The sequence below is a fragment of the Primulina eburnea genome, chromosome 5 (assembly GCF_022965805.1).
Source record: "Primulina eburnea isolate SZY01 chromosome 5, ASM2296580v1, whole genome shotgun sequence".
NCBI lineage: Eukaryota > Viridiplantae > Streptophyta > Magnoliopsida > Lamiales > Gesneriaceae > Primulina > Primulina eburnea.
Window position 1 is genome coordinate 39552384 of NC_133105.1, and position 72089 is coordinate 39624472.

Consider the following 72089-nt stretch of genomic DNA (forward strand, 5'->3'; position numbering starts at 1 on the left):
TATATCGATTTTCAGAGTTTGAGAAGATTATGTCATTGATATGATGATGTTGATGACATTATGGTATTGTTATGTGAGTTGTGAATTGACCGGTACCGAGGATTACGCCGTTATGCCGTCGATTTGTACCGAGATTTATTATTGATTGGAATATGTGTTGCTTTGAGTTAGAGATTGATATTGTATGTCTCAAATATTTCCATTTCAGATTTGTATTGGCTATTGTGAACTCGAGACTTCGACTACGACACCGATTGTTCGACAAGAAAGGTATAATTCATGTGGTCACGGGATTGCACAACTCGATTCAGATTTGATACGAGTTTCCCTAAATCACATACTAGATTGTTATTACATTGATTATGTAATGTCTTGTTTATTGATTTATATTCGAGTCCTGAGATAGGAGATATTGGCAGATTGGCCAAAACTAGATGTTTTGTTGTATCGACGCATAGGAGTAGATTTGCTCTATGTGTAGACCCTCGATACAGAGTTGACCGAAGTCTAGGAATAAGACGTACCGTCGCCCCGAGTGGTTGGGTAGGTGACAGACCGTCTTATTCACACCGGGATCCCTAGATTAGAAATGAGTCTAGTCAAGATTTAAATGTTGAATACAGATTTGTATTCTTCTACATGTTTAGATTTGCATTCATGTTACTTGATATGTGCTATGCTTTTGTACATGATTATTACATTGCATGCATCCATGTTTTATACTGGGATATGTTCTCACCGGAGTTATCCGGCTGTTGTCGTGTCTGTATGTGTGCATGGCAACAGGTGGGGCAGGATCTGGGTCACGAGGAAGATGAGATATTGTTGATAGCGTGGAGATCTCGGGCGTTGAAGATTTCTAGTGTTTCCTACTAGACTTGTATCACTTATGTTTGTAGTTGGTATTTGAACACTAGTGTATGCTTGTACGAAACAGACTTGTATGTACCTGATGTTGTTTAATTATTATAAAGATGTGTCATGTTTTGATTACACATTTGAATTCATGTTAAAAGCAAAATTTTGACCCACATTTTCGAGCAAAGATCCAATAAATCCCAAAAGAATTGAGTTAGAGCCTGGGTCGCCACAACAGGTGGTATCAGAGCTGTAGGTTCTGTAGACTGAGATAGAATAGCATGAGCGGGGTAGATTGAGTCATCTTCCTTACTTATATCATGCTAGCATGTCATGATTTAGTGCTTTCCCTATTATATGTTGTATTGTATCTGAATTGATTTACAGCATATACTTGTCAATCCTGAATCAGAACCGATTCTCGATCAGAGGTTATGATCAGAGGAGGGCTGAGGCAGATGATATTGATGATGTACTAATCAGTTTGATAATCAGATTTATGCCGCCTAGACGTATACCACAGCCAGAGCAGGGTAGTTGACTACGAAGAGAGCCTTGGAGCACCGAGGCATTGATATCCAATGGAAAGTCTTCAAAGATGAGTTTTATCAGCGCTTCTTCCCCGTTTCCTACCGAAAAGACAAAGGAGCTGAATTTGCGAATTTGAAGCAGGGACAGTGGAACATCGAGGAGTATGTTGCTAAGTTTTCTGCATTGCTACGATTTGCACCGCATGTGGCAGGGAACGACGAGGCAGTGGCCGATCAGTTTATCAATGGGTTGAATCCAGATGTCTTTACTTTGGTGAACACGGGACGGCCTAATACTTTTTCAGAGGCACTGAACAGAGCTAAGGGAGCAGAGGCTGGCTTGATCAGGCAGCGAGGCGCTTCTTACAGTGTTCAGGGGCAGAGACAGCCACAGCCTACCACTCAGTTTCCACCACCTCCTCCTCGCTTCGATAGTGGATCTAGTGGTAGTGGCAAGAAGTAATTTCTGAAGGCTAAGGGCAAGCAATTTAAGAAATCCGGGAGCAGTTCATCGAGTTCGAGTGGATCTCGACAGAGAGGTCAGGGGTCAGATTACAGTGGCGTGTATTGCAGTTCGTACGGAGGGCGACATGCCACGGAGCAGTGTCAAGGAGTTATGGGACGTTGCAACATCTGTAGGCAACAGGGACACTTCGCCAGAGTTTGTCCCCAGAGAGGTGCACAACGATTCCAGAGCACATGGTCATCAGCACCAGTGCCACAGATGGAGAGACAGGCATCCTCTGTACACTCCTTTCAGCCACCATCCACACAGACCCAGCAGAGACCAGGAGGTAGTCAGACAGTGAGTCAACCTCCGAGACAGCAGGCAAGGGTGTTTGCGCTGACAGAGGAGCAGGCACAGGAGGCACCAGATGACGTCATTGCAGGTAACTGTTTCCTTTGTGGTTATCCTACATATGTGTTGATAGACACAGGTGCATCACATACATTCATCTCTGAACATTTTGCATTGAGACATTCATTGCCTGTTGAGTCGATGTCGACGGTAGTGTCTATAGTTTCTCCGTTGGGAAGTGGTTTGATATCTGCGACTACTGTTAGACACTGTATGCTTCAGTTTGAGGGGCATGAGATCGATCTTGATTGTGTAGTACTTGGTTTAGTTGATTTTGATTGTATAGTTGGTATAGACATGTTGACCAAGTACAGGGCCACTGTAGATTGTTTCCACAAGATTGTCAGATTCAGACCCGAAATGACAGATGAGTGGAAATTCTACGGCAAGGGTTCCAGATCTCGGATTCCCTTAGTATCTGCTCTGACTATGAGTAGATTACTTCAGAGAGGAGCAGGGGGCTTTCTCGTATATTCAGTAGATCTACTGAAGTCGAGCCCAGCATTGGCAGATCTGCCAGTGGTTTGCGAGTTTGCAGATGTGTTCCCAGATGAGATTCCTATTAGAGTAGGTGCCCGTCGAGCCAAGTGTTGGCCGAGTGTTCACAATGAAACTCTATGTATAAGCAATCTTTATTTTAATAATATTTGAAATTATTATTTTGGCAAATCTTTATCTGTATACCCATGCTAGTTGCATAGATAAAGCCCTTGAATATACAAATAGTAGAAAGAATATGAGATGCTCATATGATGAGTATCATGAAACTCATATTTGTAATACTGTATATTCTAAACGGTTCCTAGTCGATTCAGCCGCCACTAAGAAGGATATAGGCCGCTCGAGTTAGAGACTAGTATCTGCGATGTGAGTACCATGTTTCATTGGTAGGGGACATTGTGATGTCCGAACATGCAGATAGGTGCTTCTTGTAGAGTGCACTGAACAACCCACCATAAAAGGACTTTCCAAGTGGTTCTCACTTATCGAGTGGAAAAGTCCTGGTTTATGGTTGTACAGAATTAGTCCTTATGACCCGGGACAACATTGAGACTCTATGTGCTAGAATTACAATGTTTACCGACTCTTATGGGGTCATTAGGTGGCAAGGTTGGGTGTTCTGTCAAAACATATAGGAGTCGATGCATTGTAGTCGGGGATTCACCGCTTACCTTCGGGTATGGATATCCTATGTGTTATCATGAGTATGTAGGTTGAAATCTGTAGTAGCCCGAATGCCGAATTGGGTAATCAACGGACTAATGGTGATTAATCATGATCGGAAGGTCCGAAGATGGTTCGGAAGCATCGAAGTGTTCGGAAGGTCCGAAGTGAGTTCGGTGGATCCGAACATGAGGTGTCAAGAGCAGCTGGACACGTGCATGTTCGGACGGTCCGAAGTGTATGATCGGAGGATCCGATCATGAGCTGTCAAGAGCCAATGGACACGTAGCGTTCGGACGTTCCGAAGTGATGTTCGGAGGATCCGAACATGGCCTATAAATAGTGCCCGGATTTCTCATTTGTGACTTGCCATTCCTTGAGTTAAGTCTCCTCTTTGAGAGTTTTGGAAGGATTCTAGGGTTAGTTGTTGTTCGAGCGATAGCCAAGAGCTGCCGGGATTGGTAGCATAGCAGCGCCGGAGTTTCGAGGCAATCGACATCAAAGGGCTGTCGACGGACGAAGGTAAACCCTAAACCTTTGGTAGTACTAGGGAGTACTGGTTTTGCTAGCCGAGCATGGTAGTATTGTTCATTGGGTATGCTTTTGATGAATAGGCTTGGATTAGACCTGTTGTCTGGTTGTTCCAGTGGATTAGGATTGCAGTGATAGAGGTACGAAAGTACTATCCGAGATATCCTGGTTGAGTATACATTCATATATGTGTTGCATGAGTATTTGCTGCATTGATATATGTCATATGATGCATGCTATTATGTCACGTTTATTACTGCACGTTGCATTTCATGTTGAGCCGTATCTCCTTCGAGATAGCCTTTACTGTTGAGCTGTATCTCTTTCGAGATAAGCTATATATCTTGGGGCCGCTCAGCCCTGTCTTGTCTTGTGGACGCATGGACACCGAGAGTACACAGTGGCCGACGGGTCGGGAGGGCTTCGGTGGTCCGGGACATTTTAGGTCCACGTCCGTCTTGTAGTGGATGCAGTGACCCAGAGGTGTACCGCGCGGCACTATCCACTTGGCGCCTCTAGACTGAGCATTGTTGAGATCCTTTCCTTTGTGACTCCTGTTTCTTGACTACCCCGGTATCATGATCATAGCATGTGCATTTCATATAGGTCTGTATACTCATACTTTTGTACTGGGCGTTCTTATCGCTCACGTCCTCGGTTTTGTTTATTCTTGGACACCCCATTCCCACGGGGCAGGCCTCAGGTTGGACAGCTCAGGAGGAGCAGGAGGAGGACGTGAGTATCTGGTTGGTTTAGTTTATCGGTATTGTTGTTGACTTTTCCGCTGTTATCTCTGATTATTGTTAATTAGGTTAATTGCATGCTTAATTTTCAATTAGTAGGTGATTCTGGAACGGGTCACTACATTTATGGTATCAGAGCATGCGTACGATTTTGGGATATAGATTCCTGTTTTGGGATTTCCGTTGACCAATTTACTAGTTTCCCCATTCTATTGTTGTAGCAATGGCTGACCACTTTGGTGACGGGAGTAGTCAGGGGAGTGTAGGTCGTTGGGGTGACCAGGACGATCATAGACGTCATCGTGAGCATCGTCATCGTCGGGATGGTCCTAGGCGTTTCGATATGCATCGTTTCATTCAGATGGGGCCTAAGCCTTTAGTTGGTGGTGAGACTCCCGATGATGCGGAGGATTGGTTAGAGCGCATGGAGAGTTGTTTTGTTTTGTTCATCCTCTAAGCTTGATTTCGAGGACGAAATCTTTTAAGGGGGGGAGAATGTAGTAGCCCGAATGCCGAATTGGGTAATCAACGGACTAATGGTGATTAATCATGATCGGAAGGTCCGAAGATGGTTCGGAAGCATCGAAGTGTTCGGAAGGTCCGAAGTGAGTTCGGTGGATCCGAACATGAGGTGTCAAGAGCAGCTGGACACGTGCATGTTCGGACGGTCCGAAGTGTATGATCGGAGGATCCGATCATGAGCTGTCAAGAGCCAATGGACACGTAGCGTTCGGACGTTCCGAAGTGATGTTCGGAGGATCCGAACATGGCCTATAAATAGTGCCCGGATTTCTCATTTGTGACTTGCCATTCCTTGAGTTAAGTCTCCTCTTTGAGAGTTTTGGAAGGATTCTAGGGTTAGTTGTTGTTCGAGCGATAGCCAAGAGCTGCCGGGATTGGTAGCATAGCAGCGCCGGAGTTTCGAGGCAATCGACATCAAAGGGCTGTCGACGGACGAAGGTAAACCCTAAACCTTTGGTAGTACTAGGGAGTACTGGTTTTGCTAGCCGAGCATGGTAGTATTGTTCATTGGGTATGCTTTTGATGAATAGGCTTGGATTAGACCTGTTGTCTGGTTGTTCCAGTGGATTAGGATTGCAGTGATAGAGGTACGAAAGTACTATCCGAGATATCCTGGTTGAGTATACATTCATATATGTGTTGCATGAGTATTTGCTGCATTGATATATGTCATATGATGCATGCTATTATGTCACGTTTATTACTGCACGTTGCATTTCATGTTGAGCCGTATCTCCTTCGAGATAGCCTTTACTGTTGAGCTGTATCTCTTTCGAGATAAGCTATATATCTTGGGGCCGCTCAGCCCTGTCTTGTCTTGTGGACGCATGGATACCGAGAGTACACAGTGGCCGACGGGTCGGGAGGGCTTCGGTGGTCCGGGACATTTTAGGTCCACGTCCGTCTTGTAGTGGATGCAGTGACCCAGAGGTGTACCGCGCGGCACTATCCACTTGGCGCCTCTAGACTGAGCATTGTTGAGATCCTTTCCTTTGTGACTCCTGTTTCTTGACTACCCCGGTATCATGATCATAGCATGTGCATTTCATATAGGTCTGTATACTCATACTTTTGTACTGGGCGTTCTTATCGCTCACGTCCTCGGTTTTGTTTATTCTTGGACACCCCATTCCCACGGGGCAGGCCTCAGGTTGGACAGCTCAGGAGGAGCAGGAGGAGGACGTGAGTATCTGGTTGGTTTAGTTTATCGGTATTGTTGTTGACTTTTCCGCTGTTATCTCTGATTATTGTTAATTAGGTTAATTGCATGCTTAATTTTCAATTAGTAGGTGATTCTGGAACGGGTCACTACATTTATGGTATCAGAGCATGCGTACGATTTTGGGATATAGATTTCTGTTTTGGGATTTCCGTTGACCAATTTACTAGTTTCCCCATTCTATTGTTGTAGCAATGGCTGACCACTTTGGTGACGGGAGTAGTCAGGGGAGTGTAGGTCGTTGGGGTGACCAGGACGATCATAGACGTCATCGTGAGCATCGTCATCGTCGGGATGGTCCTAGGCGTTTCGATATGCATCGTTTCATTCAGATGGGGCCTAAGCCTTTAGTTGGTGGTGAGACTCCCGATGATGCGGAGGATTGGTTAGAGCGCATGGAGAGTTGTTTTGTTTTGTTCATCCTCTAAGCTTGATTTCGAGGACGAAATCTTTTAAGGGGGGGAGAATGTAGTAGCCCGAATGCCGAATTGGGTAATCAACGGACTAATGGTGATTAATCATGATCGGAAGGTCCGAAGATGGTTCGGAAGCATCGAAGTGTTCGGAAGGTCCGAAGTGAGTTCGGTGGATCCGAACATGAGGTGTCAAGAGCAGCTGGACACGTGCATGTTCGGACGGTCCGAAGTGTATGATCGGAGGATCCGATCATGAGCTGTCAAGAGCCAATGGACACGTAGCGTTCGGACGTTCCGAAGTGATGTTCGGAGGATCCGAACATGGCCTATAAATAGTGCCCGGATTTCTCATTTGTGACTTGCCATTCCTTGAGTTAAGTCTCCTCTTTGAGAGTTTTGGAAGGATTCTAGGGTTAGTTGTTGTTCGAGCGATAGCCAAGAGCTGCCGGGATTGGTAGCATAGCAGCGCCGGAGTTTCGAGGCAATCGACATCAAAGGGCTGTCGACGGACGAAGGTAAACCCTAAACCTTTGGTAGTACTAGGGAGTACTGGTTTTGCTAGCCGAGCATGGTAGTATTGTTCATTGGGTATGCTTTTGATGAATAGGCTTGGATTAGACCTGTTGTCTGGTTGTTCCAGTGGATTAGGATTGCAGTGATAGAGGTACGAAAGTACTATCCGAGATATCCTGGTTGAGTATACATTCATATATGTGTTGCATGAGTATTTGCTGCATTGATATATGTCATATGATGCATGCTATTATGTCACGTTTATTACTGCACGTTGCATTTCATGTTGAGCCGTATCTCCTTCGAGATAGCCTTTACTGTTGAGCTGTATCTCTTTCGAGATAAGCTATATATCTTGGGGCCGCTCAGCCCTGTCTTGTCTTGTGGACGCATGGACACCGAGAGTACACAGTGGCCGACGGGTCGGGAGGGCTTCGGTGGTCCGGGACATTTTAGGTCCACGTCCGTCTTGTAGTGGATGCAGTGACCCAGAGGTGTACCGCGCGGCACTATCCACTTGGCGCCTCTAGACTGAGCATTGTTGAGATCCTTTCCTTTGTGACTCCTGTTTCTTGACTACCCCGGTATCATGATCATAGCATGTGCATTTCATATAGGTCTGTATACTCATACTTTTGTACTGGGCGTTCTTATCGCTCACGTCCTCGGTTTTGTTTATTCTTGGACACCCCATTCCCACGGGGCAGGCCTCAGGTTGGACAGCTCAGGAGGAGCAGGAGGAGGACGTGAGTATCTGGTTGGTTTAGTTTATCGGTATTGTTGTTGACTTTTCCGCTGTTATCTCTGATTATTGTTAATTAGGTTAATTGCATGCTTAATTTTCAATTAGTAGGTGATTCTGGAACGGGTCACTACAAAATCTCTGGCCAGAGTATGGTTGTAATTATGAAAGGGGTTTCATAGATTACACCATTGATGCAACTACAACATGACACATAGTATCGATTCATTGACAACTCTCGATAAACCAATGGTTCTTGCAGGCACTATCATTTGATACCTAGGGAATCATGTAAGCGATGCTGCTAGGCGTTTAACATGATTAGTTGGGTACTATCAGACTTGAGTTCTGACGTTCTTGTTATCAAGGTGTTGATAAGTAAGAATGGAGCAATTGGGGTATGCTCGCATAAGGACATGTTTAGTCCGAATCACATGGAGATGTGTACCCACGGCTAGTCGTATGAATGAACCATTGAGGGCCACACAAGTGCTAGCTTTCTAGATCCCGTTGAGAAGTAAAATAGTTCAATGTGTTGAACGGCTTATAAAGGGGTTTATAAGCGTAAAGAAAATTAGAAGTATGACTTCTATAAAGGAGAAAATAGTTCAATGTGTTGAACGACTTATAAATGAGTTTATAAGTGTAAGGAAAAATAGAAGTATGACTTCTATGAGAGAAATGTAAATTTTGATTTATGGAAGTGTTCCTAAAAATTAAAATTTGGCCAAGTGAATAATGTATTTGAAAATTGTGATTTTCATAAACATTATTATGGACTAAATTAAATTAATTCAAGTGTTGAATTAATTAGACACTAGTTGACCTAGTAGAGTCCAAATAATTAAATTAATTCAAGTGTTGAATTAATTAAATTATATTGAGTCTTGTAGAGCTCAATTTAAATTAATTATTTAACTAGTGGGACTTGAGTAAATTCAAGTAATGTTTAATTAGTCTCAAATATGTTTGAGATAATTAAATTTAGTCCAAAGTTTTTAATTTGATTAAAAACTATATTATATGCATGCATGGAAGGTGAAGGGTTGGAGATTACTTTTTATTAAAATAATGCAAGGCATGCACCTTTTGCTTTTTGCTTTTCTCACAACCAAGACATGGAATTAAAAATCATTCTCCTTCCCTCCTAGAAGCAACATGGCCGAAACCTCTCTTTTTTTTTCTCAAGTTTTTCTCCATTTTTGTGTTCTTCAATTGTTGAAGAATACACACACTTCTCTTTGAAAAATCCTCATATTTTTCTAGTGCAAAATATGAGGGGATCTTCCTAGTTAGTGGTGGGCCTAATTTGAAAGAAAGTTTCAAGGATTTGGAGGAGGAGCTTGTAGATCTTCATGCCTTGAAGAGCTTTGTTGTTTGACAACAAAGTTGGTGCCATTCATCAATCTTTTAAAGATTGATAGGTATAATTTCTAAAACACCCTATGAATGTCATAATGTGTTTTTATTGTATTTGTTGCACAAGACTAGTAGGTGGCCGAAATTTTCTCAAGAAAATTATAAATTTTAAACTTCCGTTGCGCTTCCGGCCACCGTAACCGATCCCCTTTCAAGTGGTATCCGAGCTATGGTTACGTTTTGGTGTAGCAAATACAAGATATTATGTTGAGATCGTTTTCTAACCGCATGAGTGTAAAGTTTGCAACAAATTTCAAGGCCACATTTGGGGATTTTTCGGCAGCTTGTTGCTGCCCATTTCGGGCAGCCCAAGCTGCCCGAAGGGCTGCCCGAAACGGGCAGCAAGGGCAGCCCTAGGGGCTGCCCGAAACGCCCCATCCTTTTAATAAAAAAAAAAAAAAATTTTTAAGTTGGCCGGAATCCGGCGACGGAGCTCCGGCGACGGCGATGACGACTAGGGTTTTCAAAATGTGTTTTGAAATATCAAAGTGTCATGGGCCTTGAGTTGTTGGGCCATTGGATGGCCAACACTTTTGTGAATTTTAAATGGGCCAAAATATTTTTGGTGAAAAATGAGTTTTAGGGCCCTTAAGTTTAAAATTACAAAAGTTGCAAATATTTTCTCATGAAATAAATAATTTAAGTTGGACTTTAATTATTTATAGTAAATGGTGATTTACAAGAAATTCGGTTATAAATAAATTAATTTGAAAGTAGACAAAGGTGTTTGTATACTTTGTTAATTTAGTTTATAATCGTGGCGGTTAGTGATTGGATCAAGATATATAATATTGGATCAATTAATTATTGTGATAATTAATTGATGGTGTATGATATGTGATATTATGCATGAAGGATGATCAAAAGCCCAAGCCCAATTTGCTAGGCGTATGCTAGGATATTTTGTGTTGAATGATTGTAATAATTATCAAATTTAAAGTGGGCTTGGTTTATGGCCCGTTCCCACCCCATGAGATGTATCCCTATTTGCCATGGATATTTATTTGTAAATATTAGAATAGGGGAAGATCAAGATTGGAAGATGGTGGCCTTGGTGATTATGAAGATCGAAGACATGTAATATTGGATGCTAATGTAATAATTTAGTTGCATTGCATCCCGTGCATTTACCCTAGGATTGGACCTAGGCCCGTGTTTAGCTCACACGGGCCATTAGTTGTGGGGCGATTGATCATCCTTGTATTGTTTTCTATTTATAATATATGCATGATATGTTATAAATAATGAGTATGTGCGTTATTATTATGATAATAGCAAAGTTGCATGAATCCGGCAAACATACGATCAAACATGGCGAGCTTTTAAAATAAAATTAATGATGAGACCTTTCAAAACTAAAAACCCTCATTTTGAATAAGATTCAAAATTAATATCAAGCCCGAAAAGGGGAATTATAAAATTGGTTATAATTTCCTTGTCTTCCATCGACAATGGGTGCATGATGAACGCTACCCGTACTCGGGGCTCGGCTCATATTATTGGGGGGGCCTTGGGTGCCGGAAAGCTGTGACATCCATTGACATGGTGATGTGAACTACGTGGAACTCCCATGACTTCGGCTCAGATAATTGAGGGAACTCATGGCGACCGTCCATTAAGGTTCAACATCGATGGGTAAGGCTTGACACGTAAAGAGAACGACGTCTATAATGGGTCCTAATCAAACGTGAGACAAAAGTTTACGTTAAGGGTTGCATTGTGATGCAATTGGGAAACTACCTTTTAGGAATTGTGATTGGCTGTATAATCGGGATCATAATTCGCTAATTGGACCTTACGTACCTACTGAGGAAAGGAGTTTCCCGTTTTCACTAGAGGGTAGTGAAAGATGTCAAAACAGTGGGAGTAAATATTTATAAAGTTAAAGTCCATACTTTATATCTTACCAAATATTTTAAATAGTCATCAACATTTATCTGTTTCACTTTTCAGTACAAATCGACAATGTCTTCGATGCGCAATTCGATATCTGTAATACTCGACAAACACATATTAACTGGACCTAATTACCTCACTTGGCTAAGAAACTTGAAAATAGTCTTGAATTCGGAAAGGGTAACATATACACTGACTCAGTCGCCCCCTGTTGAGGCTCCGACTGACTGCACTCCTGAGGAATTGCAGGCTTACAAGGAATGGTGTGACCATGACTTGATAACAAGGTGTTATATGCTGACTTCTATGAATGATGAGCTGCAGAGGCGTTTTGAGGGTGCAAAGAGTGCTGCTGACATTCATTTGCACCTCAAGGAGCTCTTTGGAGAGCAAACGCGTCCTCTTAGGCATGCTACCTTCAAGGAGCTGATCACTTTGCGCATGCGAGATGGGGCCTCGGTCCATGAGCATGGCCTAAAGGTGATCGGGCTCGTGGACAAGCTCGTTGGCATGGATATGATCTTGCCTTCGGAGTTGACCACCGACGTGTTGCTGTTATCGCTGCCTAGCTCATTTGATCCTTTTGTGGTGAACTTCAACATGAACAAGATGGAACCGACCCTTGAGGAGTTGGTGAACATGCTTGTTACGTTTGAATCCACCATCAAGAAAGAGAAGTTGGTTCTTTATGTGGGTTCTTCATCTGGTACGAAGATTGATCCACATGGGAAGGGAAAGAAGAGTTCTTTCCAACGTCCCAAGAAAAACGTGCCCTTGTTGAGGCAATCTCCGAATCCCGTTGAGGCAGCTAGACCAGTTAAGGCTGACAAGACTGGTGATGTTTGTCATCACTGCAAGAAGCCTGGACATTGGAAGCGAAATTGCAAGGAATATCTGGCCCAGAAGTGTTCTGGAAACGGTATGTTCTAAATTTAAGTAAACATTTCAATTAACTCTACTTCTTGGGTATTAGATACCGGTTGTGACTCACATCTCTGTAATGGGTTACAGGTGATGGGAAGAAGTAGGAAGCTTAAAGAAGATGTGACCTTCTTGAGGATGGGCAATGGAGCAAGAGTTGCTGCCAAGGCCATTAAGGATGTTTACTTATTATTGAACAATAGTTTAAGTTAATTTTATGAGATGTTTTGTTTGTACCTAATTTTGTAAAACATTGTTTCCATTTCTATGCTGATAAAAATGGATATTCTTGTTTATTTTGCAAAGGTGTTTGCAACATTTACATGAATGAATGTTTGATTGGTACTTGAGAACTTGAAAACGATCTCTATAACTTAAAATTAAAAGATATTCCGTTAAATGTCCATTCAAAGGCAGACACCATATGAGATATGGATGGGTAAGCCTCCCAAATATTCTTATCTTAGAATATGGGGAGCCCTGCTTATGTGAAGCAGGTAGTGGGAGATAAATTGGATTGTTGATCCATTTTATGTTACTTTGTGGGATATCCAAGGAATTAAGTTGGATATTATTTCTATCATCCCCAAGAAACAAAGGTGTTTGTTTCTAGGAATGCAACATTTTTGAAAAGGATTTTTTATTGGATAGAAAAAGGGAGATGATAGAACTCGAAGAGGTTCGAGAGACACCCACAATTATAGAACCCACACCCGAAGAGCCAAGAGAGGAGATACAAACTCCTAGAAGATCCGAGAGAGTCTCGAGACCACCTATAAGGTATGGTCTACTTCTTGAAGAGGGCCATGATGAGCCTAATCTTGGATGTGATCCAAGGACCTTCAAGGAAGCGTTATCTGATGCCGATTCATCCAAGTGGCTTGAAGCTATGGAATCTGAGATGAATTCCATGCATTCGAACCAAGTGTGAGATCTTATAGATCCACCTGAGGGAAAGGTTCCCATAGGGACTTGGGGCGGATGGGAAGGTATTGACCTTCAAGGCGCGATTGGTGGAAAAAGGATGTACTCAAAGACAAGGAGTTGACTTTGAGGAAACCTTTTCCTAGTCGCAATGTTCAAGTCCATAAGGATTTTGCTAGCCATAGCTGCATGGTATGACTATGAGATATGGCAGATGGATGTTAAGACAGTCTTTCTTAATAGGGATTTTAAGAAAGTGATTTACATGTCTCAACCTGAAGGGTTTACATCTGTCGGAAGTGAGCATATGGTATGCAAACTTCAGAGATCTATTTATGGTCTAAAGAAGGCATCAAGGAGTTGGAACCTTAGATTCGATTGTACAATCAAAGAGTTTGATTTACTAAGAATCCTGAGGAACCCTGTGTGTATAGGAAGGTTAGTGGGAGTGTTGTGACATTCCTGGTGCTTTATGTTGATGACATTCTACTCATTTGGAATGATGTAGGAATGTTGCAATCAACTAAGATATGGTCAGCGAGTAAGTTCTCGATGCAGGACTTGGGTGAAGCATCTTTTGTAATGGGATACAGATCTATAGAGATAGATCGAAAAGATTGCTTGGTCTCACCCAGTCCACATACATTGATACCATCGTGAAGCGGTTCACAATGGATAAGTCCAAGAGAAGACATCTACCAATGTGTCATGGCGTGTCCCTATCCAAGTCTTTCTTTCAAGACTGATGCAGAGATAGCGGCGATGACAAAGCATTCCTTATGCATCTGCGATTGGTAGCATCATGTATGGGATGATATCTACACGTCCTGACGTGGCTTTCGCACTAAGTGTAGTGAGTAGATATCAATCGAACCCCGGTCTTCCACATTGGAAAGCTGTGAAAGACATCCTCAAGTAGTTGAGAAGGACCAATAAATTGTTCTTGGTCTATGGGGTGGAGAACTAAAATTGGAAGACTATACCGACTCTAGCTTCCAAAGCGATATCAATGACTCGAAGTCAACCTCTAGGTTTGTATTCATGCTCAATGGTGCTGCTGTCTCTTGGAAGAGTTCCAAGGAAGACAATACTGCGGATTCCAGCACAGAGGCCGAATACATTGCTGCATCGGATTCAGCAAGGGAGGCTGTTTGGATAAGGAATTTCGTCCAAGAGTTGGGCGTCATTCCTAATGGAGTTGCTCCTGTCCCGGTGTTGTGTGACAACACGGGAGCTTTAGCTCAAGCAAAGGAGCCAAGGTCTCATCAGAAGTCCAAACAAGTATTGAGAAAGTACCACATCCTCGGAGAGATTGTGGAAAGAGAAGTGTCTATCGACAAAGTCGGCTCCGCAGACAATGTTGTTGATCCACTAGCTAAGCCTTTACCTGGACCATTATTCGACAAGCATCGCGAATCAATGGGTTTAAAGCATAAAGGTAGTTGGCTCTAGTGCAAGTGGGAGATTGTTAGAGTAGGTGCCCGTCGAGCCAAGTGTTGGCCGAGTGTTCACAATGAAACTCTATTTATAAGCAATCTTTATTTTAATAATATTTGAAATTATTATTTTGGCAAATCTTTATCTGTATACCCATGCTAGTTGCATAGATAAAGTCCTTGAATATACAAATAGTAGAAAGAATATGAGATGCTCATATGATGAGTATCATGAAACTCATATTTGTAATACTGTATATTCTAAACGGTTCCTAGTCGATTCAGCCGCCACTAAGAAGGATATAGGCCGCTCGAGTTAGAGACTAGTATCTGCGATGTGAGTACCATGTTTCATTGGTAGGGGACATTGTGATGTCCGAACATGCAGATAGGTGCTCCTTGTAGAGTGCACTGAACAACCCTCCATAAAAGGACTTTCCAAGTGGTTCTCACTTATCGAGTGGAAAAGTCCTGGTTTATGGTTGTACAGAATTAGTCCTTATGACCCGGGACAACATTGAGACTCTATGTGCTAGAATTACACTTTGACTTGTTTACCGACTCTTATGGGGTCATTAGGTGGCAAGGTTGGGTGTTCTGTCAAAACATATAGGAGTCGATGCATTGTAGTCAGGGATTCACCGCTTACCTTCGGGTATGGATATCCTATGTGTTATCATGAGTATGTAGGTTGAAATCTCTGGCCAGAGTATGGTTGTAATTATGAAAGGGGTTTCATAGATTACACCATTGATGCAACTACAACATGACACATAGTATCGATTCATTGACAACTCTCGATAAACCAATGGTTGTCGAATCGATCGGGATATATGAGTTGAAGGAACCGTACTGTACGCTAACCATAATTGAATGGTTCTTGCAGGCACTATCATTTGATACCTAGGGAATCATGTAAGCGATGCTGCTAGGCGTTTAACATGATTAGTTGGGTACTATCAGACTTGAGTTCTGACGTTCTTGTTATCAAGGTGTTGATAAGTAAGAATGGAGCAATTGGGGTATGCTCGCATAAGGACATGTTTAGTCCGAATCACATGGAGATGTGAACCCACGGCTAGTCGTATCAATGAACCATTGAGGGCCACACAAGTGCTAGCTTTCTAGATCCCGTTGAGAAGTAAAATAGTTCAATGTGTTGAACGGCTTATAAAGGGGTTTATAAGCGTAAAGAAAATTAGAAGTATGACTTCTATAAAGGAGAAAATAGTTCAATGTGTTGAACGACTTATAAATGAGTTTATAAGTGTAAGGAAAAATAGAAGTATGACTTCTATGAGAGAAATGTAAATTTTGATTTATGGAAGTGTTCCTAAAAATTAAAATTTGGCCAAGTGAATAATGTATTTGAAAATTGTGATTTTCATAAACATTATTATGGACTAAATTAAATTAATTCAAGTGTTGAATTAATTAGACACTAGTTGACCTAGTGGAGTCCAAATAATTAAATTAATTCAAGTGTTGAATTAATTAAATTATATTGAGTCTTGTAGAGCTCAATTTAAATTAATTATTTAACTAGTGGGACTTGAGTAAATTCAAGTAATGTTTAATTAGTCTCAAATATGTTTGAGATAATTAAATTTAGTCCAAAGTTTTTAATTTGATTAAAAACTATATTATATGCATGCATGGGAGGTGAAGGGTTGGAGATTACTTTTTATTAAAATAATGCAAGGCATGCACCTTTTGCTTTTTGCTTTTCTCACAACCAAGACATGGAATTAAAAATCATTCTCCTTCCCTCCTAGAAGCAACATGGCCGAAACCTCTCTTTTTTTTTCTCAAGTTTTTCTCCATTTTTGTGTTCTTCAATTGTTGAAGAATAATACACACTTCTCTTTGAAAAATCCTCATATTTTTCTAGTGCAAAATATGAGGGGATCTTCCTAGTTAGTGGTGGGCCTAATTTGAAAGAAAGTTTCAAGGATTTGGAGGAGGAGCTTGTAGATCTTCATGCCTTGAAGAGCTTTGTTGTTTGACAACAAAGTTGGTGCCATTCATCAATCTTTTAAAGATTGATAGGTATAATTTCTAAAACACCCTATGAATGTCATAATGTGTTTTTATTGTATTTGTTGCACAAGACTAGTAGGTGGCCGAAATTTTCTCAAGAAAATTAAAAATTTTAAACTTCCGTTGCGCTTCCGGCCACCGTAACCGATCCCCTTTCAATTCCAGGGTTGCCTCCGGTTCGAGAGGTTGATTTTAGCATAGATCTTATGCCTAGTTCTGTTCCTATCTCGAGAGCTCCGTATAGGATGGCACCGATAGAGTTGAAAGAATTGAAAGCGCAGTTGGAAGATCTTCTGTCCAAGGGATATATCAGACCCAGTGTATCTCCTTGGGGTGCTCCGGTGCTTTTCGTTAGAAAGAAAGATGGTTCGATGCGATTATATATTGATTACAGACAGCTGAACAAGGCAACAGTGAAGAACAAGTATCCTTTGCCTCGCATCGACGATTTGTTTGATCAGTTACAGGGATCTTCTGTAGACTCGAAGATTGATTTGAGATCAGGGTATCATCAGCTCAGAGTTAGAGATGTTGATATTCCGAAGACTGCATTCCGAACCAGGTACGGACATTATGAGTTTGTGGTTATGCCTTTTGGTTCGACGAATGCGCCAGCGGTTTTTATGAGTTTGATGAACCGAATTTTTCAGAAATATTTAGATGATTTTGTAATTGTGTTCATTGATGATATTTTGGTGTATTCGAAGAGTCTGACTGAGCATGCAGGTCATCTGAGAATTGTATTGAAGACTTTGAGAAATTAGCAGTTGTATGCTAAATTGTCCAAGTGCGAATTCTGGCTGAAACAGGTTGTCTTTTTGGGGCATATTATATCTGGAAAGGGTAGATCCGAGTAAAGTTGAGGCTGTGATCAGTTGGCCGAGACCGACTTTTGTGCCTGAGATACGCAGTTTCATGGGTCTAGCAGGTTATTATCGTCGTTTTATCCGAGATTTCTCCAGTATAGCGAAGCCTATCACCCAGTTGACACAGAAAAATATGCCATTTGTGTGGTCTGAAGATTGTGAAGCCAGTTTTGTAGAGCTGAAGAAGAGGCTGACTAGTGCGCCTGTCTTGACGATTCCTTCAGGTACAGGTGAGTTCGTTGTATATTGTGATGCATCTCACAGAGGGATAGGATGTGTTCTTATGCAGCGAGGGCACGTGATAGCATATGCCTCTAGACAGCTGAAGCCGCACGAGACCCGTTATCCAATTCATGATCTTGAATTGGCGGCGATTGTCTTTGCACTCAAGATCTGGCGCCATTATCTGTATGGCGAGAAATTTGAGATCTATTCCGATCATAAGAGCCTGAAGTACCTCTTTTCTCAGTCAGAGTTGAACATGAGGCAGCGACGATGGCTTGATCTGCTGAAAGATTTTGATTGCGAGATCAAGTACTATCCAGGGAAGTCGAATGCAGCGGCAGACGCTTTGAGTCGAAAGGTATGTGCTCTTTCCTTGTCGACAGTAGGTGTATCGAATGTAGTAGAGGATTGTTGCTTGTCGGGATTGACATTTGATACAGAGAGTAGACCGTTGCGACTTGCTGCAATTCAGATTGAGCCAGATTTGATTTTGAGAATCAAAGAAGCGCAGAAAACTGATCCGAGTATTCAGAAATCGATTGATATGGTCAGAGCTAGTCATATATCAGAGTATCAGGTTAGAGATTCTGTTCTGTATGTGAACCGTCTAGTAGTGCCAGAGGTTTCAGATTTGAGACGACAGATCATGTCAGAGGCACACTGTAGTCGGTTCAGCATTCATCCTGGTGGCAGGAAGATGTACAATGATTTGAAGACGCAATTCTGGTGAAAGCAGATGAAGACCGATATTGCAAAATTTGTGTCTAAATGCCTGAATTGCCAGCAGGTGAAGGCAGAAAGAAAGAAGCCCGGAGGTTTACTTCAGAGTTTGTCTATTCTTGAATGGAAATGGGATCACATTTCCGTGGATTTCGTGACGAAGTTACCTCGATCTTTGCGGGGCTGTGACGCGATTTGGGTTGTGATAGACAGACTGACCAAATCAGCATGTTTCATTCCGTACAGAATGACCTATCGACACGATCAGATGGCAGAGTTGTATGTCAGAGAGGTCGTCAGATTGCACGGTGTGCCGAAGTCGATCGTATCAGATCGTTATCCACGATTTACTTCTCACTTTTGGCACAGCTTGCAGCAGGCTTTGGGTACGACTTTACACCTGAGCACTGCTTATCATCCTCAGACGGACGGACAGTCAGAGCGGACTATCAAGACTTTAGAGGACATGCTGAGAGCTGTAGTACTAAACTTTGGTACTAGTTGGCAAGATTCATTGCCGTTGTGTGAGTTTTCATACAACAACAGCTATCAGACGAGCATAGAGATGGCACCGTTCGAAGCTTTATACGGAAAGAAGTGCAGATCTCCGTTGTACTGGGATGATATCTCCGAGGTACCAGAGTTGGGACCTGATATGATTCGTGAAATGACCGAGAAAGTGAAGATCATTCAGAAGCGAATGAAGACGGCACAAGATAGGCAAGCGAAGTACGCCAATGTCAGACGTAGACCGTTAGTGTTTGAGCAGGGAGACAGAGTATTTTTGAATATTTCACCTTTCAGAGGCGTTGTTAGATTTGGCAAGCGAGGGAAGTTGTCTCCTAGATACGTCGGTCCGTATGAGATTCTTGAGAAGATTGGCGACCGAGTTTACAGACTTGCTCTTCCTCCTTCACTGTTCGGTATACATGACGTTTTTCATGTGTCGATGTTGCGCAGATGTATGCCGGATGATTCTCATGTCATTCAGCCTGACGAAGCCGAGCTAGATCAGACTTTGAGCTATGTTGAAAGACCGATACAGATTCTTGATCGGAAAGAGAAACAGCTTAGAACCAAGACCATTCCGCTTGTGAAGGTTCAGTGGAGTCGTCATGGCATCGAGGAAGCAACTTGGGAGACAGAGTCTGATATGAGACAGAAACATCCCGAGTTATTCATATGATGTGAGTCTTCCTTTCAATTTTGATTTTACTGTGTTGTGTATACTTGCATGATTACTGATTTATGAGTTCGAGGACGAACTCTTGTCTAAGAGGGGGAGAAATGTAAGGCTCGAGATTTTAAGTTTTCATTGGCATAAGACTTGGAAGACATGAGAATGCATGTCATAGGATGAAAGTAGAAACTATAGCCTGAATTATGGAATTTTGAGTGAGCAGGGCCGAAGTCACACCGCACCCGCGGTACAGGAAGGACTGCACCCGCGGGGCATTGAAAGAAAATTTGGTGGAATTGTGCGAAGCAAGACCGCACCCGCAGTCCTGCAATGACCGCACCCGCGGTCTGAGCATTCCGGAAAATGGAAGGGCAGCCGAGAGCATAGCGCACCCGCGGTGCTGGGGTAACCGCACCCGCGGTGCTGCATGCGAAATGCCACCTTCGATTTTTATGTTGACACTTGGCATGGTGTATATATATTTGTAACATGACTCAGCATCTCTATTCAGAAGAACCTAAGAACCGAGAGAATCTCAAGAGAGGAGCAAGCTTCTTCATTTCTTAGGATTTTTATTGTGCAAGATTTACACATCCGAATTGGAAACTGAGTTGAGATTATTGTTCCTTGCAACAAGAGCTATCTAAGGATGTAAGTATATATCATTTTCAGCATGATTCAGATTGTAGATGTTGGGGAAATTATGATTTTGTTGTGAATATGTGATGCAAACGTGGTTGATCAAGCACCAAAGAAAGCATGGGAGTCGTTGGAGTTGCCTGAAGGACCTATAACAAGAGGACGTAGCAAGAAGTTTAAAGAAGCACTTCAAGTACTCATGATGAACTACCAAAGAGGTTCTACAAACTTGGTGACCAAATTAGAGGAGGTTGGGAATCATGGGAATTATATTGGAGAGTTTTGGAATGTTATTCAAGTGGTCATGGTCGAAGCAGCACCGCTCCCGCGCTCAAAACAGGACTGCACCCGCGGTCTTGCTAAAAAAAAAAAATAAAAAAATTTTTTTTTTAATTTTTTCCTGAGACTGTACCGCACCCGCGGTCCAGTCTGCAGCGCACCCGCGGTCTGCACTTCCGTGTCAAAATTGCCAGACACTTTTGTTTAGCCTTTTCACACTACTTTCTTGTTATGATATTATTATATAATGATTGTATTATTGCAAAAACGAGATACATTGAATGCTATATCAAATTCTTGAGATTTATCTCAAATTTACAAGGCAAAAGCTTTGTGTTCAAAAATCAAACTTATCAAAGATTACATCTTTGTGGCGTTTGTCGATTGTTATTCGCTCGGATTGTCAAAACAAGTTCTTTGAAGGTTCGTTTGAAATTCAATTGTTTTATCGTTGATATTTGTTGCTAAGTATAATAGCTTAGAGGTGAATATCACAAAATCGTTACTTGTTTCAAAAGATTGGGACAACATGATCGTTCCTTGTTTGTTATTGAATTGAGGGTGCGATTTCTATAGTCGTGCTTGCCTTTCATTCGTATGAGGATTCGTATCATTTGGTATCAGAGCTTAGGCTCATTGATTCAAGTAAGTTATCCTTTTTTTTTTTTGTGTTCAGATCAGTTTAAAAAAAAATTATTGTTCTGTTTCAGATCTGTGTTATATTGTTGTTTCTATTGTCATATCTATCAAAAACAAAAACAAAAATTCGATCTGTATCAAATCTGTGTTATCCTTTCGTTTCTGTGTCCAGATTTGTGTTATCCTTTGTTCTGACTTAAGATCTGTGTTATTTTCTATCATCCTTTGTCATTCTTGAATCTAGAATTTTCGAAAATTTGTGTATCATCGTTCTTTTTATTGTGCAGTCCAAGTGAGACAGTTGCGAGTGTCCACGAAGTGAATCTTTTTGTTTGATAAAAAAAAAATACAAAGATTGAGCACACCTTTGAGAGAAAAATCAAATTTGAGTGGAAAAATCATTTGAGTGCGAGAGCTATTTCTTTGGAGTGATCGTGAGAATTTGGGTGAGGAAAATCTTTTATTTCTACTAACGTTTTATTGCAGGTATAAAATCTGAAATTAAAATGGAGAAGGAAGTAGGAGAGTGTTCGAACCAGGGGTTGTCTAAGGTTCAAATGGAGGCGTTATTTGGGTATTTTAGTAGAATGTTGAGGGTTGAGTTGGATCCTTTATGTGAGAGGTTGGATAGGCTTGAGGTTAGCACTAGTGAAAATAAATCTAAGCCTAAAGGTTTGGGTAGAGTTGAAGAAGAAGAGAATGATTATGATTTGGAAGGAGAAGAGGAGAGCCAAAACGAGAATTGGGGTTGAAGCGGAAGAAGTAGAGGATTTGGTAGGGGAAGAAGAGAAGCCTTACGTGGTAGGTACGAAGATGTGAATAAAGAAGATAATAACATAGGTAGCATTAAGATGAAAATTCCATCGTTCCATGGTAAGTTGGATCCCGAGGCTTATTTAGAATGGGAAAAGCGAGTTGAATTCGTGTTTGATTGTCATCAATATTCCGAACAAAAGAAGGTTAGGTTGGCCGTGGTTGAATTTGTTGATTATGCACTTATTTGGTGGGATCAATTAGTGACCACTAGGAGAAGATGCAATGAGAGGCCTATAGAAACTTGGGATGAGATGAAGAGTGTAATGAGGAAGAGGTTTGTACCAAATCACTACTATAGAGAAATGTTTAAGAAGTTACAAACTTTGAGACAAGGTGTAAAGAGTGTTGAGGACTACTATAAAGAATTGGAAGTAGTCATGATTAGAGCAAACATAGATGAGGATAGTGAGGCTACTATGGCTCGTTTTCTATGTGGTTTGAACAGGGAAATTCAAGACCAAGTGGAGCTTAGACATTACTTGGATCTAGATGAAATGGTTCAAATGGCTATAAAAGTGGAGCAACAACTCAAGAGGAGAGGATTTGGTCGTACCACACAAGCTGGGAATACATCAACACCTTGGCGTTCCAATGTTGTTAAACGTGAAGAAATCAAGGTAGTGGTCAAGCCCAAAGTTGACACTAAACAGGAGGTGCCTAAGCAGGGAACGCAAGGTAAACCTTAAACTCCTATTAATCGTTCTAGAGATATTAAATGTTTTAGGTGTCAAGGAGTGGGACATATTGCTAGCCAATGTCCCAATAAAAGGGTGATGGTGTTGAATAATTATGGGGAGTATGAATCTCATAGTGAGGGAGATGATGGAGAGGATGAAGATGAGATGCCTGCATTAGAGGATCCTGATGAGGGATATGAAGCAGTTGTGGGTGAGGCATTAGTGACTAGGCGTATCATGAGTGCCCAAGTCAAAGAAGAGGAGACGAATCAGAGGGAAAACTTGTTCCATGCTAGATGTTTTGTCAGTGGCAAAGTTTGCAACATTATTATAGATGGAGGAAGTTGTACCAATGTTGCTAGTCTTGATGTAATGCCCGAGATTTTAATTAGATTAATCTGAGATTATTGATTATGAGTGGACATGATTATAACCCGGACCATTTTGGAGATTAATTTGAGAGGACTAAATTGTTGGGCGAAGATGGCGCGCCCGGGCGGAAGTTTTTAACCGCCCGAGCGCGAGTGCCTAGGAGAAGAGGGCCGAGAGTTACTCGCCCGGGCGGAATTTTGTGCTCGCCCGAGCGAGACTGCTTGAACTTGCGAGGGCCGAGAGTTACTCGCCCGGGCGGAAACTTATGTCCGCCCGAGCGAGAGGCGTGTGTTGTGAAAATTGTGCCACGTTTCTCTCACATGAATGGAGTATATATATATGTATATACGTGCAAATGAAGGAAAAAGAAAAAGGAAACGAAAGCTTCGAAGGAAAATAGCTTTTGAATTTTAGAATTCGATTTGCGATCAATCCGTCCGTTAGATTTTAAATCCGACTTCGGTACTGTGTTCCTATCTACGCAGGCTACAACTGGATGTGAGTTTTATTACGTTTTAACATGTTTTGGAATTATGAGGTTGTTAGAATTGAATACACGTCATATATGTTGTTCTTGACATGTTAGACAGCGTAGAATCGAAGTCAGATTAAGAAACGGACTGATTATGGAATTGTTATGATTTTCGGAATAGTTTTGGAGTTGACTTGATATCAGAATTGAGTTGTTATTGAGTATGAGATATTAGAATTAATATCTGATTGATAGGGTATTGTTGGGTATATTGATATTATACCGTTATGCCATCGATATTGAATTAGATTGAGTATTGAGCAGGACAGATTTAATTCGAGTGGTGTATTGATAGTATACTCCTCGATATTGTTCTTGTCAGATTGAGTATTGACAGGCTTGGGGTTCGAGACTTCGACAGAGTCAGAGTATCAGAAAGAAAGGTATAAATTAATGTTGAGTTGGGATTGCACAACTCGAGTGAGGTTTGACTCGAGTCTCCCTAAATCACATACTTTTACTTATTGCATTGATATTTGCAATTGATAAGATTGATATTTGTAGCCTATTGATTTATAGCTACTGTATGTAATGACTGCTGATTTGCTAGTCATTGACTGATTTGTTTAGATACTGAATGCATGTATTGATTACTGAGTCGTTGAGTCATAGGCTGATTCGCCTAGTCACCGGCTGATTCGTCGGGTTATTGGTTGATTCGTCTAAACTTAAGCTGATTCGCTTAATTACAGGCTGAGTTGTCTGATTATGGGCTGATTCGCCTAATTACCGGCTGATTCGTCGGGTTATTGACTGAGTCGTCAATTCTACGGCTGATTCGCCCAGACACTGATATATGAATTATATCGATGCCGTTTAGGGATTGATTCATTCCTATCGACTGAGATTCGATATAATTACCTATATCCAGATATCGGGATCCCTAGGATAAAGTTGAGTCGAGTCTGAGACGACGTGTCAGTTGAGTCGAGTCTGAGATGACGCGTCGGTTGAGTTGAGTCTGATACGACAGGTTGATTTACATTGTTTATATCATTCATGTTTATTGAATGCTTGATATTGATTTATGTTTCTGATTTGAGACATGTTATGAATAGTTCTTATATGCTTGCGTATATGCTTTTATATGATTGCATGTATACATTGTTTATACTGGGATATTCATATCTCACCGGAGTTATCCGGCTGTTGTCTTGTTTTGTATGTGTGCATGACAACAGGTGGGGCTGGATCAGGGTCAAGAAGAGGATGAGAGAAGACAGATAGCGTGGTGATTCCGGACTTGATTTAGAGATAGGGTTAGACACTTGATATTAGCTGTTAAACCCTAGTTGAATACATATATGTTGTACATGACTTGTACTTTTATACTGAGATGTATGTTCATGTTTAATATGTAATTTGAGTAAATTACATTACGTTTCCGCTATGTATTTTAAAAAAAATTAGACCCTGTTTTATAATTGATTAATTAGTCCCAAACATGATTAAGAACTGGATTAGCGTCCGGGTCCCCACAACAGGTGGTATCAGAGCGATAGATCCTTTAGATTGAGATAGAAGAGGCTAGTGAGCGGGGTAGATTGAGTTTTCTTTCCTTGCTTGTGAATGCTAGCATGCTTACTGCTTTATATAATACATGTTACTTGATTTATCTGATTTGATTTTGTAATATGTATTATTGGGAACGAATCTGAACTGATTCTCGATCAGCAGTAAGATGATCGGGAGGGAGATTGAATTGAAACAGATGTGTGGCATTGGGGTACTAATCCTGTTGAGTTTCAGATATGCCTCCTAGACGAATTCCAGAACAGAGTAGTACATCGAATCCTCCAATGGATGTATCGCCGACTCCAATGGAAACCTTGCTGAAGAGGTTTCAGTCATTCAAACCACCCACTCTGAAAGGTACTGAGACATCAGTCGAGTGTGAGAGTTGGTTAGGTAGCATTGAGTTGCTGTTTGATTCACTGGGATACAGTGATGAGCGCCAGATTAAATTGATTGGACACCAGTTGCTGGATGTTGCACAAAGCTGGTGGGTTACAATGAAGAGGGCCTTGGAGCAGCGAGGTACGATTATTACTTGGGATGTATTTAAAACTGAATTTTATCAGAGATTTTTCCCAGTGTCGTACAGGAAAGACAAGGGGGCAGAGTTTGCCAATTTGAGACAGGGTCAGCTGAACATTGAAGAATATGTGACCAAGTTCTCTACCTTGTTGAAGTTTGCTCCACATATGTCTGAAAATGACGAAGCCGTTGCTGATCAGTTCATCAATGGCTTGAATCCCGATATTTTTACATTGGTGAACACAGGGCGACCGAATAACTTTGCAGATGCCATGAATAGAGCAAAGGGCGCTGAAGCGGGCCTGATAAGGCAGAGAGGAGCTGAATTTGTTCCTCCAGTGTCGAGACCACCGCAACCACTTCCCCGATTCGAGGGTGGTAGTAGCAGTAGCGGAAAGAAAGATTTTCTGAAGGCTAGAGGAAAGCAGTTTAAGAAGTATGGCGGCAGTTCTTCTAGCTCCAGTGGTTCTCAGCAGAGTTATACTGGTGTTTACTGCGGAAATTGTGGCGGAAGACATTCCACTGCACAATGCCAAGGAGTACTTGGTAGCTGCCATTTCTGCAAGCAACAGGGACATTTTGCCAGAGTATGTCCACAGAGGGGTCCCCAAAGATTCCAGGGAGCTGAACCATCTGGATCAGCGGCACAGTGGGGTAGACGATCAGCTGCCGTTCCTTTATTTCAGCCAGCACCATCTCAGTCACAGCAGAGGCCAGGAGGAAGCCATACAGTCGGCCAGCCTCCTAGACAGCAGGCCAGAGTATTTGCTTTGACCGAGGAGCAGGCTCAGGAAGCACCAGATGATGACGTTGCAGGTAACTGATTTGTTTGATTATCCTGCATATGTATTGAGGGATGCCGGTGCTTCACATACTTTTATTTTTGAAAGATTTGCATTGATGCATGCATCATCTGTTGAGTCCCTATTTACTGTAGTATTTGTTTATTTTTCTTTGGGGAAAAGATCTTGTATCAGTGATTTCTGTTAGATCTTGTGTACTACAGTAGGATGAGAATGAGATCGAGTTAGATCGTGTGGTAGCTTGTGTTGTGCTAGTGTTCTCTGATTTTGGGACGGAATTACTGATATTGATATGCTGACTAAGTACAGAGCTACCCTAGATTAGTTCCAGAGGATGGTGAGAATCAGACCTGAGATGATCAAGAAATGAATATGGTACGATAAGAATTCTAGATTGAGAATTTCTTTGATATTCATACTAGTTATGACTCGATTATTACAGAAAGGAGTAGAGTAACTCCTTATGTATTCAGTTGATTTACTGAAATTGAGTCTATCATTGGCTGATTTACCAATGATATAAAAGTTATTAATGTTTTCTCTGATAAGACTTCAGATCTGATTCCAATCAGAGAGATTGATTTTAGCCTTGAATCTGATGGAATATTGATGCTTATTCTGAATACGTGTTTAAGACAAATGGTAGGCAATGGAGATTACATTGTACCGTCCGAACCAGAGCTGATGTTGAAACGTTAGCAGTTCAAAAAGCTGATTAGAATGGTTAGAACTCAATAACGATAGTCAGAACAGAGTGTCGATCAGAGTAACAGATAGGTGATTTTGTATTTTGTATGAGATTGATTATTCTGTGATGTCAGATGTGTCAGAATTGTACAGCAAAGCCTGATATTGATAGTCAGAGCCGAATACCAGGTAGGTATTTCCTCTTTAATTTATGTTATTAACTGATTTATGTATATCAAATAGTTCGAATCAGAAATGACAGATATTGTCAGAAACTTACAGTCGTGGATTTAGTGTTCAGTCTGATGATTGCGACTGTATTGTATTCGAACAGATAGTGGTGATATAGACAGATGAGATCAGTTATAACAGAAATGTATTGAAATGTTGGCAGAAATTGTACTGATATGTCTAAATTGCTAACAGAAAAGATAGAAAGTAAGAAATCAGAAGATTATTACAGATTTTGTATAGTTCTGAACAGAAATGGGAGTACATTTCTATGGCTTTCGTAATGAAATTACCGCCATTTTCTTTAGATTATGATATGATATGATTATGATCGACAGATTATTCAATTTATATCTATCAGTTTGTACCAGATTACGTACAAACAGAACCAGATGGCATAGATCAATGTCAAAGAAATAGTCAGATTGACGAGAATGCAAGAATTAGATGATATCAGATTGTGATTTTGCCGGAGTTGTACTTGTGATAGATTATATCATAAGCTCTCTTGTGCATATTATTACAGATTGACAGATAGTCAGAGTATATTATCAGATATTGACAGATAATTGTAGAGCTTTGGTACTGGATGTTAATACTAGTTGATATAGATTATTGTCATGATATGATTGACTGTATGACAGTAGCTATCAAGATAGTTCAGAATGGACCGATTTAAGAAACCAACGTCAGATGATGACGAGTGGTATTTGAAGCTGAAGACTGTAGATGTCTTCGATAACAGCTGATGGTCCTGATAGGTGATGAGCTGTAGATTGGTTTATACGGATGTTGTATAACCAGTAATGCGAGATTGATTCTGTCAGAAGAACTGGAGAAGAAGTATTATGACATTATACTTCGTGAATTCTTATTCCAGACTGGAATCAGATATTTGAGTTTTGGTTTAAACTTTGTTATACATTTCTTCTGATATATCTGAATTGATTGTTTGGGAGTTCAGGGACGAACTCAGGTCTAAGAGGGGGAGAAATGTAATGCCCGAGATTTTAATTAGATTAATCTGAGATTATTGATTATGAGTGGACATGATTATAACCCGGACCATTTTGGAGATTAATTTGAGAGGACTAAATTGTTGGGCGAAGATGGCGCGCCCGGGCGGAAGTTTTTAACCGCCCGAGCGCGAGTGCCTAGGAGAAGAGGGCCGAGAGTTACTCGCCCGGGCGGAATTTTGTGCTTGCCCGAGCGAGACTGCTTGAACTTGCGAGGGCCGAGAGTTACTCGCCCGGGCGGAAACTTATGTCCGCCCGAGCGAGAGGCGTGTGTTGTGAAAATTGTGCCACGTTTCTCTAACATGCATGGAGTATATATATATATGTATATACGAGCAAATGAAGGAAAAAGAAAAAGGAAACGAAAGCTTCGAAGAAAAATAGCTTTTGAATTTTAGAATTCGATTTGCGATCAATCCGTCCGTTAGATTTTAAATCCGACTTCGGTACTGTGTTCCTATCTACGCAGGCTACAACTGGATGTGAGTTTTATTACGTTTTAACATGTTTTGGAATTATGAGGTTGTTAGAATTGAATACACGTCATATATGTTGTTCTTGACATGTTAGACAGCGTAGAATCGAAGTCAGATTAAGAAACGGACTGATTATGGAATTGTTATGATTTTCGGAATAGTTTTGGAGTTGACTTGATATCAGAATTGAGTTGTTATTGAGTATGAGATATTAGAATTAATATCTGATTGATAGGGTATTGTTGGGTATATTGATATTATACCGTTATGCCATCGATATTGAATTAGATTGAGTATTGAGCAGGACATATTTAATTCGAGTGGTGTATTGATAGTATACTCCTCGATATTGTTCTTGTCAGATTGAGTATTGACAGGCTTGGGGTTCGAGACTTCGACAGAGTCAGAGTATCAGAAAGAAATGTATAAATTAATGTTGAGTTGGGATTGCACAACTCGAGTGAGGTTTGACTCGAGTCTCCCTAAATCACATACTTTTACTTATTGCATTGATATTTGCAATTGATAAGATTGATATTTGTAGCCTATTGATTTATAGCTACTGTATGTAATGACTGCTGATTTGCTAGTCATTGACTGATTTGTTTAGATACTGAATGCATGTATTGATTACTGAGTCGTTGAGTCATAGGCTGATTCGCCTAGTCACCGGCTGATTCGTCGGGTTATTGGTTGATTCGTCTGGTTATGGACTGATTCGTCTAAACTTAAGCTGATTCGCTTAATTACAGGCTGAGTTGTCTGATTTTGGGCTGATTCGCCTAATTACCGGCTGATTCGTCGGGTTATTGACTGAGTCGTCAATTCTACGGCTGATTCGCCCAGACACTGATATATGAATTATATCGATGCCGTTTAGGGATTGATTCATTCCTATCGACTGAGATTCGATATAATTACCTATATCCAGATATCGGGATCCCTAGGATAGAGTTGAGTCGAGTCTGAGACGACGTGTCAGTTGAGTCGAGTCTGAGATGACGCGTCGGTTGAGTTGAGTCTGATACGACAGGTTGATTTACATTGTTTATATCATTCATGTTTATTGAATGCTTGATATTGATTTATGTTTCTGATTTGAGACATGTTATGAATAGTTCTTATATGCTTGCGTATATGCTTTTATATGATTGCATGTATACATTGTTTATACTGGGATATTCATATCTCACCGGAGTTATCCGGCTGTTGTCTTGTTTTGTATGTGTGCATGACAACAGGTGGGGCTGGATCAGGGTCAAGAAGAGGATGAGAGAAGACAGATAGCGTGGTGATTCCGGACTTGATTTAGAGATAGGGTTAGACACTTGATATTAGCTGTTAAACCCTAGTTGAATACATATATGTTGTACATGACTTGTACTTTTATACTGAGATGTATGTTCATGTTTAATATGTAATTTGAGTAAATTACATTACGTTTCCGCTATGTATTTTAAAAAAAATTAGACCCTGTTTTATAATTGATTAATTAGTCCCAAACATGATTAAGAACTGGAATAGCGTCCGGGTCCCCACACTTGAAATGGTGGAAAAATTGAGCTTGCCTACTTTGAAACATCCCCAACCATATAGGCTACAGTGGTTGAATGACTGTGCCGAAGTGAAGGTGAACAAACAAGTTTTGGTTGCGTTTTCGATTGGGAAGTATATTGATGAGGTGTTGTTTATTGTGGTGCCAATGCATGCTTGTCATATTTTGTTAGGGAGACCATGGCAATATGATAGGCAAGTGACACATGATGGGTTCAGAAATAAATATTCTTTTGTACTCAAGAAAGAACCCATTGTTTTACTTCTTTTGTCCCCAAAGCAAGTATTGGAGGACCAATTGAAAAAGAAGAAAAGAGATGAGGCCGAAAGAAAGAGTGAATTAAAAAGTGAGATGGCCTTTGAAAAGAAAAATGAAATGGCTAAAAAAAAAAGGGATAAAAAAATTGAGATAGCCATACAAAAGAAAAATGAGGAAAAAGAAAATGAGAGGAAAGAGGCCAAAAAGAAAACATATATGGCCCAAAAGAGTGAGTTGAAGCAATTGATGCACACACATGAACCACTTGTGTTGATTGTTTATAAGGAGATCCTCCTTAACACAAGTGATATAGCCGGGTCCCTTCCGAGCATTGTAATTTCACTTTTGCAGGAATTTGAAGATGTATTTCCGGAGGAGCTACCTCAAGGATTACCACCATTGAGGGGGATTGAGCACCAAATTGATTTGGTACCCGGAAGTGTATTGCCAAATCGTCCAGCTTACAGAAGCAATCCGGAGGAGACTAAGGAGCTACAACTACAGGTAAGTGAGTTGTTAGATAGGAGTTTTGTGCGTGAGTCCATGTCTCCTTGTGCTGTACCTGTTTTACTAGTTCCTAAGAAAGATGGCTCATGGCGTATGTGTGTGGATTGTAGGGCAATTAATAACATAACCATCAAGTATAGGCATCCCATACCTAGACTAGATGATATGTTAGATGAGTTGCATGGTGCTTGTATTTTTAGCAAGATTGACTTGAAAAGTGGTTATCACCAAATTAGAATGAGGGAAGGTGATGAGTGGAAAACGGCTTTTAAAACCAAGTACGGGTTATATGAGTGGATGGTCATGCCTTTTGGCTTAACTAACGCTCCTAGTACCTTTATGAGGTTGACGAATCATGTTTTGCGTGCTTACATAGGAAAATTTGTTGTGGTTTATTTTGATGATATTCTTGTGTATAGCAAAGATTTAGAAGAGCATGTTGAACATTTGAGACTTGTACTGATAACACTTAGGGATGAACATTTATATGCTAATCTTAAGAAATGTGATTTTTGTACAAGCAAGCTTGTTTTTCTAGGTTTTGTGGTAAGTTCACAGGGGATACAAGTGGATGACGACAAGGTAAGTGCTATTCGAGATTGGCCAACACCTGCTAATGTTAGTCAAGTTCGAAGCTTTCATGGTCTTGCAAGCTTCTATAGGAGGTTTGTAAAAGATTTTAGCACAATGGCGGCACCGATGACGGCGGTGATTAAGAAACACGTTCCATTCCATTGGGTCGAGGAGCAAGAGAAGTCTTTTAATATTATTAAACAAAAATTAATAAATGCGCCTTTACTTGTTTTGCCTGATTTTGCTAATACTTTTGAAATTGAATGTGATGCTTCAGGTGTAGGTATTGGTGGTGTTTTGATGCAAGGAGGACGACCAGTGGCGTACTTTAGTGAGAAACTCAATGGAGTAGCACTGAACTATCCAACGTATGACAAGGAGTTGCACGCGCTTGTGAGAACCTTGGAGGTTTGGCAACACTACTTGAGGCCTAAAGAGTTTGTGATTCACACGGATCATGAGTCTCTTAAGTACCTTAAGGGGCAACAAAAGTTGAACAAGCGTCATGCTAAGTGGGTGGCATTCATAGGTACATTTCCCTACATAATCAAATACAAACAAGGTAAGGATAATGTAGTGGCCGACGCACTATGACGGAGGTACGTATTAATCTCTACCTTGGATTCGAAAATCTTGGGATTTGAACATATGAAAGAGTTGTATTTGTTGGATGAGGATTTTAAGGAGATATTTGAAACATGTATGCATGGTCCACATGATAAATTTTATTTGCATAATGGGTTTTTATTTAGAGAAGATAGATTGTGCATTCCTAAGTCATCAATTCGTGAATTACTTGTGAGGGAAGCACATGGTGGAGGTTTAATGGGGCATTTTGGTGTGGCTAAAACTTTGAGTTGTTTGCATGAGCATTTTTATTGGCCATATATGAAACGTGATGTTGAACGTGTTTGTGAAAAATGCATTACTTGTAGACAAGCTAAGTCTAGAACACAACCACATGGATTGTATACACCACTTCCTGTTCCTAGTGAACCTTGGGTTGATATCTCTATGTACTTTGTTTTGGGGTTGCCTAGGACTAAGAAGGGGAGGGATTCAATATTTGTTGTTGTTGATAGATTCTCTAAGATGGCACATTTTATTGCTTGTCACAAAACTGATGATGCATCCAACATTGCAGATTTGTTCTTTAAAAAAGTCGTTAGGTTGCATGGTATGCCTAGGACAATCGTTTCTGATCGTGATGTTAAATTTTTGAGTTACTTTTGGAAAACTTTGTGGGCTAAGCTTGGCACTAAACTGTTGTTTTCTACTACATGTCATCCTCAAACGGATGGACAAACTGAAGTTGTTAATAGAACTCTAGGAACACTTTTGCGTGCTATACTCAAAAAGAACTTGAAAAATTGGGAAGAATGTTTGTCATTTGTTGAGTTTGCTTATAACCGTAGCGTGCATTCTACTACGAATTATTCACCATTTGAGATTGTTTATGGTTTTAATCCTTTGACTCCGTTGGATTTGATGTCTTTACCTGTGAGTGAAAGGTTAAACATGGATGGGCAAAAGAAGGCTGAATTTGTTAGGAGTTTGCATGAGAAGGTCAAAGCGAACATCGAGAAGAAGAATTTACAATACACGAAACAAGCCAACAAGGGAAGGAAAAAGATGGTTTTTGAAAAGGGAGATTGGGTGTGGTTGCACTTAAGGAAGGAAAGATTTCCAGAAAAGCGACGTTCAAAACTCTTACCTAGGGGTGATGGACCATTTCAAGTGCTTGAAAAGATTAATGACAATGCCTACAAACTAGAACTACCAGGTGAGTACAATGTCAGTTCTACTTTTAATGTTAGTGATCTTTCATTGTTTGATGTAGGAGATGATCAAGATTTGAGGACAAATCCTTTTCAAGAAGGGGAGAATGATGCAAACGTGGTTGATCAAGCACCAAAGAAAGCATGGGAGTCGTTGGAGTTGCCCGAAGGACCTATAACGAGAGGACGTAGCAAGAAGTTTAAAGAAGCACTTCAAGTACTCATGATGAACTACCAAAGAGGTTCTACAAACTTGGTGACCAAATTAGAGGAGGTTGGGAATCATGGGAATTATATTGGAGAGTTTTGGAATGTTATTCAAGTGGTCATGGTCGAAGCAGAACCGCACCCACGCTCCAACAGGGAGTGCACCCGCGCTCCAAGATGAAATTCGCCGAAGCAGCACCGCACCCGCGCTCAAAACAGGACCGCACCCGCGGTCTTGCTAAAAAAAAAATAAAAAAAATAAAATAAATTTTTTTTTATTTTTTCCCGAGACTGTACCGCACCCGCGGTCCAGTCTGCAGCGCACCCGCGGTCTGCACTTCCGTGTCAAAATTGCTAGACACTTTTGTTTAGCCTTTTCACACTACTTTCTTGTTATGATATTATTATATAATGATTGTATAATTGCAAAAACGAGATACATTGAATGCTATATCAAATTCTTGAGATTTCTCTCAAATTTACAAGGCAAAAGCTTTGTGTTCAAAAATCAAACTTATCAAAGATTACATCTTTGTGGCGTTTGTCGATTGTTCTTCGCTCGGATTGTCAAAACAAGTTCTTTGAAGGTTCGTTTGAAATTCAATTGTTTTATCGTTGATATTTGTTGCTAAGTATAACAGCTTAGAGGTGAATATCACAAAATCGTTACTTGTTTCAAAAGATTGGGACAACATAATCGTTCCTTGTTTGTTATTGAATTGAGGGTGTGATTTCTATAGTCGTGCTTGCCTTTCATTCGTACGAGGATTCGTATCAATATGTTCTTGATATATAGAGCATCGTATATTCGTTGTCAGATTGATTTTCGGACACAATATGCTATTGTTTCGATTTTCAGCATGTATTATTGAAGAGTATATCGATTTTCAGAGTTTGAGAAGATTATGTCATTGATATGATGATGTTGATGAGATTATGGTATTGTTATGTGAGTTGTGAATTGACCGGTACCGAGGATTACGCCGTTATGCCGTCGATTTGTACCGAGATTTATTATTGATTGGAATATGTTGTTGCTTTGAGTTAGAGATTGATATTGTATGTCTCAAATATTGCCATTTCAGATTTGTATTGGCTATTGTGAACTTGAGACTTCGACTACGACACCGATTGTTCGACAAGAAAGGTATAATTCATGTGGTCACGGGATTGCACAACTCGATTCAGATTTGATACGAGTTTCCCTAAATCACATACTAGATTGTTATTACATTGATTATGTAATGTCTTGTTTATTGATTTATATTCGAGTCCTGAGATAGGAGATATTGGCAGATTGGCCAAAACTAGACGTTTCGGTGTATCGACGCATAGGAGTAGATTTGCTCTATGTGTAGACCCTCGATACAGAGTTGACCGAAGTCTAGCAATAAGACGTACCGTCGCCCCGAGTGGTTGGGTAGGTGACAGACCGTCTTATTCACACCGGGATCCCTAGATTAGAAATGAGTCGAGTCAAGATTTAAATGTTGAATACAGATTTGTATTCTTCTACATGTTTAGATTTGCATTCATGTTACTTGATATGTGCTATGCTTTTGTACATGATTATTACATTGCATGCATCCATGTTTTATACTGGGATATGTTCTCACCGGAGTTATCCGACTGTTGTCGTGTCTGTATGTGTGCATGGCAACAGGTGGGGCAGGATCTGGGTCACGAGGAAGATGAGAGATTGTTGATAGCGTGGAGATCTCGGGCGTTGAAGATTTCTAGTGTTTCCTACTAGACTTATATCACTTATGTTTGTAGTTTGTATTTGAACACTAGTGTATGCTTGTACGAAACAGACTTGTATGTACCTGATGTTGTTTAATTATTATAAAGATGTGTCATGTTTTGATTACACATTTGAATTCATGTTAAAAGCAAAATTTTGACCCACATTTTCGAGCAAAGATCCAATAAACCCCAAAAGAATTGAGTTAGAGCCCGGGTCGCCACATTTAATTATTATAAAGACATGTTATGCTTTGACTATACATTTGAATTAATGTTAAAAGCAAAATTTTGACCCACATTTTCGAGCAAAGATCCAATAAATCCCAAAAAGAATTGAGTTAGAGCCCGGGTCCCCACAGTCTTAGTCATGCCATGCAACCTAACGACTTATCTGAAGAACAAATCCGCCATGTTTGAAGCATCATCGGTTTTATAACAAGCTATAAAATTTGCCATCTTAGAGAATCTATCCACAACAACAAAAATAGAATAACTACCCTTCTTAGTCCTAGGCAGCCCCAAAATAAAGTCCATAGAAATGTCAATCCAAGTTATTTTTAAGAATAGCACGCAAAAGTGTTCCCAAAGTTCTATTGACAACTTCAGTTTGTCCATCCGTTTGAAGATGACAAGTAGTAGAAAACAACAATTTTGTGCCAAGTTTAGCCCATAAAGTATTCCAAAAGTAACTCAAGAATTTAACATCGCGACCAGAAAAAATAGTCCTAGGCATGCCATGCAACCTAACGACTTCTATAAAGAACAAATCCGCAATGTTTGAAGCATCATCGAATTTATGACAAGCTATAAAATGTGCCATCTTAGAGAATCTATCCACAACAACAAAAATAGAATCCCTCCCCTTCTTAATCCTAGGCAACCCCAAAATAAAGTCCATAGAAAGGTCAAACCAAGTTCTTTTTAAGAATAGCACGCAAAAGTGTTCCCAATGATCTATTGACAACTTAAGTTTGTCCATTTGTTTGAGGTTGACAAGTAGTAGAAAACAACAATTTTGTGCCAAGTTTAGCCCATAAAGTCTTCCAAAAGTAACTCAAGAATTTAACATCGCGACCAGAAACAATAGTCCTAGGCATGCCATGCAACCTAACGACTTCTCTAAAGAACAAATTCGTAATGTTTGAAGCATCATCGGTTTTATGTCATGCTATAAAATGTGCTATCTTAGAGAATCTATCCACAACCACAAAAATAGAATCCCTCCCCTTCTTAGTCCTAGGCAACCCCAAAATAAAGTCCATAGAAATGTCAATCCAAGTTCTTTTTAAGAATAACACGCAAAAGTGTTCCCAAAGTTCTATTGACAACTTCAGTTTGTCCATCCGTTTGAGGATGACAAGTAGTAGAAAACAACAATTTTGTGTCAGGTTTAGCCCATAAATTCTTCCAAAAGTAACTCAAGAATTTAACATCGCGACCAGAAACAATAGTCCTAGACATGCCATGCAACCTAACGACTTCTCTAATGAACAAATCCGCCATGTTTGAAGCATCATCGGTTTTATGACAAGCTAGAAAATGTGCCATCTTAGATAATCTATCCACAACAACAAAAATAGAATCCCTCCCCTTCTTAGTCCTAGGCAACCCCAAAATAAAGTCCATAGAAATGTCAATCCAAGTTCTTTTTAAGAATAGCACGCAAAATTGTTCCTAAAGTTCTATTGACAACTTCAGTTTGTCCATCCGTTTGAGGATGACAAGTAGTAGAAAACAACAATTTTTTGCCAAGTTTAGCCCATAAAGTATTCCAAAAGTAACTCAAGAATTTAACATCGCGACCAGAAACAATAGTCCTAGGCATTCCATGCAACCTAACGACTTCTCTAAAGAACAAATCCGCAATGTTTGAAGCATCATCGGTTTTATGACAAGCTATAAAATATGCCATCTTAGAGAATCTATCAACAACAACAAAAATAGAATCCCTCCCCTTCTTAATCCTAGGCAACTCCAAAATAAAGTCCATAGAAATGTCAATCCAAGTTCTTTTTAAGAATAGCACGCAAAAGTGTTCCCAAAGTTCTATTGACAACTTCAGTTTGTCCATCCGTTTGAGGATGACAAGTAGTAGAAAACAACAATTTTGTGCCAAGTTTAGCCCATAAAGTCTTCCAAAAGTAACTCAAGAATATAACATCGCGATCAGAAACAATAGTCCTAGGCATGCGATTCAACCTAACGACTTCTCTAAAGAACAAATCCGCAATGTTTGAAGCATTATCGATTTTATGACAAGCCATAAATTGTGCCATCTTAGAGAATCTATCCACAACAACAAAAATAGAATCCCTCCCCTTCTTAGTCCTAGGCAACTCCAAAATAAAGTCCATAGAAATGTCCATCCAAGTTCTTTTTAAGAATAGCACGCAAAAGTGTTCCCAAAGTTCTATTGACAACTTCAGTTTGTCCATTTGTTTGAGGTTGACAAGTAGTAGAAAACAACAATTTTGTGCCAAGTTTAGCCCATAAAGTCTTCCAAAAGTAACTCAAAAATTTAATATCGCGACCAGAAACAATAGTCCTAGGCATGCCATGCAACCTAACGACTTCTCTAAAGAACAAATCCGCAATGTTTGAAGCATCATCGGTTTTATGACAAGCTATAAAATGTGCCATCTTAGAGAATCTATCCACAACAACAAAATAGAATCCCTCCCCTTCTAAATCCTAGGCAACTCCAAAATAAAGTCCATAGAAATGTCAATCCAAGTTCAATTTAAGAATAGCACACAAAAGTGTTCCCAAAGTTCTATTGACAACTTCAGTTTGTCCATCCGTTTGAGGATGACAAATAGTAGAAAACAACAATTTTGTGCCAAGTTTAGCCCATAAAGTATTCCAAAAGTAACTCAAGAATTTAAAATCGCGACCAGAAACAATAGTCCTAGGCATGCCATGCAACCTAACGGCTTCTCTAAAGAACAAATCCGCAATGTTTGAAGCATCATCGGTTTTTATGACAAGCTATAAAATGTGCCATCTAAGAGAATCTATCCACAACAACAAAAATAGAATCCCTCCCCTTCTTAGTCCTAGGCAACCCCAAAATAAAGTCCATAGAAATGTCAATCCAAGTTTTTTTAAGAATAGCACGCAAAAGTGTTCCCAAAGTTCTATTGACAACTTCAGTTTGTCCATCCGTTTGAGGATGACAAGTAGTAGAAAACAACAATTTTGTGCCAAGTTTAGCCCATAAAGTCTTCCAAAAGTAACTCAAGAATATAACATCGCGATCAGAAACAATAGTCCTAGGCATGCGATGCAACCTAACGACTTCTCTAAAGAACAAATCCGCAATGTTTGAAGCATTATCGATTTTATGACAAGCCATAAATTGTGCCATCTTAGAGAATCTATCCACAACAACAAAAATAGAATCCCTCCCCTTCTTAGTCCTAGGCAACTCCAAAATAAAGTCCATAGAAATGTCCATCCAAGTTCTTTTTAAGAATAGCACGCAAAAGTGTTCCCAAAGTTCTATTGACAACTTCAGTTTGTCCATTTGTTTGAGGTTGACAAGTAGTAGAAAACAACAATTTTGTGCCAAGTTTAGCCCATAAAGTCTTCCAAAAGTAACTCAAAAATTTAATATCGCGACCAGAAACAATAGTCCTAGGCATGCCATGCAACCTAACGACTTCTCTAAAGAACAAATCCGCAATGTTTGAAGCATCATCGGTTTTATGACAAGCTATAAAATGTGCCATCTTAGAGAATCTATCCACAACAACAAAATAGAATCCCTCCCCTTCTAAATCCTAGGCAACTCCAAAATAAAGTCCATAGAAATGTCAATCCAAGTTCAATTTAAGAATAGCACACAAAAGTGTTCCCAAAGTTCTATTGACAACTTCAGTTTGTCCATCCGTTTGAGGATGACAAATAGTAGAAAACAACAATTTTGTGCCAAGTTTAGCCCATAAAGTATTCCAAAAGTAACTCAAGAATTTAAAATCGCGACCAGAAACAATAGTCCTAGGCATGCCATGCAACCTAACGGCTTCTCTAAAGAACAAATCCGCAATGTTTGAAGCATCATCGGTTTTTATGACAAGCTATAAAATGTGCCATCTAAGAGAATCTATCCACAACAACAAAAATAGAATCCCTCCCCTTCTTAGTCCTAGGCAACCCCAAAATAAAGTCCATAGAAATGTCAATCCAAGTTTTTTTAAGAATAGCACGCAAAAGTGTTCCCAAAGTTCTATTGACAACTTCAGTTTGTCCATCCGTTTGAGGATGACAAGTAGTAGAACACCACAATTTTGTGCCAAGTTTAGCCCATAAAGTCTTCCAAAAGTAACTCAAGAATTTAAAATCGCGACCAGAAACAATAGTCCTAGGCATGCCCTGTAACCTAACTGTAATAGCCGAGCCCGGTGTACGGTACGGTTTAAGTTTTGTATGTTTATTTGGGTTATTTTATTAGATGTTTAGAGTTGTGTTTATGGGCTATAGTATGTTTGGTTATTATTGTCTTGAGGTGTTAGTTGGTATTGATTGTTCGTTTCAACGTTTCGGATCGATTTTAGTTGCTTGGAAGTTGTTCATTGCCGTGACCAGAGTGCACCCGCGCTCTAGTAGGAGTGCCCCCACGGTGTACTATTCATGATTTTGTTGTTGGAGGGCCGTGGCATCACCGCACCCGCGGTAGTGTTGAGACCGCACCCGCGGTGTGTGCAGCGCCGCACCGGCGGTCCGAGTATTTCAGAAATTGGTGGAGTGCCGTGAGCATGGCGCACCCGCGGTGCTTGTTTGAGCGCACCCGCGGTCATGCATTATTGAGGTATGGGCGAGATATTTAGTACCTTTTTGGAGTTGTTGACTTCACTTTCCCCTTTCCTTTTCTCTCCAATCTCGTTTTTCTCTCTTCAAGCAAGGGTTTTCCTCCATTTCTCTCACTTCCTATCTTTGATTCTTGGATCTAGTTGGATTTTCGACTTGAGTTCGAGGTTCTCCTTTTTGCTAGGAAGCTAAGGTAAGCTTTCGGTGGTGTTATCTCTTGGTTTTGGAGAAGAGATGTTTTAGGTTTGATGTATTTGTTAGTTTAATGGATTATTTGGCATAAGTTCTTGGATATTGAGTTGATGTTGGTGTTATTTATGGATTATTGTTGTAGGTGGTGTACCAAGAGCATAGTTTGAGGTGTTCTTGTGGTTTGTAAGTGGAATTTCATCCCTTGTGCTCATATAATTATATATGTATTGTGTTTCAAAGGTTTTATGGTGATATCCCCTTCCATTTGATCCATAGTATGTATTGATTCAATTGTTATATATATGGGAGGCATTTGTTGTCTCAATTGTTCAAAGGGAATACAAAGAGTATAGTTTCTAAAGTGTTGTTTAAATGCCAAAGAGAAAGAGTTTAAATGTTTTATTGGATTGATAGATACATAGTCAGAGATTGCATGCAATTAGTTGATCAACGACCATAGGCTTATATCCCTCAGAGTTATCGGTTTATATCGATTGGGATACGAACACCACAGACAGAGTTACTATTGATATCAATCCAACTAGAGTAAAGAGAAATACCATCTCATTGTTATGCTATTGCTATGATATTCATGTTTTAGAGTTGATGGTATTTAATGATTTCAAAGCTATGTTTTACAGAGTATGATATGTTCATTTCTATGTAAGAGTTCCACTTGCTGAGTTTTATACTCATTTCAGTTATTTTCATGTGATGCAGATAAGAGCGACGGACCGGGACGTTGACTGTGGACAGGGGGTCATATGCATACACCGTTGGAAGGAAGATTTTGGCATGATCCTAGGAATGATGTTTTGTATTTTGTTATGTCATTCAAATGATCATGTATTGTTATTTTGTAAAGATGTTTAAAGAAATGTATTTTGAAACTCCTTCCATTTGCAAGAAAATTTTAAATTCCGCTGTATTTTAATTGTAACGGGTCAGGGTGTCACATTTAGTGGTATTAGAGCACCGTTCTTCGGACCAATGCATATGACTTCGTCTACTTTCAACTGTCCGGGTATGTTTTCTTTGCATCTATCCATTGTTATCTATTGATTGGTGTTTTGTGAGCACATTGTAGAGTATGCCACCTAAGAGGAAAGCCGTAGAGGGTGAGGATAGTTCTTCCTCGAGAGTTGTCGATGAGTTCGGCAAGTTACTTAAGGAGCAGGCCAAAGTCCATAGCGAGCAGATTCAGCAGCTGCTTCGATTGCAAGGAACATGACAGGGTAGAGGCCAAGTGAGAGGCCAAGTAGCTCAGGCAGTTGGCACTGATGCCGTCTTTTCTGTTTTCTAGAGAATGGATCCACCGGAATTCGTAGGTAGCACTGATCCTTTAGTTGCAGTGGAGTGGATCAAGGCTCTAGAGGCAATCTTCGATCATCTCCAGTACGAAGATAAAGACAGGATCAGCTGTGCCGTGTTCATGTTGGTAAAGGCTGCACGTATCTGGTGGAATGCCACGAAGGTTGGTGTTGATGTTTCAGTGCTGAAGTGGTAAAAGTTTACTGATTTGTTCTATGACAAGTACTTCCCAGAGTCCCTTCGATCTAGGAAGGTGACAGAGTTTCTGGAGCTTCGACAGGGGAGCTTGAACGTTGATGAGTACATTCTCAAGTTTGAAGAGGGTTGTCTATTTGCTCCGTACATTGCTTCAAACTACAAGGACAAAGGCGCTCACTTCATTTGAGGCCTTCGTGCAGAGATCAGGAGAGATATCAACATGTCCAAGGCCATGACTTTCAAAGAGATCGTGTCCAAGGCGTTGTTGGCCGAGCAAGACGAGAAAGATATCGCCAGAGAGAGGCAGGAGAGGCATCAAGCTAGTGTTCAGAGAGGCCAGTGCCCGAATCAGAGAGGCAAGGATCGTTTCAAAGGGAAGGGCAGGATAGAGCCGAGTCCTAGGCCACCGCCAGTACCAGTTGATCCCGAGAAGCCTTTGTGTCCTAAGTGCAGCAGGCATCATCGGGGAGAGTGCAGATTTGGCACTCATTCTTGTTATCGTTGTGGCACGGCAGGCCACATTGCCAGAGATTGTCCGAGGGGAGCGAGCAAGGATAAAGTGCAGGGTCGTATCTTTTCGATGACCAAGGAAGGTATAAACCATGATTCTTCTGTGATCTCTAGTACCATTTTAATTTCAGGCAGTGTAGCTACGACTTTGATTGATACTGGTGCTACTCATTCTTTTATGTCTGAATTGTTTTTGAGATCTTTGGGTATAGTTCCTTCTGTTCTTCCCCTCCAGCTTAATGTTGTTTTGCCTTCGGGGGACGTGTTGTGCCCGATGTCTATTGTTTTTGCATGCCCTGTTCGTATTGAGGAGAGAGTTGTTTTTGCTGATTTGATTGTTATCCCGATGGTTGCCTTTGATGTTATTCTTGGCATGGATTGGCTGTCGACCTATCGTGATGTTATTGATTGCGTTGCTAAGACGGTGACCTTTGCAGATGATAGCATTAAGGGATGAGTTCTCGCCAGTGCAGTTACTTCGCTGGTCCTTCCTTTTATTTCTTGTCTTGCGGCTGAGAAGTTGATGTGTAGAGGTTGTGATGTGTTTCTGGCTTCGATTGTGAATGTGGATAGATCGATTAAGTTGAATATTGATGATATTGATGTTGTGAGGGAGTTTGCTGATGTGTTTGAGGATGACGTGCCGGGTTTGCTGCCGGATAGAGACGTTGAGTTTGTGATTGATCTAGCTCCAGGTACGGTTCCTATTTCTAAGGCTCCGTACCGAATGGCCCCTACTGAGATGAAGGAGTTGAAGACGCAGTTGCAGGATCTTTTGGACAAGGGTTTTATTCGTCCGAGTTCTTCGCCTTGGGGAGCTCCGGTTTTGTTTGTCAAGAAGAAAGATGGGTCTTTGCGGCTGTGTATCGACTATAGGGAGCTCAACAAAGTGACTGTCAAGAATAAGTATCCGTTGCCACAGATTGACGATCTATTTGACCAACTTCATGGTGCCACTGTATTTTCGAAGATTGATCTTCGGTCTGGCGACTATCAGTTGAAGGTTAGGGAGTCTGATATCCCTAAGACAGCGTTCCGGACCAGGTATGGTCACTATGAGTTTCTTGTGATGTCTTTTGGTCTGACCAATGCTCCCTCAGTTTTCATGGACCTGATGAACCGTGTGTTCAAGCCGTTCTTGGATAGCTTCGTCATTGTTTTCATCGACGACATCTTGATTTATTCCAAGACCAGAGAGCTTCATGCAGAGCATCTTAGAGTGGTTCTTCAGTTGTTGAGAGAGAGGAGACTGTTTGCTAAGTTGAAGAAGTGTGAGTTTTGACTGGATCAGATTTCTTTCTTAGGCCATGTTGTTTCGAAAGATGGCATTGCCGTTGATCCAGTGAAGATAGAGGCAGTTCAGAAGTGGCCTATACCTACCACTGTTTCTGAGGTACGCAGTTTCCTTGGTTTGGCTGGTTATTATCGTTGTTTCATTTCAGATTTCTCCAAGATTGCCTTGCCATTGACCAATTTGACGAGGAAGACTGTGAAGTTCGAGTGGTCCATCGATTGCCAAAGTTCATTCCAAGAGTTGAAGGACAGTTTGACGACAGCTCCTGTTCTTTCATTGCCCAGTGGTTCAGAGGATTTCTTGTTTATACCGATGCGTCGAAGAAAGGCCTTGGTGCTATGCTGATGCAGCGAGGAAAGGTCATAGCCTATGCTTCTCGCCAGTTGAAAGACTATGAGAAGAATTATCCGACGCATGATTTGGAGCTGGCAGCTGTGGTTTTCGCCTTGAAGATTTGGAGACATTATTTGCATGGCGAGAAGTGTGAGATCTTCACAGACTACAAGAGTTTGAAGTATCTGTTTTCCCAGAAAGAGCTCAATATGCGGCAGAGGAGGTGGTTAGAACTTGTCTAAGACTATGATGTGACTAATAGTTACCACCCGGGGAAGGCGAACGTTGTGGCTGATGCTTTGAGCCGTAAGTCGAGTTCTTCTTTGAGTTCTTTGATTCAGAGGCCATTGTTGATGGACTTGCAGCGAGAGGAGATTTCTTTGGTAGTTCCGGGGACCATTGCTTGCTTTTCAGCGTTGGTTATTGTAATAGCCGATCATTCATTTCTTTTATTATGAATTACGGTATTTTATGGTGATGGTTTATGGCTTTACATTATGATAAGAATGGTAATGAATGTTATAGAATGGAATAGATATGAATGGGTAGAATAGAAGGTTGAATTTGAGTTAAATAGGTAATGGAAGTGCTTTTACGGTATGAAAATGTGGCAGTAGTTGTGATTTTTAGCGTAATGTTTTGTATATTGATCCAATTGATGTGAGGCTACTTTCATTAGAAAGATAAGACATAAGGCTATAACTTTGACGTTTTGCGTTTTGTTCAAATCATTGTGGAATGTAGGCAAAAAGCGCCCCGAAGTGTGTCGTGCGTTTCGTCGTTCCTCCAGTGACACATGTTGGGAGAAATGGCATAACTTTTTACTCAGACCTTCAAATGACCTGAAACCAGTGGGAGATTCAAGAAAAGACATAAAGCTACAACTTTGTAGTTTACCATTTTTCCAAATTATGTCGGGAAGAGACGTTTCTGAGGCGATATTTACGGAGGCTGTGCGCAGAGCGGCGCCCGAGCGGTAATAAATGGCCGCCCGAGCGCCACTGATTCTGAAAATTTTGTCTTGGACAGTATGGTCCGCGCTAGGGCGGTAATATATGACCGCCCGAGCGCCCAGCAACTTAGAAAAGCGTGTTTTGGTGTTTGGGAAGGCATAAAATCGAATGGGACACAATTTTTACTCATTTCCCTTCTCCTTCTCTTCTCTCCATCGACTTGGAAGGTAGGGTTTCTCATTTTCTTCTTTAGATAACTTTGATTCAAGCTTGTGGTTGGATATTTGAAGTGAGAAGAAGATTATCTTGGGTTCTAGGAGCTAAGGTAAGTGATTTTTCTACTTGTGCTTGAATTATTGGAGATGGTGGAGTTAGGGGTTGATAGTTGTGTTGGTTTTGGGAATTATTGGTATAGTTAGTTGATTATTTTGATGTTAATGGTTCAATATATGGTTATTGTTGTAGGAATCCCTCAAGGACTTGTCAAGCACTTGTGTATTGGGTTGTAAGTAGACTTTTCCTTTGAATGCATCTTATGAACTATGTATATGTTAAATGGTGTTTTAAATGATGTTAGCTCCTTTAAATCATTGATTATATATATGGTATGTATTGATATGTTCAAAAGAAATGGAACTAAAGCCAAATGGCAAAGTAAAGGAGCTAAGGTTTTAGCACGCACACCACGTGTTTGATTAAATGTTTCAATGAATGTTTTTATGGCTTGATGGTTATATGGTATTGTGGTGTTACCTATGGTAATTCTAAACCCACTTGACTGAAGTTGATCAACATAATGACATGTACGGTGACTGATTTTGACTGAGATGTACATGTATACCATCGACGGATGACCTATCAATGCCATACAAATGAAAAGAAATGAATTGTGCTATAGATGCCATCTTATAATTGTTATTTATGTATTTTATTGATTGATGGCATGTCACGGTAAAGAAATGATACGGATTCTTCCATTGCACTATGGTATATGTATTTGTTATTTAAAGGTCTACTTGCTGAGTTTTATAACTCATTTCAGTTATGTTCATGAGATGCAGATGCAGGTAAACGGGATTGATACGGCGGGGTGTCAAGACAGAAGGAAGACATGTGCCAAGCTTGGAGGAAGAATGAAGATAGTATTTTGTTTTGAAATGATTTGGGATGTAAAACACTTGGTATATTTTGGAAGTTTAACTTGTCTCAACTATTTTGGCAATCAAAGGTTCTACTTTTGAATGCGTATATTGTTATGTTTAGTTGTGATAATTCTATTGTGTTTTGGTTTTATTTCTTGAGATAGGTTATGAGTTCTTTTTATGGGGAAACTTTGCCAAAATTTTTAAAGATCATATTTCCTCCAAGTCTTTATTTTTAAGGCTTCCGCATTATAGAGTCTATTTCTTTTAAAACGGGTCAGGGTGTCACAGTTATTCGGGCTACTTTGACGGACAAGATCCGTAGAGAGCAGACTGTTGATGTTCAGTTGACAGAGTTGAGAGCTAGAGCAGAGGAGAGAGGTAACTCAGAGTTTGCGATGAATGGTGATGGTTTGGTGACTATCAGAGGTCGTATTTGTGTTCCTATTGGTGATGATATTCGGCGAGACGTATTGACAGAGGCTCATACCGCGCCATATTCGATACATCCAGGCAGCACCAAAATGTATCAGGATCTTCGTCGACTCTGTTGGTGGCCAGGTATGACGAAAGACATTGCCGTATTTATTTCTCAGTGCCTAACTTGTCAGCAGGTGAAGATTGAGCACCAGAGACCTGCTGGGACATTGCAATCTTTGCCGATTCCTCAGTGGAAGTGGGAGCATATTACGATGGATTTCGTGACTAGTCTTCCTAGGACGCAGAAGGGTTTCAATTCCATTTGGGTTATCGTTGATCGATTGACCAAGTCAGTGCACTTTCTTCCAGTTAAGACGACGTATTCCATGAATCAGTATGCAGAGGATTACATAGCAGAGATTGTTAGACTTCACGGTGTCCCTGTGTCGATTGTGTCTGATCGTGACCCTAGATTTACCTCAGAGTTTTGGAAGAGTTTGCACAGAGCTATGGGTTCACGGTTAGCATTCAGTACAGCTTATCACCCTCAGAGCGACGGTCAGTCAGAGAGAGTCATTAAGATTCTAGAGGATATGCTCAGAGCTTGTACTATCGATTATTCTGGTAGCTGGGATTCTAAATTGCCTCTTGTGGAGTTCACATACAATAATAGCTACCAAGCGACGATTGGGATGGCACCGTATGAGGCACTTTATGGCAGGAAGTGTAGATCTCCCTTGTATTGGGATGAGGTTGGTGAGAGGAAGATGTTGGGACCAGAGTTGGTCCAACAGACGGCCGATGTTGTTGCGGTTATCCGTGAGAGGATGAAGACTGCTCTGTCGAGACAGAAGAGCAATGCAGATGTTCGTCGTAGACCTTTGCAGTTTGAGGTTGGCGATCACGTGTTTCTGAAGATAGCACCTCTCAAGAGTGTGATGCGGTTTGGCAAGAAGGGTAAGTTGAGTCCGAGATTTATTGGACAGAGTTGGTGATCGAGCCTACAGGTTAGCCCTACCGCCAGATCTTGACAGAGTCCATAATGTTTTTCACGTATCGATGCTCAGGAAGTATATTGCTAATCCTTCCCATGTTCTTCACCACGAGCCATTGTACTTGACGCCGAATTTGACCTGCCAAGAGATTCCGGTCCAGATTTTGGATCGCAGAGTTAGAGTTTTGAGGAACAAAGATATCGGCATCGTTAAAGTTCTTTGGAGGAACCATTTGATCGAAGAGGCTACGTGGGAACCAGAGGATGAGATGAGAGAGAAGTATCCTGAGTTGTTCGTGCAGTGACGTCAATTTCGAGGACGAAATTCCCTTAAGGAGGGGAGATTGTAATAGCCGAGCCCGGTGTACGGTACGGTTTATGTTTTGTATGTTTATTTGGGTTATTTGATTAGATGTTTAGAGTTGTGTTTATGGGCTATAGTATGTTTGGTTATTATTGTATTGAGGTGTTAGTTCGTATTGATTGTTCGTTTCAACGTTTCGGATCGATTTTAGTTGCTTGGAAGTTGTTCATTGCCGTGACCAGAGTGCACCCACGCTCTAGTAGGAGTGCCCCCGCGGTGTACTATTCATGATTTTTTTGTTGGAGGGCCGTGGCATCACCGCACCCGCGGTAGTGTTGAGACCGCACCCGCGGTAGAGACCGCACCCGCGGTGTGTGCAGCGCCGCACCAGCGGTCCGAGTATTTCAGAAATTGGTGGAGTGCCGTGAGCATGGCGCACCCGCGGTGCTTGTTTGAGCGCACCCGCGGTCATGCATTATTGAGGTATGGACGAGATATTTATTACCTTTTTGGAGTTGTTGACTTCACTTTCCCCTTTCCTTTTCTCTCCAATCTCGTTTTTCTCTCTTCAAGCAAGGGTTTTCCTCCATTTCTTTCACTTCCTATCCTTGATTCTTGGATCTGGTTGGATTTTCGACTTGAGTTCGAGGTTCTCCTTTGTGCTAGGAAGCTAAAGTAAGCTTTTGGTGGTGTTATCTCTTGGTTTTGGAGAAGCGATGTTATAGGTTTGATGTATTTGTTAGTTTAATGGATTATTTGGCATAAGTTCTTGGATATTGATTTGATGTTGGTGTTATTTATGGATTATTGTTGTAGGTGGTGTACCAAGAGCATAGTTTGAGGTGTTCTTGTGGTTTGTAAGTGGAATTTCATCCCTTGTGCTCACATGATTATATATGTATTGTGTTTCAAAGGTTTTATGGTGATATTGCCTTCCATTTGATCCATAGTATGTATTGATTCAATTGTTATATATATGGGAGGCATTTGATGTCTCAATTGTTCAAAGGGAATACAAAGAGTATAGTTTCTAAAGTGTTGTTTAAATGCCAAAGAGAAAGAGTTTAAATGTTTTATTGGATTGATAGAAACATAGTCAGAGATTGCATGCAATTAGTTGATCAACGACCATAGGCTTATATCCCTCAGAGTTATCGGTTTATATCGATTGGGATACGAGCACCACAGACAGAGTTACTATTGATATCAATCCAACCAGAGTAAAGAGAAATACCATCTCATTGTTATGCTATTGCTATGATATTTATGTTTTAGAGTTGATGGTATTTAATGATTTCAACGCTATGTTTTACAGAGTATGATATGTTCATTGCTATGTAAGAGTTCCACTTGCTGAGTTTTATACTCATTTCAGTTATTTTCATGTGATGCAGATAAGAGCGACGGACCGGGACGTTGACTGTGGACAGGGGGTCATATGCATACACCGTTGGAAGGAAGATTTTGGCATGATCATAGGAATGATGTTTTGTATTTTGTTATGTCATTCAAATGATCATGTATTGTTATTTTGTAAAGATGTTTAAAGAAATGTATTTTGAAACTCCTTCCATTTGCAAGAAAATTTTAAATTCCGCTGTATTTTAATTGTAACGGGTCAGGGTGTCACATTTAGTGGTATTAGAGCACCGTTCTTCGGACCAATGCATATGACTTCGTCTACTTTCAACTGTCCGGGTATGTTTTCTTTGCATCTATCCATTGTTATCTATTGATTGGTGTTTTGTGAGCACATTGTAGAGTATGCCACCTAAGAGGAAAGCCGTAGAGGGTGAGGATAGTTCTTCCTCGAGAGTTGTCGATGAGTTCGGCAAGTTACTTAAGGAGCAGGCCAAAGTCCATAGCGAGCAGATTCAGCAGCTGCTTCGATTGCAAGGAACAGGACAGGGTAGAGGCCAAGTGAGAGGCCAAGTAGCTCAGGCAGTTGGCACTGATGCCGTCTTTTCTGCTTTCAAGAGAATGGATCCACCGGAATTCGCAGGTAGCACTGATCCTTTAGTTGCAGTGGAGTGGATCAAGGCTCTAGAGGCAATCTTCGATCATATCCAATACGAAGATAAAGACAGGATCAGCTGTGCAGTGTTCATGTTGGTAAAGGCTGCACGTATCTGGTGGAATGCCACGAAGGTTGGTGTTGATGTTTCAGTGTTGAAGTGGTCAGAGTTTACTGATTTGTTCTATGACAAGTACTTCCCAGACGCCCTTCGAGCTAAGAAGGTGACAGAGTTTCTGGAGCTTCGACAGGGGAGCTTGAACGTTGATGAGTACATTCTCAAGTTTGAAGAGGGTTGTCTATTTGCTCCGTACATTGCTTCAAACTACAAGGACAAAGGTGCTCACTTCATTCGAGACCTTCGTGCAGAGATCAGGAGAGATATCAACATGTCAAAGACCGTGACTTTCAAAGAGATCGTGTCCAAGGCGTTGTTGGCCGAGCAAGACGAGAAAGATATCGCCAGAGAGAGGCAGGAGAGGCATCAAGCTAGTGTTCAGAGAGGCCAGGGCCCGAATCAGAGAGGCAAGGATCGTTTCAAAGGGAAGGGCAAGATAGAGCCGAGTCCTAGGCCACCGCCAGTACCTGTTGATCCCGAGAAGCCTTTGTGTCCTAAGTGCAGCAGGCATCACCGGGGAGAGTGCAGATTTGGCACTCATTCTTGTTATCATTGTGGCACGGCAGGCCACATTGCCAGAGATTGTCCGAGGGGAGCGAGCAAGGATAAAGTGCAGGGTCGTATCTTTTCGATGACCAAGGAAGGTATAAACCATGATTCTTCTGTGATCTCTAGTACCATTTTAATTTCAGGCAGAGTAGCTACGACTTTGATTGATACTGGTGCTACTCATTCTTTTATGTCTGAATTGTTTTTGACATCTTTTAGATCCTTCTGTTCTTCCCCTCCAGCTTAATGTTGTTTTGCCTTCGGGGGACGTGTTGTGCCCGACGTCTATTGTTTTTGCATGCCCTGATCGTATTGAGGAGCGAGTTGTTTTTGCTGATTTGATTGTTATCCCGATGGCTGCCTTTGATGTTATTCTTGGCATGGATTGGCTGTCGACCTATCGTGTTGTTATTGATTGCGTTGTTAAGACGGTGACATTTGCAGATGATAGCATTAAGGGAGGAGTTCTCGCCAGTGCAGGTACTTCGCTGGTCCTTCCTTTTATTTCTTGTCTTGAGGCTGAGAAGTTTATGTGTTGAGGTTGTGATGTGTTTCTGGCTTCGATTGTGGATGTGGATAGATTGATTAAGTTGAATATTGATGATATTGATGTTGTGAGGGAGTTTGCTGATGTGTTTGAGGATGACGTGCCGGGTTTGCCGCCGGATAGAGATGTTGAGTTTGTGATTGATCTAGCTCCAGGTACGGTTCCTATTTCTAAGGCTCCGTACCGAATGGCCCCTACTGAGATGAAGGAGTTGAAGACGCAGTTGCAGGATCTTTTGGACAAGGGTTTTATTCGTCCGAGTTCTTCGCCTTGGGGAGCTCCGGTTTTGTTTGTCAAGAAGAAAGATGGGTCTTTGCGGCTGTTTATCGATTATAGGGAGCTCAACAAAGTGACTGTCAAGAATAAGTATCCGTTGCCACGGATTGACGATCTATTTGACCAACTTCATGGTGCCACTGTATTTTCGAAGATTGATCTTCGGTCTGGCTACTATCTGTTGAAGGTTAGGGAGTCTGATATCCCTAAGACAGCGTTCCGGACCAGGTATGGTCACTATGAGTTTCTTGTGATGTCTTTTGATCTGACCAATGCTCCTTCAGTTTTCATGGACCTGATGAACCGTGTGTTCAAGCCGTTCTTGGATAGCTTCGTCATTGTTTTCATCGACGACATCTTGATTTATTCCAAGACCAGAGAGCTTCATGCAGAGCATCTTAGAGTGGTTCTTCAGTTGTTGAGAGAGAGGAGACAGTTTGCCAAGTTGAAGAAGTGTGAGTTTTGGCTGGATCTGATTTTTTCTTAGGCCATGTTGTTTCGAAAGATGGCATTGCCGTTGATCTAGTGAAGATAGAGGCAGTTCAGAAGTGGCCTATTCCTACCACTGTTTCTAAGGTACGCAGTTTCCTTGGTTTGGCGGGTTATTATCGTCGTTTCATTTCAGATTTCTCCAAGATTGCCTTGCCATTGACCAATTTGACGAGGAAGACTGTGAAGTTCGAGTGGTCCATCGATTGCCAAAGTTCATTCCAAGAGTTGAAGGACAGGTTGACGACAGCTCCTGTTCTTTCATTGCCCAGTGGTTCAGAGGATTTCGTTGTCTATACCGATGCGTCGAAGAAAGGCCTTGGTGCTGTGCTGATGCAGCGAGGAAAGGTCATAGCCTATGCTTCTCGCCAGTTGAAAGACTATGAGAATAATTATCCGACGCATGATTTGGAGCTGGCAGCTGTGGTTTTCGCCTTGAAGATTTGGAGACATTATTTGTATGGCGAAAAGTGTGAGATCTTCATAGACCACAAGAGTTTGAAGTATCTGTTTTCCCAGAAAGAGCTCAATATGCGGCAGAGGAGGTGGTTAGAACTTGTCAAAGACTATGATGTGACTATTAGTTAACACCCGGGAAAGGCGAACGTTGTGGCTGATGCTTTGAGCCGTAAGTCGAGTTCTTCTTTGAGTTCTTTGATTCAGAGGCCATTGTTGATGGACTTGCAGCGAGAGGAGATTTCTTTGGTAGTTCCGGGGACCATTGCTCGCTTTTCAGCGTTGGTTATTCGGGCTACTTTGACGGACAGGATCCGTAGAGAGCAGACTGTTGATGTTCAGTTGACAGAGTTGAGAGCTAGAGCAGAGGAGATAGGTAACTCAGAGTTTGCGATGAATGGTGATGGTTTGGTGACTTTCAGAGGTCGTATTTGTGTTCCTATTGGTGATGATATTCGGCGAGACGTCTTGACAGAGGCTCATACCGCGCCATATTCGATACATCCAGGCAGCACCAAAATGTATCAGGATCTTCGTCGACTCTGTTGGTGGCCAGGTATGAAGAAAGACATTGCCGTATTTATTTCTCAGTGCCTAACTTGTCAGCAGGTGAAGATTGAGCACCAGAGACCTGCTGGGACATTGCTATCTTTGCCGATTCCTCAGTGGAAGTGGGAGCATATTACGATGGATTTCGTGACTGGTCTTCCTAGGACGCAGAAGGCTTTCAATTCCATTTGGGTTATCGTTGATCGATTGACCAAGTCAGCGCACTTTCTTCCAGTTAAGACGACGTATTCCATGAATCAGTATGCAGAGGATTACATAGCAGAGATTGTTAGACTTCACGGTGTCCCTGTGTCGATTGTGTCTGATCGTGACCCTAGATTTACCTCAGAGTTTTGGAAGAGTTTGCACAGAGCTATGGGTTCACGGTTAGCATTCAGTACAGCTTATCACCCTCAGAGCGACGGTCAGTCAGAGAGAGTCATTCAGATTCTAGAGGATATGCTCAGAGCTTGTACTATCGATTATTCTGGTAGCTGGGATTCTAAATTGCCTATTGTGGAGTTCACGTACAATAATAGCTACCAAGCGACGATTGGGATGGCACCGTATGAGGCACTTTATGGCAGGAAGTGTAGATCTCCCTTGTATTGGGATGAGGTTGGAGAGAGGAAGTTGTTGGGACCAGAGATGGTCCAACAGACGGCCGATGTTGTTGCGGTTATCCGTGAGAGGATGAAGACTGCTCAGTCGAGACAGAAGAGCTATGCAGATGTTCGTCGTAGACCTTTGCAGTTTGAGGTTGGAGATCACGTGTTTCTGATGATAGCACCTCTCAAGAGTGTGATGCGGTTTGGCAAGAAGGGTAAGTTGAGTCCGAGATTTATTGGTCCATTCGAGATATTGGACAGAGTTGGTGATCGAGCCTACAGGTTAGCCCTACCGCCAGATCTTGACAGAGTCCATAATGTTTTTCACGTATCGATGCTCAGGAAGTATATTTCTAATCCTTCCCATGTTCTTCACCACGAGCCATTGAACTTGACGCCGAATTTAACCTACCAAGAGATTCCGGTCCAGATTTTGGATCGCAGAGTTAGAGTTTTGAGGAACAAAGAGATCGGCATCGTTAAAGTTCTTTGGAGGAACCATTTGATCGAAGAGGCTACGTGGGAACCAGAGGATGAGATGAGAGAGAAGTATCCTGAGTTGTTCGTGCAGTGACGTCAATTTCGAGGACGAAATTCCCTTAAGGAGGGGAGATTGTAATAGCCGAGCCCGGTGTACGGTACGGTTTATGTTTTGTATGTTTATTTGGGTTATTTGATTAGATGTTTAGAGTTGTGTTTATGGGCTATAGTATGTTTGGTTATTATTGTATTGAGGTGTTAGTTCGTATTGATTGTTCGTTTCAACGTTTCGGATCGATTTTAGTTGCTTGGAAGTTGTTCATTGCCGTGACCAGAGTGCACCCGCGCTCTAGTAGGAGTGCCCCCGCGGTGTACTATTCATGATTTTGTTGTTGGAGGGCCGTGGCATCACCGCACCCGCGGTGGTGTTGAGACCGCACCCGCGGTAGAGACCGCACCCGCGGTGTGTGCAGCGCCGCACCGGCGGTCCGAGTATTTCAGAAATTGGTGGAGTGCCGTGAGCATGGCGCACCCGCGGTGCTTGTTTGAGCGCACCCGCGGTCATGCATTATTGAGGTATGGGCGAGATATTTAGTACCTTTTTGGAGTTGTTGACTTCACTTTCCCCTTTCCTTTTCTCTCCAATCTCGTTTTTCTCTCTTCAAGCAAGGGTTCTCCTCCATTTCTTTCACATGATTATATATGTATTGTGTTTCAAAGGTTTTATGGTGATATTGCCTTCCATTTGATCCATAGTATGTATTGATTCAATTGTTATATATATGGGAGGCATTTGATGTCTCAATTGTTCAAAGGGAATACAAAGAGTATAGTTTCTAAAGTGTTGTTTAAATGCCAAAGAGAAAGAGTTTAAATGTTTTATTGGATTGATAGAAACATAGTCAGAGATTGCATGCAATTAGTTGATCAACGACCATAGGCTTATATCCCTCAGAGTTATCGGTTTATATCGATTGGGATACGAGCACCACAGACAGAGTTAGTATTGATATCAATCCAACCAGAGTAAAGAGAAATATCATCTCATTGTTATGCTATTGCTATGATATTCATGTTTTAGAGTTGATGGTATTTAATGATTTCAAAGCTATGTTTTACAGAGTATGATATGTTCATTGCTATGTAAGAGTTCCACTTGCTGAGTTTTATACTCATTTCAGTTATTTTCATGTGATGCAGATAAGAGCGACGGAACGGGACATTGACTGTGGACAGGGGGTCATATGCATACACCGTTGGAAGGAAGATTTTGGCATGATCATAGGAATGATGTTTTGTATTTTGTTATGTCATTCAAATGATCATGTATTGTTATTTTGTAAAGATGTTTAAAGAAATGTATTTTGAAAATCCTTCCATTTGCAAAAAAATTTTAAATTCCGCTGTATTTTAATAGTAACGGGTCAGGGTGTCACACTAACGACTTCTCTAAAGACAAATCCGCCATGTTTGAAGCATCATCGGTTTTATGACAAGCTATAAAATGTTCTATCTTAGATAATATATCCACAACAACAAAAATAGAATCCCTCCCCTTCTTAGTCCTAGACAACCCCAAAATAAAGTCCATAGAAATGTCAATCCAAGTTCTTTTTAAGAATAGCACGCAAAAGTGTTCCCAAAGTTCTATTGACAACTTCAGTTTGTCCATCCGTTTGAGGATGACATGATGTGAATCTTTGTACGAATGAATAGCAAACACGATTAAAATGGAATCGCGCCCTCAATTCAATATCAAACAAAGAATCGTTGTTGTCCCGATCTTTTGAATCAAGTGTGTGTTGTGATATTCACCTCTAAACTATGAAAAGTCTAGCAACAAATAATCACGAGATAAACAATCGAAATTATAACGAACCTTCGAAGAACTAGTCGACGACAATCCGCACATGCACGATCGACAAACGCCACAAAGTTAAAAACTTTGATAAGTTTGATTTCCGAATAACAAAGCGAAGCTTTGAAAGTTTGAGAGTAAAACTCTAAACTTTGATAAAAATCAAAAATAATGAAATCTGAATTGTGTGTAAAATTTCGTCCAATATGGTTTACATATCAAAAAGATTGCTAGAATCTAGTTACCTCACAAAATAAAACTCTAAAGTTGGAAATTAAAATATTCTCGAAAAAGACGCGCGCTCGGGCGGTAGATTATTACCGCTCGGGCGCAAGGCTTTCTGTAAGTTTTCTCCACGGGCAGTACATGTGGCGCTCGGGCGGTAATCTTTGGCCGCTCGGGCGCCGATGCTTCTGGCCTCTTCTTCATTTATCACTTGAATAATGTTCTTGTGACTTCCAAACTCACTCCCATGCATCGAAAACCCTCCAGCACTTTGCACCTCGCTTGTAAGTCCTTCCTCCTTGCTCATAAGCCCCTGCAATGCTTCCTTGAATCTCTTCGATCGTCCCCTCGTGATTGGTCCCTCCGGCAACTCTAAAGGGTCCCATGCTTTCCTTGGAGCTTGACCATCCGTGTTTGCATCATCCTCCCCTTCTTGAAAAGGATTTGTCCTCAAATCCAGTTCGTCACCTACATCAAACAACGACAAGTCACTAACATTAAAAGTAGAACTCACGTTATACTCACCCGGTAGATCGAGTTTGTAGGCATTGTCATTGATCCTTTCAAGGACTTGGAATGGTCCATCACCCCTAGGTAATAGCTTTGAACGTCTCTTCTCGGGGAACCTTTCCTTTCTCAAGTGTAGCCACACCCAATCCCCCTTCTCAAATATCACCTTCTTCTTCCCTTTGTTGGCTTGCTTAGCATATTGTTCATTCTTCTTCTCAATGTTGGCTTGGGCCTTTTCATGCAACCCGCTCACAAATTCAGCCTTCTTTTTGCCGTCCAAGTTTAACCTTTCACTCACAGGTAAAGACATTAAATCCAACGGAGTCAAAGGATTAAAACCGTATACAATTTCAAATGGCGAATAGCTAGTAGTAGAATGCACGCAACGATTATATGCAAACTCAACAAATGGCAAGCAATTTTCCCAATTCTTTAAGTTCTTCTTAAGAATAGCACGTAATAAAATTCCTAACGTCCTATTGACTACCTCAGTTTGACCATCCGTTTGAGGATGACTGGTCGTCGAAAATAGTAATTTAGTTCCAAGTTTAGCCCATAGTGTTTTCCAAAAGTAACTTAAGAACTTAACATCACGGTCAGACACAATAGTCCTAGGCATGCCATGCAACCTAACGACTTCTCTAAAGAACAAATCCGCAATGTTAGATGCATCATCAGTCTTGTGACAAGCAATAAAGTGTGCCATTTTAGAAAACCTATCCACAACAACAAATATAGAGTCCCTCCCCTTCTTTGTCCTAGGTAACCCCAAAACAAAGTCCATAGAGATATCAACCCAAGGTTCACTAGGGACGGGAAGTGGTGTATATAATCCATGTGGTAGTGTCCTAGACTTAGCTTGTCTACAAGTAATGCACTTCTCACAAACACGCTCAACATCACGTTTCATGTGTGGCCAATAGAAATGTTCATGCAGTGCACTTAAAGTTTTAGCCACACCAAAGTGTCCCATCAAACCACCCCCATGTGCCTCCCTAACAAGTAGTTCACGAATGGATGATTTAGGAATGCACAAACTATCTTCTCTAAACAAGAAACCATGATGCAAATGTTAGAGTAGGTGCCCGTCGAGCCAAGTGTTGGTCGAGTGTTCACAATGAAACTCTATGAATAAGCAATCTTTAGTTTAATAATATTTGAAATTATCATTTTGGCAAATCTTTATCTGTATACCCATGCTAGCTGCATAGATAAAGCCCTTGAATATACAAATAGTAGAAAGAATATGAGATGCTCATATGATGAGTATCATGAAACTCATATTTGTAATACTGTATATTCTAAACGGTTCCTAGTCGATTCAGCCGCCACTAAGAAGGATATAGGCCGCTCGAGTTAGAGGCTAGTATCTGCGATGTGAGTACCATGTTTCATTGGTAGGGGACATTGTGATGTCCGAACATGCAGATAGGTGCTCCTTGTAGAGTGCACTGAACAACCCTCCATAAAAGGACTTTCCAAGTGGTTCTCACTTATCGAGTGGAAAAGTCCTGGTTTATGGTTGTACAGAATTAGTCCTTATGACCCGGGACAACATTGAGACTCTATGTGCTAGAATTACACTTTGACTTGTTTACCGACTCTCATGGGGTCATCAGGTGGCAAGGTTGGGTGTTCTGTCGAAACACATAGGAGTCGATGCATTGTAGTCGGGGATTCACCGCTTACCTTCGGGTATGGATATCCTATGTGTAATCATGTGTATGTAGGTTGAAATCTCTGGCCAGAGTATGGTTGTAATTATGAAAGGGGTTTCATAGATTACACCATTGATGCAACTACAACATGACACATAGTATCGATTCATTGACAACTCTCGATAAACCAATGGTTGTCGAATCGGTCGGGATATATGAGTTGAAGGGACCGTACTGTACGCTAACCATAATTGAATGGTTCTTGCAGGCACTATCATGTGATACCTAGGGAATCACGTAAGCGATGCTGCTAGGCGTTTAACGTGATTGGTTGGGTACTATCAGACTTGAGTTCTGACGTTCTTACTATCAAGGAGTTGATAAGTAAGAATGGAGCAATTGGGGTATGCTCGAATAAGGACATGTTTAGTCCGAATCACATGGAGATGTGAACCCACGGCTAGTTGTATCAATGAACCATTGAGGGCCACACAAGTACTAGCTTTGTAAATCCCGATGAGAAGTAAAAATAGTTCAATGTGTTGAACGGCTTATAAAGGAGTTTATAAGCGTAAGGAAAATTAGAAGTATGACTTCTATAAAGGAGAAAATAGTTCAATGTGTTGAACGACTTATAAATGAGTTTATAAGTGCAAAGAAAAATAGAAGTATGACTTCTAAGAGAGAAACATAAATTTTAATTTATGGAAGTGTTCCTAAGATTAAAATTTGGCCAAGTAAATAATGTAGTTGAAAATTGTGATTTTCATAAACATTATTGTGGACTAAATTAAATTAATTCAAGTGTTGAATTAATTAAACACTAGTGGACCTAGTAGAGTCTAAATAATTAAATTAATTCAAGTGTTGAATTAATTAAATAATATTGAGTCTTGTAGAGCTCAATTAAAATAATTATTTAACTAGTGGGACTTGGGTAAATTCAAGTAATGTTTAATTAGTCTCAAATATGTTTGAGATAATTAAATTTAGTCCATGGTTTTTTATTTGATAAAAAACTATATAATATACATGCATGGGAGGTGAAGAGTTGGGGAATACTTTTGATTAAAATAATACATGGCATGCAACTTTTTTGGAACTACTTTTTGCACCCCCAAGACAACTCATTCTCCCCCATTCTCACATGGTGATGGCCGAAATCTATCTCTCACTTTCTCTCCAATTTTTTCTCTCCATTTTTGTGTTCTTGAATTGTTTAAGAACACACACTTCTCTTTGAAAAATCCTCTTAATTTTCTAGTGCAAATTAAGAGGGGATTTACCTAGTTGGTGGTGGGCCTTATTTTGGAGAAAAGGGAGTTGGAGGCTTGTAGATCTTCAACCTTGAAGAGCTTTGTTGTTTACAACAAAGTTGGAGCCACAATCAACTTTTAAAGTTTATAGGTACATTTCTTTAACATCCTATGAATGGTGTTTTGTTTTTAGTAAATATTGCACAAGATTTTTGGGGGTGGCCGAAAATTTTTAATAAAAATTTCGATTTTATGCTTCCGTTGCGTTTCCGGCCACCGTAACCGGTCCGCTTTCAAGTGGTATCAGAGCTTAGGTTACGGATTTTGTGTAATATTTACGTAATATTATGTTGAGATCGATTTCTAACCGTTTGAGATTTTTTGTGCAAAATATATCATAGGGCCGAAAATTTTTGAGGAAAAACAAAAAAAAAAAAAAATGTTTTTCGGGCAGCCCGAGGGGCTGCCCGAGGGGGCTGCCCGAAATTTTCGGGCAGCCGAGGGGCAGCCCAAGGGGCTGCCCGAAATGTTCAGTTTTAAAATAAAAAAAAAAATTTTTTTTGTTGTTGCCGGAATCCGGCGACGGAGCTCCGGCGACGGCGATGACGGCTAGGGTTTCCAAAAGGTGTTTTGGTTAATCCAAGTGTCATGGGCCTTGAGATGTTGGGCCATTGGATGGCCAACATAATTTGTGAAATTTAAATGGGCCAAAGTTTCTTTTTTGATGTAAAATGGTTTTTGGGCCCTTAAGTTTAAATTTACAATTGTTGCACATATTTTCTCATAAAATAAATAATTGAAGTAGGACTTTAATTATTTATAGTAAATGGTGATTTACAAGAAATTCGATTATAAATAAATTAATTTGAAAGTAGACAAAGGTGATTGTATACTTTGTTAATTTAATTTATAATTGTGGCGGTTAGTGATTGGATCAAGATATATAATATTGGATCAATTAATTATAGTGATAATTAATTGATGGTGTATGATATGTGATATTATGCATGAAGGATGATCAAAAGCCCAAGCCCAATTTGCTAGGTGTATGCTAGGATATTTGTGTTGAATGATTGTAATAATTATCAATTTATCAAGTGGGCTTGGTTTATGGCCCGTTCCCACCCCATGAGATGTATCCCTATGTGCCATGGATATTTATTTGTAAATATTAGAATAGGGGAAGATCAAGATTGGAAGATGGTGGCCTTGGTGATTATGAAGATCGAAGACATGTAATATTGGATGCTAATGTAATAATTTAGTTGCATTGCATCCCGTGCATTTACCCTAGGATTGGACCTAGGCCCGTGTTTGGCTCACACGGGCCATTAGTTTTGGGGCGATTGATCATCCTTGTATTGTTTTCTATTTATGATATATGCATGATATGTTATAAATAATGAGTATGTGCGTTATTATTATGATAATAACAAAGTTGCATGAATCCGGCAAACATACGATCAAACATGGCGAGCTTTTAAATTAAAATTAATGATGAGACCTTTCAAAATTAAAAACCCTCATTTTGAATAAGATTCAAAATTAATATCAAGCCCGAAAAGGGGAATTATAAATTTGTTTATAATTTCCTTGTCTTCCATCGACAATGGGTGCATGATGAACGCTACCCGTACTCGGGGCTCGGCTCATATTATTGGGGGAGCCCTGGGTGCCGGAAAGCTGTGACATCCATTGACATGGTGATGTGAACTACGTGGAACTCCCATGATTTCGGCTCATATTATTGAGGGAACTCATGGCGACCGTCCATTAAGGTTCAACATCGATGGGTTAGGCTTGACACGTAAAGATGAACGACGTCATATTATTGGGTCCTAATCAAACGTGAGACAAAAGTTTACGTAGAGGGTTGCATTGTGATGCAATTGGAAACTACCTTTTAGGAATTGTGATTGGCTGATATTATTCGGGATCATAATTCGCTAATTGGACCTTACGTACCTACTGAGGAAAGGGGTTTCCCGTTTTCACTAGAGGGTAGTGAAAGATGTCAAAACAGTGGGAGTAAATATTTATAAAGTTAAAGTCCATACTTTATATCTTATCAAATATTTAAAATAGTCATCAACATTTATCTGTTTTTACTTTTCAGTACAAATTGACGATGTCATCGATTCGCAATCCAATATCCGTAATACTCGACAAAAACATATTAACTGGACCTAATTACCTCACTTGGCTAAGAAACCTAAAAATCGTCTTGAATTCGGAAAAGATAGCATATACACTGACTGAGTCGCCCCCTGTTGAGGCTCCGACTCACTGCAATCCTGAGGAATTGCAGGCTTACAAGGAATGGTGTGACCATGACTTGATAGCCAGGTGTTATATGCTGACTTCTATGAATGATGAGCTGCAGAGGCGTTTTGAGGGTGCAAAGAGTGCTGCTGACATTCATTTGCACCTCAAGGAGCTCTTTGGAGAGCAAACGCGTCCTCTTAGGCATGCTACCGTCAAGGAGCTGATCACTTTGCGCATGCGAGAGGGGACCTCGGTCCATGAGCATGGCCTAAAGGTGATCGGGCTCGTGGACAAGCTCGTTGGCATGGATCTGATCCTGCCTTCGGAGTTGACCACCGACATGTTGCTGTTATCGCTGCCTAGCTCATTTGATCCTTTTGTGGTGAACTTCAACATGAACAAGATGGAACCGACCCTTGAGGAGTTGGTAAACATGCTTGTTACGTTTGAATCCACCATCAAGAAAGAGAAGTTGGTTCTTTATGTGGGTTCTTCATCTGGTACGAAGATTGATCCACATGGGAAGGGAAAGAAGAGTTCTTTCCAACGTCCCGAGAAGAACATGCCCTTGTTGAGGCAATCTCCGAACCCTGTTGAGGCAGCCAGACCAGTTAAGGCTGACAAGACTAATGATGTATGTCATCACTGCAAGAAGCCTGGACATTGGAGGCGTAATTGCAAAGAATATCTTGCCCAGAAGTGTTCTGGAAACGGTATGTTCTAAATTTAAGTAAACATTTTAATTAACTCTACTTCTTGGGTATTAGATACCGGTTGTGACTCAAATCTCTGTAATGGGTTACAGGTGATGGGAAGAAGTAGGAAGCTTAAGGAAGGTGTGACCTTCTTGAGGATGGGCAATGGAGCAAGAGTTGCTGCCAAGGCTATTGAGGATGTTTACTTATTATTGAACAATACTTTAAGTTAATTTTAAGAGATGTTTTGTTTGTACCTGTTTGGTGTAAAACATTGTTTCCATTTCTATTGTGATAAAAATGGATATTCTTGTTTATTTAGCAAAGGTGTTTGCAACATTTACAAGAATGAATGTTTAAATGGTACTTGAGAACTTGAAAACGATCTCTATAACTTAAAAGTAAAAGATATTCTACTAAATGTCCAATCAAAGGCAAACACCATATGAGATATGGATGGATAAGCCTCCCAAATATTCTTATCTTAGAATATGGGGAGCCCTGCTTATGTGAAGCAGGTTAGTGGGAGATAAATTGGATTGTTGATCCATTTTATGTTACTTTGTGGGATATCCAAGGAATTAAGTTGGATATCATTTCTATCATCCCCAAGAAACAAAAGTGTTTGTTTCTAGGAATGCAACCTTTTTGGAAAGGGATTTTCTATTGGATAGAAAAAGGCAGATGATAGAACTCGAAGAAGTTCGAGAGAAACCCACAATTATAGAACCCACACCCGATGAGCCAAGAGAGGAGATACAAGCTCCTAGCAGATACGAGAAAGTCTCGAGACCACCTATGAGGTATGGTCAGCTTCTTGAAGAAGGCCATGATGAGCCTAACCATGGATGTGATCCATGGACCTTCAAGGAAGCGTTATCTGATGCCAATTCATCCAAGTGACTTGAAGAAATGGAATCTGAGTTGAATTCCATGCATTCGAACCAAGTGTAGGATCTTGTGGATCCACCTGTGGGAACTGTTCCTACAGGGACTTGGGGAGGATGGGAAGGTGTTGACCTTCAAGGCGCGATTGGTGGCAAAAGGATGTACTCAAAGACAAGGAGTTGACTTTGAGGAAACCTTTTCCCAATCGCAATGTTCAAGTCCATAAGGATTTTATTAGCCATAGCTGCATAGTATGACTATGAGATATGGCAGATGGATGTCAAGACAAACTTTCTTAAATGGGGATTTTAAGAAAGTTATTTACATGTCTAAACCTGAAGGGTTTACATCTATCGGAAGTGAGCATATGGTATGCAAACTTCAGAGATCTATTTATGATCTAAAGCAGGCATCTAGGAGTTGGAACCTCAGATTCGACAGTACAATCAAATAGTTTGATTTACTAAGAATCATGAGGGACCCTATGTGTATAAGAAGGTCAGTGGGAGTGTTGTGACATTCCTGGTGTTATATGTTGATAACATTCTACTCATTGGGAATGATGTAGGAATGTTGCAATCAACAAAGATATGGTTAGCAAGTAAGTTCTCGATGAAGGACTTGGGTGAAGCATCTTTTGTATTGGGATACAGATTTATTGAGATAGATCGAAAAGATGGCTTGGTCTCACCCAGTCCACATACATTGATACCATCGTGAAGCAGTTCTCGATGGATGAGTCCATGAGAGGACATCTACTAGTGTGTCATGGCGTGTCCCTATCCAAGTCTGTCTCTCAAGACAGATGCAGAGATAGTGGCGATGACACGCATTCCGTATGCTTCGGAAATTGGTAATATCATGTATGGGATGATATCTACACGTCCTGACGTGGCGTTTGCACTATATGTAGTGAAATGATATCATTCGAACCCTGGTCTTCCACACCTGAAAGCTGTGAAAGACATCCTCAAGTAGTTGAGAAGGACCAATAAAGTGTTCTTGGTCTATGGGGTAGAGAACTGAAATTGGAAGGTTATACCGACTCTAGCTTCCAAAGCGATATCGATAACCTGAAGTCAACCTCTAGTTTTGTATTCATGCTCTATGGTGCTGCAGTCTCTTGGAAGAGTTCCAAGCAAGACAATATTACGGATTCCAGCACAGAGGCCGAATACATTGCTGCATCAGATGCAGCAAGGGAGGCTGTTTGGATAAGGAATTTCGTCCAAGAGTTGGGCGTCATTCCTAATGGAGTTGCTCCTATCCCGGTGTTGTGTGACAACACGGGAGCTATAGCTCAAGCAAAGGAGCCTAGGTCTCATCAGAAATCCAAACTCGTATTGAGAAAGTACCACATCCTCGGAGAGATTGTGGAAAGTAGAGAAGTGTCTTTTGACACAGTCGGCTCCGCAGATAATGTTGTTGATCCACTAGCTAAGCCTTTACCTGGACCATTATTCGACAAGCATCGCGAATCAATGGGTTTTAAGCATATGGGTAGTTGGCTCTAGTGCAAGTGGGAGATTGTTAGAGTAGGTGCCCGTCGAGCCAAGTGTTGGCCGAGTGTTCACAATTAAACTCTATGAATAAGCAATCTTTAGTTTAATAATATTTGAAATTATCATTTTGGCAAATCTTTATCTGTATACCCATGCTAGCTGCATAGATAAAGCCCTTGAATATACAAATAGTAGAAAGAATATGAGATGCTCATATGATGAGTATCATGAAACTCATATTTGTAATACTGTATATTCTAAACGGTTCCTAGTCGATTCAGCCGCCACTAAGAAGGATATAGGCCGCTCGAGTTAGAGACTAGTATCTGCGATGTGAGTACCATGTTTCATTGGTAGGGGACATTGTGATGTCCGAACATGCAGATAGGTGCTCCTTGTAGAGTGCACTGAACAAACCTCCATAAAAGGACTTTCCAAGTGGTTCTCACTTATCGAGTGGAAAAGTCCTGGTTTATGGTTGTACAGAATTAGTCCTTATGACCCGGGACAACATTGAGACTCTATGTGCTAGAATTACACTTTGACTTGTTTACCGACTCTCATGGGGTCATCAGGTGGCAAGGTTGGGTGTTCTGTCGAAACACATAGGAGTCGATGCATTGTAGTCGGGGATTCACCGCTTACCTTCGGGTATGGATATCCTATGTGTAATCATGTGTATGTAGGTTGAAATCTCTGGCCAGAGTATGGTTGTAATTATGAAAGGGGTTTCATAGATTACACCATTGATGCAACTACAACATGACACATAGTATCGATTCATTGACAACTCTCGATAAACCAATGGTTGTCGAATCGGTCGGGATATATGAGTTGAAGGGACCGTACTGTACGCTAACCATAATTGAATGGTTCTTGCAGGCACTATCATGTGATACCTAGGGAATCACGTAAGCGATGCTGCTAGGCGTTTAACGTGATTGGTTGGGTACTATCAGACTTGAGTTCTGACGTTCTTACTATCAAGGAGTTGATAAGTAAGAATGGAGCAATTGGGGTATGCTCGAATAAGGACATGTTTAGTCCGAATCACATGGAGATGTGAACCCACGGCTAGTTGTATCAATGAACCATTGAGGGCCACACAAGTACTAGCTTTGTAAATCCCGATGAGAAGTAAAAATAGTTCAATGTGTTGAACGGCTTATAAAGGAGTTTATAAGCGTAAGGAAAATTAGAAGTATGACTTCTATAAAGGAGAAAATAGTTCAATGTGTTGAACGACTTATAAATGAGTTTATAAGTGCAAAGAAAAATAGAAGTATGACTTCTAAGAGAGAAACATAAATTTTAATTTATGGAAGTGTTCCTAAGATTAAAATTTGGCCAAGTAAATAATGTAGTTGAAAATTGTGATTTTCATAAACATTATTGTGGACTAAATTAAATTAATTCAAGTGTTGAATTAATTAAACACTAGTGGACCTAGTAGAGTCTAAATAATTAAATTAATTCAAGTGTTGAATTAATTAAATAATATTGAGTCTTGTAGAGCTCAATTAAAATAATTATTTAACTAGTGGGACTTGGGTAAATTCAAGTAATGTTTAATTAGTCTCAAATATGTTTGAGATAATTAAATTTAGTCCATGGTTTTTTATTTGATAAAAAACTATATAATATACATGCATGGGAGGTGAAGAGTTGGGGAATACTTTTGATTAAAATAATACATGGCATGCAACTTTTTTGGAACTACTTTTTGCACCCCCAAGACAACTCATTCTCCCCCATTCTCACATGGTGATGGCCGAAATCTATCTCTCACTTTCTCTCCAATTTTTTCTCTCCATTTTTGTGTTCTTGAATTGTTTAAGAACACACACTTCTCTTTGAAAAATCCTCTTAATTTTCTAGTGCAAATTAAGAGGGGATTTACCTAGTTGGTGGTGGGCCTTATTTTGGAGAAAAGGGAGTTGGAGGCTTGTAGATCTTCAACCTTGAAGAGCTTTGTTGTTTACAACAAAGTTGGAGCCACAATCAACTTTTAAAGTTGATAGGTACATTTCTTTAACATCCTATGAATGGTGTTTTGTTTTTAGTAAATATTGCACAAGATTTTTGGGGGTGGCCGAAAATTTTTAATAAAAATTTCGATTTTATGCTTCCGTTGCGTTTCCGGCCACCGTAACCGGTCCGCTTTCAGCAAATAAAATTTTTCATGTGGACCATGCATACAAGTTTCAAACAAGCTCTTAAAATCCTCATCTAGCACATACAATTCCTTCACATGCTCAAACCCCAAAATTTTTGACTCCAAGGTAGAGATTAGTACGTACCTCCGTGATAGTGCGTCGGCCACTACATTTTCCTTACCTTGTTTGTACTTTATGATGTAGGGGAATGTTTCAATGAATGCTACCCACTTGGCATGCTGCTTGTTCAACTTCTGCTGCTCCTTAAGTTGCTTAAGAGACTCATGATCCGTGTGAATCACAAACTCCTTAGGCCTCAAGTAGTGCTGCCACGTCTCTAAGGTCCTCACAAGTGCGTAGAACTCCTTATCATACGTGGGATAATTCAGCGCTGCTCCATTGAGCTTCTCACTAAAGTATGCCACCGGCCGTCCGCCTTGCATCAAAACTCCACTGATACCTACCCCTGAAGCATCACATTCAATTTCAAAAGTGTTAGAAAAATCAGGTAAAACAAGTAAAGGAGCATTAATTAATTTTTGCTTAATAAGATTAAAAGACTTCTCTTGCTCCTCGCCCGAACAGAATGGAACGTTCTTCTTATCACCGCTGTCATTTGTGCTGCCAATGTGCTAAAATCCTTTACAAACCTCCTATAGAAGCTTGCAAGGCCATGGAAGCTTCGAACTTGACCAACAGTAGTAGGCGTTGGCCAATCTCGAATAGCACTTACCTTATCTTCGTCAACTTGTATCCCCTGTGAACTTACCACAAAACCAAGAAAGACAAGTTTTTTTGTACAAAAATCACATTTCTTTAAGTTAGCATATAGATTTTCAGCCCTTAGTGTGATTAGCACAAGTTTCAAATGACCAACATGCTCATCCAAGTCTTTGCTTATATACTAGGATATCATCAAAATAAACAACACATTTTCCTATGTACGCACGCAAAACATGGTTCATTAACCTCATAAAGGTGCTAGGAGCGTTAGTTAAGCCGAAAGGCATGACCATCCACTCATATAACCCGTATTTGGTTTTAAAAGCAGTTTTCCACTCATCACCTTCCCTCATCCTAATTTGGTGATAACCACTCTTCAAATCAATTTTGCTAAATAGCAAGCACCATGCAATTCATCTAACATATCATCTAGTCTAGGTATGGGATGCCTATACTTAATGGTTATGTTATTAATGGTTATGAACTTGACCAACAGTAGTAGGCGTTGGCCAATCTCGAATAGCACTTACCTTATCTTCATCAACTTGTATCCCCTGTGAACTTACCACAAAACCAAGAAAGACAAGTTTGTTTGTACAAAAATCACATTTCTTTAAGTTAGCATATAGATTTTCAGCCCTTAGTGTGATTAGCACAAGTTTCAAATGACCAACATGCTCATCCAAGTCTTTGCTATATACTAGGATATCGTCAAAATAAACAACAACAAATTTTCCTATGTACGCACGCAAAACATGGTTCATTAACCTCATAAAGGTGCTAGGAGCGTTAGTTAAGCCGAAAGGCATGACCATCCACTCATATAACCCGTATTTGGTTTTAAAATCAGTTTTCCACTCATCACCTTCTCTCATCCTAATTTGGTGATAACCACTCTTCAAATCAATTTTGCTAAATATGCAAGCACCATGCAATTCATCTAACATATCATCTAGTCTAGGTATGGGATGCCTATACTTAATGGTTATGTTATTGATTGCCCTACATTCCACACACATACGCCATGAGACATCTTTCTTAGGGACTAGTAAAACGGGAACCGCACAAGGTGACATGGATTCACGCACAAACCCTTTATCTAATAGCTCACTTACCTGTCAATGCAGCTCCTTAGTCTCCTCCGGATTGCTCCTATAAGCTGGACGGTTCGGCAAGGCACTCCCGGGCACCAAATCAATTTGGTGTTCAATCCCCCTCAATGGTGGTAAGCCTTGAGGTAGCTCCTCCAGAAATACATCGTCAAGTTCCTGCAAGAGTGAAACAACAATGCTCGGAAGGGATCTGGCAATATCACTTGTGTTAAAGAGAATCTCTTTATAAAGAATCAACACAAGTGGTTCATGTGTGTGCATCAATTGTTTCAACTCACCTTTTTGGGCTATATATGTTTTCTTTTTGGCCTCTTTCCTCTCATTCTTTTTTTGTATGGCTATCTCACTCTTTTGATCACTCTTTTTTTCAGCCATTTCTTTTTTATTCTCTAAGGCCACCTCACTTTTTATTTCACTCTTTCTTTCGGCCTCATCTCTCTTCTTTTTTTTCAAATGGTCCTCCAACACTTGCTTTGGAGACAAAGGAAGTAATACAATGGTTTCCTTCTTCAAGACAAATGAATACTTATTCTTAAACCCATCATGTAACACACGCCTATCATATTGCCAAGGTCTACCCAACAAAATATGACATGCATGCATGGGTACAACGTCACACAAGACCTCATCAACATACTTCCCAATAGAAAAGGACACCAAAACTTGTTTGTTCACCTTCACCTCCGCACAATTATTCAACCATTGAAGCCTGTATGGTTGACTATGCTTTAATGTAGGTAAACCCAATTTTTCTACCATCTCACTACTAGCCACATTAGTACAACTTCCCCCATCTATGATAAGATTGCAAACCTTGCCATTCACAAAACACCTAGTATGGAACAAGTTTTCCCTTTGGTTAGTCTCCTCCTCCTTGACTTGGGCACTCATGATACGCCTAGTCACTAATGCTTCACCTACAACCGCTTCATATTCCTCATTAGGTTCCGCTAACGCAGGCATCTCATCATCATCATCACCCTCACTATGCGACTCATACTCACAATAGTCATTTAAAATCATCACCCTCTTATTAGGACACTCACTAGCAATATGACCCAACCCTTGACACCTAAAACATCTAGTATCTCTAGCTCGATTAAGAGGAGTTTCAGATTTACCTTGCACTCCTTGTTTAGGCGCCTCTTGCCTAGTCTCAACCTTGGGCTTTGTCCACAACTTGCTTTCATCACGTTTTGCCACGTTTGGTCTCCAAGAAGTTGACGAACTCCCACCTTGATTGGCGCGGCCAACTCCACGCCTTTTGAGTTGTTGCTCCACCTTTATGGCCATTTGCACCATCTCGTCTAGATCCAAGTAGTGCCTAAGCTCCACTTGATCTTGAATCTCCCTGTTCAAACCACAAATAAAACGTGCCATGGTCGCCTCACTATCCTCCTCGGTGTTTGCCCTAATCATGTGTCACACCCATACTCTATACTTAACATGATTAATGATACTTATACTTTTAATCAAATAAGGTTTGAATGATATAACTATAGTATGAAGTAAATCAAACAAGAGGCATCACTTTGATGGTTTATAAAAATTTTGGCATGATGTCCCTATATTTTTTATACACCAAAACTCAAGCAATACTATTCATACACATTTATAAACATATTCTCATATACCAACATACTTTGTATCATCATACATAACATGGAACTTGTTTCAAACCCTCATATAAAATTTACTACAATACATATGCGGAAGCTATACAATAAGAAGTCCCGGTTCTTTTCGAGGTAGGGCACGTCACAAGCATTCATTGGCGAACCGGCATCCTAGGTCTCTTCACTACCTGATCCTGTAACACATGAGCTACTTGAGTTTATAAAACTCAATAAGTTGGCACTTGTACGTATCAATATGCTTCGAAGGAACATACATATCAAGTCGTGATCAATAATGAATCTTAAAAACATGTCATACCGTAGCATATATTCAATGTTCATTTTGTACTTGAGCCTCATTAGTTGACCTGTACTACTGTGCTTGCTTTATAATATAGCTACTACTGTGTTGGACGTCAGGGAGCAACCTTTGGCATCCCCACGCCCCATGGACATATATTGGCCAATAGCTTTGGTGGACTTAAAACCACCCATGATGTCAACAAGCTCTATATCATGTAAATCAATCCTTTTCTTTTCATGTTCATGTTCTTGTTCATGACATAGCACCCATCATCAATATTCATGAGTTCCTTACATATTTAATATATAACAATGGAATATGGTGCTATGTTTTCATCAATAAACATACTAACAATGTACATATATCAATAGACAATGAGATGCATTTGAAATTCATAATATTACTCATGTATTACTTCAAGAACATGCCAACTTACTGTCCAAGCTTAAGAACACTGGTTTAAAATGGTGTTTCTCGCTCCTATACTGTCAAATACATCAATAAACCCATCACTATGTATATATTAGGTGAAAATCACTCATCTACATGTAGAACAACTAAAAGAGAAGAAAACTTACACCTATATGATGTTCTTGTGATGGAGAATAAACTTCTAACCTCAAAACTTTGAAAGGAATGAAGAAGGAAGCTTTGGAGGATGTTTTCTAGATTTTTCTCTCGAGTTTCTTGCTGGTATAAGAGTGGAGAGCTGGTAAAATGGCTTAGAAAGTCGAAACTTATCCATATATATATAAGGCGGCGCTCGGGCGGTAGTTTTCTACCGCTCGAGCGCGGAATGTTCTGTCCAAGAGGTAAAATTTTCGTGCACTGGCGCTCGGGCGGTCATATTCTATTGCTCGGGCGCCATATGTTCTGTAAAATTGGTGAGCTTGTAAAGTACCGGCGCTCGGGCGATAAAATCTTACCGCTCGGGCGCCACCTGTTCTGCCTCTGCGCACTACTTCGTCAAAGATCGTTCCATAAACGTCTCTTCCGTTCATAATCTGGAAAAGTGGTAAACTAGGAAGTTGTAGCTCTATGTCTTGGCTTGAATCTCCCACTGGTTTCAGGTCATTTGGAGGTCGGAGTAAAAAGTTATGCACATTCTCCTAACATGTATCATTGTAGGAGTGACGATACACACAACTCACTTCGGGGGGCTTTTGGCTTGTCTTCCACAATGATTTGGACAAAACCCAAAACGTGAAAGTTGTAGCATTATA

At 40.6% G+C, this 72089-nt stretch overlaps 2 pseudogenes; one reads left to right on the top strand and one right to left on the bottom strand.

Moving 5' to 3' along the window:
* Positions 1–21787: 21787 nt before the first annotated feature.
* On the top strand, positions 21788–33987 carry LOC140831522 (uncharacterized; annotated as a pseudogene).
* A 20728-nt stretch (positions 33988–54715) lies between these two features.
* Positions 54716–72089, bottom strand: part of LOC140831523 (uncharacterized) — a 21322-nt pseudogene continuing 3948 nt past the window's right edge.